This window comes from Mixophyes fleayi, chromosome 11, assembly GCF_038048845.1.
Source record: "Mixophyes fleayi isolate aMixFle1 chromosome 11, aMixFle1.hap1, whole genome shotgun sequence".
NCBI lineage: Eukaryota > Metazoa > Chordata > Amphibia > Anura > Limnodynastidae > Mixophyes > Mixophyes fleayi.
The window spans coordinates 12,077,255-12,138,202 of record NC_134412.1 but is presented as its reverse complement, the minus strand read 5'-3'; the positions used below and the strand labels follow the sequence as shown (position 1 = coordinate 12,138,202).

At 37.9% G+C, this 60,948-nt stretch overlaps 1 protein-coding gene across 1 annotated transcript; it reads left to right on the top strand.

Moving 5' to 3' along the window:
• Nucleotides 1–6,009: 6,009 nt before the first annotated feature.
• On the top strand, nt 6,010–56,991 carry LOC142107468 (uncharacterized). Its single transcript, XM_075190908.1, has 22 exons — nt 6,010–6,076; nt 6,574–6,738; nt 9,946–10,055; nt 11,990–12,349; nt 14,809–15,105; nt 17,992–18,021; nt 20,039–20,293; nt 22,643–22,678; nt 24,642–24,890; nt 25,659–25,949; nt 27,629–27,734; nt 30,637–30,724; nt 32,260–32,425; nt 38,458–38,823; nt 39,877–40,173; nt 41,140–41,169; nt 42,143–42,397; nt 45,064–45,372; nt 47,106–47,420; nt 51,969–52,071; nt 53,771–53,861; nt 55,812–56,991. The coding sequence occupies exons 3-22, from the start codon at nt 9,995–9,997 to the stop codon at nt 56,043–56,045; spliced, it is 3,939 nt and encodes a 1,312-aa protein (XP_075047009.1). The 5' UTR covers nt 6,010–6,076; nt 6,574–6,738; nt 9,946–9,994; the 3' UTR covers nt 56,046–56,991.
• The last annotated feature ends 3,957 nt before the right edge of the window (nt 56,992–60,948 follow it).

Sequence of the window (60,948 nt, the reverse complement as noted above, 5' to 3'; positions counted from 1 at the left end):
AGGGGCACAGAGTGTGTGGATGAAGGGGCACACAGTGTGTGGATGAAGGGGCACAGAGTGTGTGGATGAAGGGGCACACAGTGTGAGGATGAAGGGGCACAGAGTGTGTGGATGAAGGGGCACAGAGTGTGTGGATGAAGGGGCACACAGTGTGTGGATGAAGGGGCACAGAGTGTGTGGATGAAGGGGCACACAGTGTGAGGATGAAGGGGCACACAGTGTGAGGATGAAGGGGCACACAGTGTGAGGATGAAGGGGCACAGAGTGTGTGGATGAAGGGGCACACAGTGTGTGGATGAAGGGGCACAGAGTGTGTGGATGAAGGGGCACACAGTGTGTGGATGAAGGGGCACAGAGTGTGTGGATGAAGGGGCACACAGTGTGAGGATGAAGGGGCACAGAGTGTGTGGATGAAGGGGCACACAGTGTGTGGATGAAGGAGCGCACAGTGTGAGGATGAAGGGGCGCACAGTGTGAGGATGAAGGGGCGCACAGTGTGAGGATAAAGAGGCGCACAGTGTGAGGATGAAGGAGCGCACAGTGTGAGGATGAAGGGGCGCACAGTGTGAGGATGAAGGGGTGCACAGTGTGAGGATGAAGGGGCGCACAGTGTAAGGATGAAGGGGTGCACAGTGTGAGGATGAAGGAGCGCACAGTGTGAGGATGAAGGGGCGCACAGTGTGAGGATGAAGGGGTGCACAGTGTGAGGATGAAGGGGCGCACAGTGTAAGGATGAAGGGGCACAGAGTGTGTGGATGAAGGGGCGCACAGTGTGAGGATGAAGGGGCACAGAGTGTGTGGATGAAGGGGCGCACAGTGTGTGGATGAAGGGGCGCACAGTGTGAGGATGAAGGGGCACACAGTGTGTGGATGAAGGGGCGCACAGTGTGTGGATGAAGGGGCGCACAGTGTGAGGATGAAGGGGCACACAGTGTGAGGATGAAGGGGCGCACAGTGTGTGGATGAAGGGGCACAGTGTGAGGATGAAGGGGCGCACAGTGTGTGGATGAAGGGGCGCACAGTGTGAGGATGAAGGGGCACACAGTGTGAGGATGAAGGGGCGCACAGTGTGTGGATGAAGGGGCACAGTGTAAAGGTGAAGGGGCACAGTGTAAAGGTGAAGGGGCAGAGTGTGATTATTTTTGTACATGTTGTTGTTTTATTTTGTTTTATTTTATTCCTCTTAATATTAGCTGTAAATTATTCTTCGATAGAAATATAATTGAAAAAAATATATAAAAATATTATTTTCCCTTTGATTTATGTGTATTATTATTGCAAACAACTAAGGTATTTCTGTCCTGACCTAAATACTTATTACGTTATTTTGACCCAACTACTTATAAAATGGGACTGCTAATAATAATTATTATTAATAATAATAATTAATAATTATTTTGGAGGGGTGCCTTGAAAAAATTATGGAGACTCTAATGGTGTCGCGAACTGAAAAAGTTTGTGAACCACTGGACTATGAAATGTGTCTTAGTCGTATGGTAAATAGCTCCCTTAACCACAGTTATACCCCTGTCACCTAACAGACTAAGGGCTAGATTTACTAAGCTGCGGGTTTGAAAAAGTGGGAATGTTGCCTATGGCAACCAATCAGATTCTAGCTGTCATTTATTTAGTACTTTCTACAATAAGGCAGCTATAATCTGATTGGTTGCTATAGGCAACATCCCCACTTTTTCAAACCTGCAGCTTAGTAAATATAGCCCTAAGTCCATCCAGAGCTCTCAATAAAGCTCTAAGGAAGTGGTTTTATAGATCGTTATTGAAAAGAACCAGATGGAAGTTTTAATTAAGAATGGGCTATTCATGACATTTCCTAAAATGCTCACATTTATTTATATAAATGTTTACATAGTTGACCCAGGTAACATGCAAAGATAATATCTCCAATAGATTATATAGTACAAAGCAAGTGCTCTGAGGAACAAAAGGCAAAGCAGAATCATATATTATGTAAATCTGCCCTGAAGAACGTAACAAGTTTAACATGATGTGGTGAAAATAAGAGTAATCATTTATTACAGAAATATCATAAACACCGTTGCTTTGAATGTTCTTTAAATAAATATGAAGATTGATTTTATTAGAAATGTTTATATGTAGAAGAAAACCAAATAGATATTTTATTTTAAATGATGACAAGTTTTCAATTGAGCAATTGCAAAGTAAGCAGGAAAAATACAATATTCTTTGAAGTTTTGGTGAAAGTTAAAAAAAAGTCTACACACCCTTATTGAAATTTCAGATGTTCAGGTGTGATGTAGAGCCTGAAATCAAAATAAACCTCCTCAGACCTTTTTCCACTTTTAATGTGATCTTGCAACCAACAAAACCAAAGTGAACAACAAATAGACAATTTTTAGGAAAAAAGAAGATAATCATCATCACATCATCACCATTTATTTATATAGCGCCAGCAAATTCCATAGCGCTTTAATTTGTCATGAACAGCACTCACCTGAGCCTGCGTGATGCGTGTGTGACACAGGGTTAACCAAAAAACAACCACCTGCTCTGTCTAAAGTGATTAAATCCTTCCCTATCTATGCCACACACTAGCTTTGCGATACTAACTATGCCACCATCAAGGTTTTTTTTCTGACAAGAGCTGACACTCTTATTTAGGAAGCTTTCGGTTCTCCCTAGCATTAATCTAACACAATATACTTTAATCAGAGTTCACATAAACCACAATGTTCCCCCATTTCAATTATGTAGCGTCTTGACCAAACTGTCGCGTGAATTCGTAAGAAAACAGAGGCTTGAACTTATTAAGTGTAATTTAATATGGAAAATACATCCACAATGCTTAAGATAAAACAGATAATAAAAGGCATACAAATATAAAGCAATTATTCTTATAAAATAAAAAGGATAAAACACAGAATTGATACCTCACTTATAATCAAGTTTCTGGTGCAGGGTAGAAGCAGGGAAAATGGGACCCTCTTCAATATCAAATTGACTCCCTCAAGAGTGAACGCAAAACCTACAAATACATCAGTTGCATAAGTGTGCAAACCCCTAAATTAGCACTTTGCAGAGGCACCTTTTACTTGAACTATAGTAGTGAGTCTTTTTTAATTAACTTTGCATATCTGGACTTTGCAATTCTAGCCCAATCTTTTGTGCAAACAAGATCCAGTTTGATCAAACTGTGATGGAATTTCCTGTGCACAGTTCACTTTAGGTCAATTTTAGGGCAATTCTGATAGTTAAATACATACTATATTAAAAAGGTAGTATTACCTATAGCAATTAATCAGGTTATGTCATTTTTAGAGCAGTTTGCACGATGAAAGCTCATGTCTGGTTGGTTGCCCTGGGTACTTTTCCCTCTACACCACTTTTTATAAACACCCCCACTTACATTTACAGGGAATGCTTCTAATTAAGGTCTATACACAGCCCTATTGACCTTTGCTTGGTAACATCTAATGCTGAGTGTCAGGACAAGCTTCAGTGGTCACATCTCACTCAACAGTCTCAATCATCACAGTAAAAAGAGGAAATGTGACAAGTAGGAAGAAAATGTTTCTAAAGAGCAATAAAGTAATAATATTCAATGCGGGGTCAACAATAGTGAGAGAATCCCGAGAGCTTTAAAGGGGTAGTCAACATTAGGACAGCCCCATCCTAATAAGATCTGTCCATTGCTTCTGTGAAATAGGGTTCTTATTTCCTTAATAAGCACAGGAGTGGCAAATGCCAACTTGCATTTGGGAGACATCACCGGAAACACAGGAAGGAAACAAAACCTATGTCCCAATTTAAAGAACATATATATTTTTAAATGTTGTCATGAAATCATGTACCAATTAAAAACATGTACCCAAAGAAGATATTACAGCTGTTTGTAGTTACGTACAAATTGAAATAAATCTTCACCCAGAGTCAAACAGCTACGATACCGCCACTTATTAATTAACCATCATAATTAGTGTTTGACTATTTTTAAAACATTGTTTTTAAGACCTCTCTGGTACCATAAACCGCATAGGCATTAGATAATTACCCCATATCCAGGCATTCCCTTTAGTCGTTTAATGCTAACAATATGCAGTTCATTATGTTACAAATGTTCACATATGTTTGTAAAGAAATCTCATTGCTGCTCAGGTGTTTTCATTGTGTTCTATCAGAGTGTCTGACAAACAGAGATGCAAATGAATTGTTGAACAATTTTTTTAAAAAAAGAGATCACGTAACACATAGACCAAAGGGTACAGGTGTAACCTGTTCTTTAATCGCTTTTGTATTTTTATGAATTTAACCCTCCCCTCTAACGTTAGAAACGTGAGATTACCATTCACTGCATTTATTTTCGATTTGTTTTGTTCTGTTCTGTGATTCAATTAGACATCGAAAAGACAAGATGAGTCGAAGAGATCAAAGCTTTGGTATGAGAATATGGGGGGATGGTAAAACATAGGTTACAGTTACCCCCAAGTTCTGCAATTTATGTTAACCCAAAGGTTGTGTCAGAAGAATAGGTTATTTACATATCACAGGATGCACATTGCAAATAGTTTTACTTTTGCACTATCTGTACCACCTAATTTATTTTAAGGCTTTTGTCTTCTTTGCAGTCTCTCGAGACACCTACACAAAATAGACGTCCATTAAGGTTTGGGGGGAGGCAAAAAAATGTGAAGAGGCTCACCGTGCAAAAGTGTAAACGTCACACCGAAAGTCCAACCTCATGCCATTAGAGACCACTTTCTTTTTCATCTAGGAATACTAGAATATACTTCTCATATTAGCCCAATTTATGGGTTTTAAGTAATCATAGAGACTGTCTTTGTTAAGCTAGGTACACACTACAGAATTTTCCACCAACTTTTTATGCCGATCGATTTTACATGTGACCGATGGTCCGATCGCTCGGTCCATGGACTGCATACACACTAGCCTTGTTTAGGATGATAAAGGGAAGAGCGGACGTCCCTTTAACGACTTTTTACAGCCATGTTGTCGTGAGCAATGACTGTAATTTCGTACTCACTGTTGTGGATCGGTCGAAAGTTTATACACACTACACAACGGAAACGAGATTGGAACGAAAATATTAAACGGTACGACCAACCAAATGAGGCGACAATTGTCCATTTGGGCAGACTTTCGACCATCGTGTCACTACACACACTGACCCGACTTTTGAACGAGCGGTCGTATGTCGGCTGATTGAGCCGATTATTGGATGAAAACTGTGTAGTGTGTACCCAGCTTTACCTGCTGCATTTTTGTACATTAAAAGCTTTTTTTTTATTTTGGGCAAAGTGCAAAGAGAAATATGATTCACAAGTGGAAGTTGCAAAATGCGTTTAGTTGAAATGTATAGGAGGAAACTTAATTCCGCCAGCTCTGAACTGGGGCAAAATACAAGTCCTTTTGAAAAGTGGAAATGGCTTTGCGCCCCTCTGCAAATAAAGATAAGGACACCCCTGCAAAAAATGCCCCCTCTTCACCTATTTAGCTAATTTCAATAATCTCACTCTATAAAAAATAATGTCTTTGTACTGCTCTACTAAACATGGTGCAACGTTGTGTAGTTTGTAAGGACCCCCTTCATTGTGCTCAACTCCCCCTATTCTCCTGCGACTATAGCAAACACGCCAGGGTCTTTGACGGCCCTGTTTTGACCCCAATATGCTACATGATCTCAGGGCTGCTTGTTTGGTTCTTTTAACAACCGTCAAAACAACAGCATAAGCCCTTTCCTGAGAATTTAGAGCTACAAAAGTTCCCGCTAGTTACTACATAGGCGGTGCTGTTGTTCTTGCCTAGCCGGGAGCCCCTGCACAGAATTTGCTCCAATTATATCACTGGTAATAATGAAGACAGTCCCAATGCCCCCTCACTGTCATGATTGAAGTAAGTCAAAAATGTAGCCAAACAGAGCAGTATTGTAAGACAATAATGGAAAAGTCTTATCTAATTAAAGGGGTGGTTCCAAAGTAGTTAGAGGTTGGAGCTTGAGTCCAACTTTCTAGTTCCAGACAGAGATGTCTACAACGACTGTAACGTTGGCACGCACATTGGAAAGCCCTGGCCAGTCTAGGTAGGTTCACTACTGTACAACTAAACTAAATTTGTGGTGTTCATCCTGTACACTCCGTAAATAACCTTCCAAGAATGGGGATGTTTTTCTGACACTATACTTTGTGTAATCATAATTAGCAGAACCATAGTGAACATTTTCATATCTCACCAGCTAAGTAAAGCATAGCGATAACCTCTTCATCTTATCTTGTCCGTATTATTTCTGGTTGTATCAAAAAGCAAGCACATTGCACACATACACACACTCAAAAAAGGAAGCTAGTGGTAATCTCACTACTGTTCTCATGTCAGAAGAAAGGGTTAATTCCACAAAAAGACAGAAATGACGAAAGAACGGGTTAATGTGCAAACTAAACTGAAGACTAAATTGCACGTGGCATTCACAGTGTTAAAGGTATTCGCACATAATAGCAATAAGATGTGACCAGATTTCTTTCCTGATTATCTTGTTGTGTATTTCCGTTTAACTTCTGCTTTTTGTATCTCGTTGAACAGAGCCGTTATGTAAACTGCTCGATTGCACTGAGCAACAAGGAAGAAGGAAAGAGAGCCAGCGAGACGGAGAGAGAGAGCTATACCAGCCTTTCTAAAAGCACAAATAAGAAAAAGACAACTGGAGAACATACAGCAAAGACGGGGGACCAACGTCGTTCCATTGAAGTAAGTTAAACTGAAAGAACATTCGCAGGTAATAAAAGAAAGAGCAGATACATTTTAGACATTTTTGTAGCTAATGTTCTGAATATCAGTATTATCAATATATCACTAGTTTTTAGCAGATTATTTCAGGCATGAATCCTGAACATTGTCCTAACTGGTTCTTTGATTAACAAAGTGTGTTTTAAACAGAAAAACATATTTCATGAATATATTCTTCACGGTCACTTGTGTAATCTATATGTAAAGGGTCATAACTGTGATCTATAAAATAGACATTAAGCAGATAACATTCCACTTTTTTCTGTGCGAGGTCTTGTTACTAAATTTAACTTAGGTATTTTTAATACTGTATAAATATATGCAAAATAAATTGTTGCAGTACAGAAAGTTAATATGTGTATTAACTCCCACAAATATATCTATCTATAGAAAGAGTGAGTTCTGATCATCCCCACTTATAAGAACCTACTTTCTATGGCAAATGATTCCAGATACTAGAAACGTCCGATACGTGGTCATTAACCTCCAGTATAACTTCTACAATCTTTAGAATTTGATTTGGCATTCATTACCCCAAATACTATGTTACCAGGGGATCGTTCGATGCCTGTACCTCCAATGATGTCGTGTATATGAAAAGATGATGTAATATTGAAATCCAAGCAAAAGTTTGATTTGAAAGTTATTAGTAAGATGTTTGCCCATCTCTAATGGAAAATTTAAGTATATATTGATGTTACTTGTGGTTTTCTCTCTATTTTCTCTCTATTTACTGAATTATTAAATAGAAAAATAAATGTACTTAGAGCTAGATTTACTAACCTGCGGGTTTGAAAAGGTGGAGATCTTGCATATAGCAACCAATCAGATTCTAGCTGTCATTTATTTAGTGCACTCTACAAAATGACAGCTAGAATCTGATTGGTTGCTATAGGCAACATCTCTACTTTTTCAAACCCGCAGTTTAGTAAATATACCCCTTAGTGTACTCAGGAGTAAGATGTCATAAGTCAAAGATAAGCAAAAATCGTGATACAGACGTATGCATACTTCTCTTTGCGCATATCTTGTACGGACATGTGTAACAAAAAACATACGCGACATCTAATTGAGCCCCATAATGTTTATAAAGCACATTGACACCTGTGTAGCATGGTGTAGGTGTCTTTGTACAGACCCTGTTTTTATTTTCCAGTTAGCTCATTGCTCTCTTCCTCTTTCTCAGTCTCTGTGGTGTTAATGTAAAAGACATATGCAATTTGATAACAAGGTTAGTACTTGAGGTGACACAGGTGCACAGTGGTCACTAAGGGGCCTATTTATCATTCATCGTTATTCTTTTGTTAAAACTTTTCAATCCTTATCTCCTTGATAAGGACTGAAAATTTCCGGCAATGTATCAAGAAAGATCTCAGGGACAGCAGTGCCGATAACCTGCTGTCCCTGAGAAATGACTCACCTCTTCACTGCAGGCTCGTCCCATTCGATGAAAGCTGTGTTGAACTTCACCTCTTTTTTTTGTTAGTGCGCATGCGCCGACCGAAAACCTTGGGCATGCGCGCTAACATCCTGGAATGCAAGAAGGTGAGTCATGTGACAGGGAGGGATCACATGATCCCTCCACACATGCGCTGTCCAGCTCTGCTCTGAAGAGCAGAGCTGGACAGCTGCGAAAGATTTCAGTTATGTTAATGTACGCCAGCTTCTACATTAACATGTAGAAAAAGGGAAAGATTTCACTAGGCAGACTTTCATATATAGCGGTAATGAGCACTCCCCATAAACTGTTATGGGGAGTGCTCAGAAAAACAATAGGAAATGCAAAGCAGCAGATACCTGAGATATCTGCTGCGATGCTACAATAATACATTGCAATTTCACTGTAAATCCCGAAAAACTGTTGTTTTCGGGGATTTAGCACAGGGGGAAAGTTTGATAAATAGGCCCCCATAAGCTTTCTTCTCAGATCTCAAGCTAGCTTGTCTCTCGAATTCAGCTCACTACCACTGAAACTACAATGTACTTGAAGCAATGATACAGTCAGATCAAATGTAACTCTCCGATGATATCTGTAATGCTCCACGGAAGGTGGATTTTGCCTAAGAATCTTTTTGCTGGGCATCGGGGACGGTATTTAAATCCTCTGATCCCACCGCAGATCACATGAAATGTCCCAATTGTGTCGCTCTAAACTAAGATAATTACAATCAGGACAGACATAACTCCTGGAGGCTTCAGAGAACAGATGGGGTTTTTGCTACTTAACTGTGGGTTTGAAAAAGCAACCAATCAGATTCTAGCTGTCATTTTGTAGAATGTACTAAATAAATGAAAGCTAGAATCTGATCGGTTGCTATGGGCAACATCTCCACTTTTTCAAAACCGCAGTTTAGCAAATATACCCCCAATAGTCATTAAGCTTGTTACTACCATCTATTACAGTGAATCAGAAGATCGGGTATTATAAAATCAGTACGACAAATTGGAAAAACAGTCACACTAAAATATAGGGAAACACAAAATGTTAAAAACATTAAATTGTAGTGGAGTTGACTTATTTAAACAAATATAAGAATTGGCTTGTATAGAAACACAAATTGTATTACAACATTAAAAATACAATGCTTGCAACACAGCATACAACTATTAGTGGATGTTTATGCACATATCAAAATTAACTTAATCAGTAAGAGTTACCAAGCTATTGGAATCTTCATCTTTATTAACTTTTATGTTTTCATACCTCTCAATTCTTTTATTTGTTTTATTTGTTATTTGTCAGCTCTGCCTCAATTTAATATAAAAAAATTGTTCCCCTGTCTATTTGTAGTGTTACAGGGCTATTGTTCTTTTTTGTTGAGTTGCTTTGTCCATATAAGGAAGGTAGGAATGTCCCTATCGTACAACTGCTTCTTTAGCACTTTGTGTGGTTTTGAGCGCCTTTAGTTTATTTTTGCTTGTTTTCGTGAAGATCATAAAAATCAGTGACCTGCATGCTGTCTACTGTTACAGATAAAAACCACATGACGATGGCTAAGGGAATCATGGATAATATTGGTCCCATTTGTTTTCCCTTACTAGGATGTTGGACAAATAAAACATTTAAAAGAAAAAAAAAAATCAACAATATATAAAGCCACAAATATTTCCACCATTTCAAAATAAAAAAAATACCTAGAACTTAACAGTAACTATATTATATTGCAGCTTATATGGATCACCGGTGAATGTAGATCGCGTAAGTCTGGACATCAGAATGGGGCTAATTCACCTGGAGCATTACTTAGCCTTGATCTTCTTGATGTCCCCGATATGGAGTGAGTATGACCTAATGTAAACTATGCAATACATTCATGGTAAATGCATTAATCACCCAGTACAAAATGTGAGTCGGGAACTACAATGCATTTAACCTTCCACATGGTTGGGTACGGTTGAACGATGCTTATAAATCCGACAACGAGGGGGCCTACAAATAAAAACCGAATGTAGCAAAACCCAATTTCAGTTTAAACAGACTTACATTGAAACCGATGGTGCAGATCTCCGATGGTACCAGCAGGCTGACCGCAAGTTATTCTGAATGGAGAGGTGTCTGGCAGTACACTTTGACATCATCACGACCTGTATCAATGTTAATTTAAAGCGGCAATGTCGGGTTAAGTGTTTGAACACTTAACCTGCGTGGTCCCGACATTGCCACTTTAAATTAACATTGATACAGGTCGCGATGACATCAAAGTGTACTGCCGGACACCTCTCCATTCGGAATAACTTGCGGTCAGCCTGCTGGTACCATTGGAGATCTGCAACGTCGGTTTTAAGGTAAGTCTGTTTAAACTGAAATCAGGTTTTGCTACATTCGGGTTTTATTTGTAGGCCTCCTTGTTGTCGGATTTGTGGTAATCGTGAAAACGATTACCACCACCACATGTAGCCATTTTACTATCACTGTGTACGTTTCTGGGGGCTCCCCAGCTAGAAATTCTCTTTTTAGCAATTCATTATGTGTTTGGCTGCCCCATACATCCAGCCCTCCGTCGTCTTAGATCTCCATGGTCCAAGCACCTATGGCATCCCAAGTTTAGCAATAAACTAGTTGGAAATAACAAAGAGCTAATTCACCTGAATTCTACTGTTAAGAGTTGTAAAATTTAAAAACATTTTAATGTACAAAATTAAAAGAAATACAATAATGACACACCAAGAACGGAGAGTGCCACCTTACTCTTCTGCCATCCTAGGTTCGGGTCTATGTGTCTTTTCCACAAATCCAGGCCTGTGTCTTGTACCTTGTAATGATACTAATCTCCTTATGGCCAACTCTCGGGTGTTAGCTTTGGGCTTGATCCTCTGTAGTGAGGCTAATCTTATATCGCTGCCAGCGCAGCAGTGGTTCTACTTCACTGTCACCCTGCTTTTGGTGGGCACCCAAATCCACCGGATCCGCAGGGAATGAGGATGAAAGGAGAAGATTGGCAGTCCTCGCAATCCTTCGATGTGGCCTCATCTTCTTGGTCCATGACCCCTCAAAGTCCTGACATCAATAGAGCCCACACCAAAATATTGGTTTGCTTCACTCTTCTTATAGCATGAAGGTGTACCTTGACTCCTCTGCAATTGAACAAGGTCTTAAAGATTGATTATATTAATAGCTGTTGTTGTCCTGTCAAAGTAAATTGAGTGTTTTATATCACATAGCTCAACATTTTAATTTACCACTTTCATACAGGACTTCATTATACTGTTACAAATACAATTATTTATCACTATCTTTTCTCCAGGAAACTGTTATGCAGATATTTCTAAAGGCATGAAAGAAAAATGATAACAATTGCTTGTATATAGAAGTAATATTACATGCGCAGGCACTGAGTGTTTCCTCTTACAGTCACTGTGAAGAGCAATTCAATGGGAAGAGTAATAATAAGGACAGCGTGGGGGGCAAGATTGGGGTATTTTTTTTAAATATTATTATATTTTACTATATTTTAGGGAACATTCTGGATATGAGATCTTGGGGTAAATGTATTAACCTCCGGATTCTTGAACTCCCGCGAGTTCGGCGTCTTCAGCGCTTATATTTAAAGCGGCGCTGCCTTGTAAAGGGAAGTTTCCCTTTACAAGGCAGCGCCGCTTTAAATTTAAGTGCTGAAGACGCGGGAGTTCAAGAATCCGGCGGTTAATACATTTACTCCCTTGTCCTTAAACATACAAAAAGTATATGATTAAATATTTTTTTTCTCTGCAGACATTGGTGGTCAAGTGTCAGGATACAACTTATTTGCACCAACAGAGGTCACAGTGCAACAAGGACTTTGTGTACACATCCCGTGTACATTTACTGTAGCTGACGGTGTAAAATTAACCAAGGACGCTAAGGGATACTGGTACAGACGAGATACCAGTCACGAACTTGTGGCTGCTAATGATGGAACTGCTGTTCCTGCTACAAGAGAACGGTTCTTCCTGACTGGAGACGTGTGGAGGGGAGACTGTTCCTTGTCCATTAATAATGCTCTGCCGAGTGATGATGACTATTATCAGTTCAGACTTGAAGATACTGTCCGCTTCAACTACCGTATTCGTTTACCCATCGTGAAGGTGGCAGGTGAATAAAAGAACAATATGAAGTTGAGATTTCAGATTTGAAAATAATTGTTTTGAACTTTTCTCTCTTTTTGACCACATTGATATGGTAAAGTATTTCATGAAAGACATTTCACATAGAGTGGAGAAGAAAACTAGAGGGTGGAGGAAGTTGATGTACCGTAGGTTAATATTACTTAAGTGACAGGTTGAATGGGATGAACAAGCATATGGGCACTCACATAAACAATTACAAGTATGCACTAACATAAACATATACATACACACAAGTACACACACTCGATGTTTCTAATATAGTACTAACAAAACAAACATAATTTAAGGCTAAAAAGACACACAGTACATGGATTTTGATAAAGAAAAACAATTTATACTTACCATTCAAAATTAAATGTTATCTAAAATGTATTTGTGGCTACACAAAATAGTACATTCACAGATACATGAACATGAGCTAACATTACATGCCATGACTAGGAGACCCCCTTCCCCATTTGAGAGATATCTCCTGGTGCCTCTGTAACAGTTAAACAACATAGCAGTGGTGAAATGCGTAACTCTTTGTTTATCTTTATAAAAGATAAACTGGTTGTATGGTCAAATAGGACATAAATGGTCAAATTTGACATATGCATTGGGCCCATTAAACCGTATATAGAACTAAACTAACTTTATCTCAATTCTCAGGTGTCCTAGGTAGACAATAATAAAAAATATCTCAGTTGTTCGACCAAGGACATCCAAATATTTCCTGGGTCATATCTTTAACCTTAATGGGGTTACCTACTTTTGGACAACAATCCCTTAATATAATCTCTTCCCCTACTGTAGCTGAAAGGGAGGGAATGCTCCTTCCCAAGTAACTTAAAGACAGCACTGAATTATTAGCACTGCAAGTGCAAGGCATGTATTACAATCCACTAAATCTAGAGATTTATAGCGCTATATTGAACAGGAATGGATGGATAGATTGAGTGTTTCAGCAATTTAATTTGCTGAGCAATGCAATGCCCTGACATCAGATAATGCTACATAGGGGGCAGCACGTTGACTTTGTGGTTAGCACTCCTGCCTCACAGCGCTGGGGTCATGAGTTCAATTCCCATCCATGGCCCTATCTGTGTGAAGTTTGTATGTTCTCCCTGTGTTTGCGTGGGTTTCCTCCGGGTGCTCCGGTTTCCTCCCACACTCCAAAAACATACTGGTAGGTTAATTGGCTGCTATCAAAATTGACCTTAGTCTCTCTCTCTGTGTGTGTGTGTGTGTGTATATTAGGGAATTTAGACTGTAAGCTCCAATGGGGCAGGAACTGATGTGAGTGAGTTCTCTGTACAGTGCTGCGGAATCAGTGGCGCTATATAAATAGATGATGATGATGATGATAGAGAGGCAGGTAGTATAGACCAGGGGTTCCAAAGTGGTCATCCCATTTAACTTAAGTGTCCTAATCCTCCTACATAGCCCTAGAGTTAGCTCAAACCTGAATCTACACAAGTTTCAACTTTAGAATGTCATAACCTTAAGCCTAGCTCAGGGTAAATCCATCCACCGTAACATCGATCTGATCGTTGCATGTAAGAAATCCTCAGACAGAATCAGTATCAATGGCAATATACTGACATTTTATTTGCTGTTTTCTAATGTTCTGTAGAGAAAATCGAAAGAATTTTATTTATGGAAAATGACTGCAAATAATCTGTTATGTACAAAAAACATGTACTTGTAATCCGTACGCCTTGTCAGATCTGCCAATTAGGTTCATATCATTAATTTACACCATTAATTTATACATTGACATTAACTTTTTTTTTTTTTTTTTTAAATCAGCTTAATTTTTCTGCCCCCCCAAAACTTGTTACCAGAGGCTGCCTCTATAAGCAGAAAAAGAGGCAGGTGGGAATGCTAATTTATCCTTTCAGTTTTGCCAATCCTTCAGGACTCAGCATCTAAACAGACTGAGTAAGGGTCATTTACAAAAGAGAAAAAAGGCTAGGCCATTGTGTCCTGCACCTATGGTTGTACAAATCTATCAATCTTTTTAGAAGGTGAATGGATCTTTATGTCAAAATGCCCGAATTTAGTCAGGTGCAAAGGATGGCAGGATGTGCATGTCTGCAAACGTCTCTCACTGTCTCTAATGTTAACTTGATCTTGTGTTCATACGGTATCAAAATATTAAATTCATGTATATTTGCAGTGAATCTTGGGGGTATATTTACTAAACTGCGGGTTTGAAAAGGTTAAGAATTCTGGTTCTCATTTATTTAGTACATTCTACAAAATAACAGATAGAATCTGATTGGTTGCTATAGGCAACATCCCCACTTTTTCAAACCCGCAGTTTAGTAAATATACCCCCAGGACTCACGTTAAGCTATGTGAAGGGTAATCTTGGAATATAACAAGTGAATGGCTGCACTTAGCATAGTTTCTAAGTGTGTTTTCTCAATGTGCTTACAGGACTAACAGAAAAACCTGTGATCTCTCCGGTGAAGAGGTTGGTTGCTGGAGAAGAGGTGACACTTACCTGCACAAGTCCTGGGAGATGCGCTGGATATGCTCCACATATCACATGGGAAGGAGTACAGGGAACATTTGAGACTTTCACTGTTAATTATACAGATGGTAACAGGACATACGTCTCCAATATTACATTCACACCTTCAGAAAAAAACAACGGGTCACCATTAACCTGCACTGTGAACTTCCAAAGAAGCATGGTCACAACCAGCCATCAGATTCCTTTAAATGTTGAATGTAAGTCCAGTTGACTTTTTATATCATAAAACACACTAAGCTTTCGTGGGATAGCACAGTGGCTCAGTGGTTAGCACCTCTGACTCACAGCAGTGGGGTCATGAGTTCGGTTTCTGACCATGACCTTATCTGTGTGGAGTTTGTATGTTCTCCCCGTGTTTGCGTGGGTTTCCTCCTGGTGCTTTGGTTTCTTCCCCCACTCCAAAAAATATTGATAGGTTAATTGTCTACTGACAAAATCAACATTAGACTTTGTATGTGTTAAGGAATTTACACTGTACGCTCCAATGGCTAAGGAACTGATGTGAGTGACAAATATTCTCTGTACAGCGCTGCGGAATTGGTGGCACTATATAAATAAATGATGATGATGACGATTCACTTCCTATGCACAGTAGAGTATATACTAAGGCAAATGTGGACGAAAGAGTGATATATTTTGTATTCTTTACTCCATATTTGCCTCCATAATGCCTAGAAGACGGTTTGGAGTTGAGCCAAGGTGAGTGAGCCGTTCTCCCCTCCTCCCTGAGCCAAAATCCTGAGGAGGCGGAGGTTAGATCTGCTGTTTTTGCTAGCATTGCATGTAATAACTAAATAGTACATATGGCACTGCTCTGCTCCAAAAATGAAGCACCGCAGCTACAGGTATGTTAATCTATTGAGCCCAGCATTTTTGTAGAAAAGATTTCAGGTCAGAGCAATGCTACAGCCATATGGATGAACACAAAACAAATATACAGGGTGATTCAAAAGTCGCAGTACACCCTTTTATTTCAAAAACTCTACAGGAAATTGGGAAACCTGAATACTCCAGTAAGGTATGGGTGACGTGGTCTATCTTTTACGGTATGTACCAAACATGGGCGCCATCTTGAAATTGGCCAATCGGCCCAGTTCCTGTAGAGTTTTTGAAATAAAAGGGAGTACTGCGACTTTTGAATCACCCTGTATATTTCTTCAAGACCTGTGGCCCGCTTTTATTAACATTCAAAAATGATCATTTACAAACTGAAATATATGGGGACTATGGGCCTGATTCATTAAAGAAAGTTAAGCAAAAGTAAGCAAGTAAGGCAAAACCATGTTGCATTGGAGGGGGGAGGTAAATTTAAAATGTGATAGTAGATTTATAGTTGGGGTAGGGCCTGTCCTAGATCAGCTTTAAATTTCAATGTACAATTAAGCTATCAAGTATTTGTGTGCTACATGATAAAATAGCCAGCTTTTTCTTTATGTGCAAAATAATAAACTAACTTTCACCCCTTGCATTGTAACATGGTTTTGTCCAAGAGCAAACTTACTCAAATTTTTACTTAACTTTCCCTAATGAATCAGGCCCTATAGCTTTAAATTTAAGGTTCAGTACATACATTTCCCCTGTCCACTACGTACAGTTACATAACAAGTATAACAGCTCCATGCCCATGACATAATAGCACATATCATGACACCATACAGTTCAATCATAACACTATACCGCCCCAACATGTCACCAGAAGACCTTGATTCAACATATCGTAGCTCCATCATGCCGCCATTATACCCCCACATCATACTGCCACCATACAGCCCTGAATTTCCACTGCAGCCCATTGGTCTAGTGGTCAGCCCTACCCCGATCACAGTACTCCTGACACTTTTACTCTCATTAGCTATGTCCTTGGTTGCAACGTAAAGGATGAAGCTGTATTTCAGGGAACACATTGTCAGTTAGTTGCAGATTGTCTGGGGTTGCAGCAGAAACATTGTAACTGCCACCAGTGAGGTAGTGGCCATGCTAGAGGAGGAAAGGCCCATGCTGGTCTTCTATGTGCCACTTGAAATGATAACTAAATACTATCTGGCATTCCATCTAGCATTACGTCGATATTATATGCTATCTCACAATGCAGATACACAAAATATATCTGGATCATGCAGCCCGGTTACCAGCTGACCCTATTTTATTAAGCCTTCTTCTAAATAATATTAAAGTAATTTTATCGTTTTACAATAAGCATTGTCTAAGCAATTTGTGTGGTTCCAAAGCACAAGCAATTTATTTAGCAAATGCAAAAGTTTAGCAGTTCAATAAACAAGTATAATACAGCCGATACCAAATACATACATACATACGCCGTGCCCGCTGCGCTCCGCTGGTACCAGGTACAGTCCTTCAGTCCAGAAGACTGTGGTCAGTGATGACTGTTTTAGCTGGTCCCAGGGAGCTGTATATATACACTCAGTGATACAGAGAAAACAATACAGATGATGTGGCTTGCTTCTATAGGTCCAAGCTTCAGGAGGGTCCAGTGTAATGCAGGTCAAACGAAAATATCCAAAGGTGGGGGTCAGCTCTCCAGGCGATGCACTCCGATTTTCCCACCCAGAATCCAGTTTAAACTAGTCTATCTACACTACACAGACAATATAATTCTAATTATTTATACCCTACAATCTATAACTACCATACGCAATGTGCGTTCTGTTTGGCGATTGCACCGGATGTCTGCGAATAAATTGGGGATTAGAATGATACTAAACATGATATGTTTCCTGTAACCTGAAACATAAATATTACTAAAGTGCACATATAACCTTATAATATATATAACTATAAACCAAATAACATCTGCTCATAAACGGCTGTGGAATGGAACCATTATGAATATGAAATATATAAATAAATGAATGTGAAAGTGCGAGTGTATGCGTGTGTCTTTTATCGTGCAATCGCGCCATGACACGTAACACGTGGCGTACTGATCGCAATCGCACGGTAAACAATATTAATCAATATACTTTCTTTCATCGAATTAATTGACTTTGACAATATGTATATACGTTTGATCAAAATAATTATGAGTATGTCTCAATTTGTTGTTGTTTTTGTGTCTTTTGCAGACCCTCCCTCTATAAGCCTCAACATTGCAGGTAAAAACAATCCAAAATATTACTAAAATTGTTAGAAATAAAATCAATTAAAATTGCAGATTGATTGTTCATAATCAGTCACAACATTCACATATTTAAAGTATAAATACGGATGACTTATACAGCTGACTATCTTTCCCAACTGCTAATTAATTCAGGGACCCTTTCCATTTAAAAACACACCTCTCTTTAGGGAACATACTCACTGGCATTGGAACTGTGTTTCCTCCCTGCCAGAATGAGTCTACATTCTTCACATGGTTCAATGCACGGTGGATGGATGTAACCATGGAGACTTATTAATATGGAGGGTAAATTCTGAGTCAGTACACATTGAGTGTGAGTTTAGTTGAAATCATCATGAGCACTCTTTGTTGCCTTGACAGTGCATTCAGCACTTACTGAACTGTCAGTGTGTAAAGACTCTGTGTTTGCTGTGCAGTCACTGTTTGGTGCATGTAATTTAACTCTGGGAGAGGGGAATACATAAGCCCTTTAAGAGAAAGGTTTGTGGAAGTGAACCATGTCCCTATTGAAAGAGATCCTGAGGTCCTGAAATGTGTTGACATGGAACACATGTAGGTTCTGTGCTTCTTTTGGTCTCTAGACTTGGCGATTCTACATGGCCATCTGGCTGGCTGTGGGTCAAAAGTTACTCACTCTTTATACTATATTAGATTATGAGTGATATGTTACTACTACTATATTCGTGCCTGTATATTAGGTCACATACTAGATTTATTTTAATCTGTCTTTTAATTAGGCTGATTAGTTGTTGAGTAGTGGGTGCTACTATACATAGCAGTGCTTTATTATATATCAGTCCTTTGACAACAATTGAAGGATATGACCCAGTGTTTTGAAATTGAGGTATTGACGATTTGATATGGCAACATATAGATATCATTGCTCTTACTGATCTTCAATTAACAGTGTTTGTTAATTAAATGCTGACACATTTTACATCATGAAATTAATGCATATGTTTTGAACGTTGAAATTAGAATCATACAACTCCATTAAATTTCCTACATTTTTTTTTACAGTTTGTAACTATTGTAGAATTACTTGTGCCCTCATCCTTTCCCATCTAAACTATGCAACTCTGTTGCCATGTGAAAAAGCAGGGAGAGTGCAGAAAGTCCAGATCTCTTCTGCCTACTAATATGTGTTATACATGATATTGTACTTGCGTACTGCCATATGTAGAGCTCCTTGGAGATGTGAGTGTACAGATCTGTAAAAATGTTTGTTAGACAAAGGAGAATCAGAAGTCATGTGTTCTTCCCTGCTATTACTCATGGCGGCCAGGGCTGAACAGAGAGGTAGATAATGATGGGGAGAAAAAATTAAAGGGCAACTAGCACAAAATTGAAAAACTTATAGTGGCTTTATTAGAGTGAAATAATATTATTTTCAATTTTGCCGTCATTTTATATCGCAAAAGGAAAGAAGATATTAATCAGAGTTTGATAAAAAAAACTCCTACACTCCCAGCATAACTGGATGTACAATACTGGCTACAAATCTGGAAACACTGGATACATCTTAATAGGCAAACCGAGGGGGGTTTCCTAGTGCCTGGAAACCCCCATCCTAGCCTGGGGCACTATATAATTGAGGTGGCTGGACCCTGCTCCCACTTCACACGGCTCTGCTTGAAAAGGGAGAGCTGCGTGCACCTAACAGTAGTGCACGCAGCATTGCCCATGTATATTATGGGGATAGGAAGAGTTGGAGAGCAGCCAAGCACTGTCTAAAATTATAGCCACGCCCCCATGCATGCTGGTCACACCCACTGGCGGCGTGGTGTGGAAACCCCCCTCTACAAATCCTGCAATTGCCCCTGATCTTAATCTGCATTCCTAGGTTGCCCTGTGAATGATTGGGTCTGATTCCTTGTACTCTGCACTATATATAATGTATATGTTATTTTCTTAATGTTTTAAAATGTACAACACGGACATACTCTGCATTTGACCCTAACCTAATTACTTTACATGCATTGTTTAATTAGAGTTGGACACAAATGAAGAAACACCTTTTATTGTGAAAGAAGGAGACAACAAAAGTATGAAGTGTGTGGTTAACAGTAACCCACAGGCTGCCATCACTTTGTTCGTGAGAGGGCAATTAGAAAATGGCTTAGTAGTCGGAAACACGCTAACTTTTGAGCTGAAGAACATCAGACTTAGTATTGCTGGAAGATACTGGTGTTCGGCGCAGAATGAATACGGGACAGCTAACAGAAGCACTGAAATCATTGTTCAATGTAAGTCAACATCATCCACCTATATAAAATTGTATCCAATCTTTATTGCTTATAATACATCGTAAAGTTTGCTGTTAAAAGATTTAGGGGTTTATTTCTTAAGACCTTCTATGTTTAAAACATTTTAGGCCAATTTAATAAGAAAATGTCATGGGGCATCTGGTGATACTGGGTGACAGAGGTAGGAGGAGTCTTACTACTTGCCAAGCCAGTCCATGCTTTAGCCAGGGTGGGCATGAATACCAGAATCGGAAGCCAGGACTTTGGCTTCCAGTTCCAGATTCTATAAAAAAAAATAGTTAAAAATTAAAAAAATAAAATAAAAATATAGAAAAATTAATAAATAAAAAACTCAAAAAATGTTTTATTTCAATAATTAAGTGTTTTTTTCCTAATGGCACCACTGGCTAATGCCAACCTGAGATGGTGTTAGCAGTTGGAGGACAACGGTGGTACTTGTACTAGTACTTTTTTTTATTGCAAATTTGTTTATTTTTTTTTATTAGATACAATAATAAAAGGCAAGGAAGGAAGGGGTTACAGGGTCCAATCGGATCAATAGCAATCTGATAATAAATATATTTGTATATAAACATCATTTAAGCATTATTCACAAATAAACATAGATATCATAAACGATATAGCAAGGAGAAAATATGAGGTCATTTGGGTGAGGGTCTTATGAGGTGAGGAGTAGAAGTAGGTAATTGAAGGAAATGAGAAAGGAGGGAGGAGGGCATGGGGGTGTTAGCATAGGATAGTAGGGGGATGGGAACCATTAAGTGTATGAATGAGTTAGGAGTGTTGTTTATTCTATAGGTCTGTTGTGAAATGGGAGGTCCAGGGGTTTCCAGGTGAATTGAACTGCAGGGGACGGCTATGGATAATACTGGTGATATGTCCCATTTTATGTGTTTTCCAGATTTTCAGAATGAGTGTTTGAATAGTGGGTATGTCTGTCTTCTTCCAATTGAGGGTAATAAGGGTTCTTGCTGCTACGAGAATGTATCCATTCAACTTTTGTGTGTGTTTTGGAGAAACAGGGACTGTCAGGGAGTTGGACGTGAGTAATTTTTTCAATCAGAAGACGTACCTCTTTCCAAAAATGTACTATTTTGGAGCAAGTCCACCATATGTGGGCCAGAGTGCTTTCCCCTCGACATCCTCTCCAGCATGAGGTAGAAGTATTAGGGTAGATGGCTCCAAGTCTTGTGGGTATCAGGTACCATCTAAATAGGAGTTTGTATGAATTTTCTTCTACTTGTGTACAAATGGAGCTTTTAGCAACAGCTTGATGGATTTGGGTCCAATCCTCCGGGCCAGGAACCTCCCCCATGTCCTCCTCCCATCTAAGCTCATGTCTCTCTTTGTTAGGTTGATTATGCTTAATAATTGTGCTGGTACTTTACCGCCACTGTCCTTGGTAAATCTGAAAAGCATGGGGAAGCATCACAGGAGATCCCCAGCAATGACTACCGGTACCGATAGTCGGTGATAGTCTTCACTGGTTGGAGTCTTTAGTAAATTCAGAGGAGCCCTAAATCCTGAGAAAAATTAAAACTCTGCAGGATTTACGGCTTATCTTCCTTTGATAAATAGACCCCTTAGATTTGTGGGGGTTGTACTCACTTGACATTTTTGTGATTTTTAATAAACACACTAAAAAGTATGTGGTTACTAGAGAAGTTGTTTTGCAAATATTTCTCAACTTTTTTTCAAGTCAACTCAGTTAAATACATTTTAAAAACACATCAGAACATTCAAAAATAAAATACAGAATTCTATGTTCGGGAATATAAGGAATCTTCATTTTAAGGGGTCTTTTTCTGAAGCCCTAATCCATACGGAAACGTCTTTTTCCGCATGGTCTAGACATTTTTAAGTAAAATGTTAATTTAAGAAAAGCCTAACGCAGAAGACATCGGAGATATGGCAACCGTAGATCACACATGTGCAGTAAAGAACCTGAAGTCTTCACTATAAAAAAGTAATCTCTTGACATGACTTGTATATTAAAAGGAGCCAAAAAGTAATTTGTCATCGTTGCAATGACAAATGATAATTAACGGGCCAAAAACCCGTTAATTTTAAATAGGACCCTAAGTGTAGTAAAGGGACATGAAGCCAAAATGTGCATAGACAATGGAGATAATTTAAAATATGCACAAGATGTGCACCAGAAAACACTTTCATTTTGCACAATTACATCTACTTAACTTGCCAAGGGAACTTTAAGGGTCATGCGTACTTTCCAGCATATTTGTCATGCTTTGTTACACTGATTATTAAAGTGCCAGGACTTTCAAGAGATGTATAACAATGTATAATTATTTGTTTATGTCGTTTTAGATCCTCCACGGATACCAATGATTAATTGTGTCACGGGTAAGAGGACCAGTAATAATTTGCTTGGTTTACCTAATAACTTTGATAACATTTGTTATATCATCTGACTGTCATTTGGGTCCAATAAAGGACTGTTTTTACACTGATAAAATGCACATTTAGGGCCTAAGTCATTAAGGAAGGTAAGGCAAAGAAAACATTCTCTGGGACAAACCATGTTACAATGCAAGGGGTGCAAATTAGTTCATTATTTTGCACATAAGTTAAATAATGCACACAAATACTTGATAGCTTTATGTTTACACTGAGATTTAAAGTTGATCTAAGACATGCCCTACCCCAACTATAAATCTGTCCCCACATTTTAAATTATACCATCCCCTCCAATGCAACATGGTTTTGCCCAGGTGCAAAGTTACTCCTTTTTATGCTTTGCTCTCCTTAATGACTCAGGCCCTTAATGTTTTAGTTAACTGAGGAAACACAGAAATGCATTACAAAAATCCATTAAGCTCATTTAGGAAAGTGCAAGAGGGAGGTGCAATTTTTTGTGATGTCATTGACTTTTGCATAAATGTACCTGTTTTTATGGGAAGTGCATGGATGTTTGGGCCAAGGTGACGACATCTGCAGGAGTGCAATAGTTTACCGAAATTGATTGAGTAGTTGGTTTGCTCCTCGTTGACTGCAGAGGAGGAGAATGAACGTACCACATTCTGCATCTACAAGGAACAACAATATATCATTTTGCAGGGTGTGATTGTGTTAAAATTAGATAAATGGGGTAGAAAAGGTTTATTTAGGAGGGTCTTGTTGAAAGATACAAAAACTTTCTTACTCACCGCAAATAGATTTGATTTTTTCAGGATCTCAGAAGTGGTGCTAATCAAACCTCATTCTATACCGGAAAGTCTTTTATACTTTAAGACAATTTAAGTCAAAACCAAGCAATGTTTTAGGTGAAAAAAGTAAAGGTTTAAATTAATGAATGTAGTGATCCTAAAGTGGTAATAGGTCAATCTGTAAATGAAAATGAGCCAAGGTTATTAATAAGTCCAACTAGAAGGTGCAATTTCGTGATCTTTATGTCTTGTTTTATGCAATTGTATGTAATTTGTGTATAACATTATCACAACTCTTTGTAAAATGTTGGAGCTCTGCAAATACAGCATAGTATTAATAATTATAATAATAATAATAATAATATTAATAATAACAAGAATATTTTTCAGTAGTTTAGAACATAGTATATCAAACATAAATATTATTGGTGATAATACATGCATCTTCTGCATGGTTTAAGCAAATCTGACCTGGAAGTCAATCTTTCACCTGTGTATGGTCAGTGGCATATAGTCATTACCGGGACTGCTTTCTATCAGATACGTTGTATTTGCATGACTTTTATGGTAAGTAGCTCTGAAGATGCAGACCTTATCGCTACAAAAGGAATATAAGGGCCGCTAATTAACAATGCAACAATGCGGGCAATGTTAAATAAGCCCCCTATGCTGAAAAGTAATAGGATATGTTATCTAATGTTGTGTTTTCCATTACTAGAGTCAACATTATCTCTCCCAGCAATATACTGTCTTTTGCCTTGACTAGGTACAAAATACACTGAGACGTTTTAGAATTAGCAGATGCAACCAGAGTCAATAGATGTGTGAGATTAGATATCTCCGTAATAACGTTCTTTAATAAAATATTTACAATCATCACACATAACACATGAAACCCATGAGCGTTAATTTTTTCAGATGTGGTCTTAGCCCCATCTCCATCTTCCTGTCAAAAGTATTGTTCAGAATCTCCGCATAGTCCTCTTCTAGAACGGAAATATATGTATTCGATATATACACAACGGTGGGTAAACCAACACCATAACCAATGCCAAGAAGTAGATCATTATCACAATGGGTCATCAGAGATCTGATATCAAATGTGAGCAAAATTATTCAAAATGTAAAGATAATGATGTGGATTTTTTTTTTTCCTGCAGACTGTATTGTCGAATTGAACAATATCACATATGCCCTAGAGGGATCATCTGTCTCTTTGCTCTGCTCTGCGAAAAGTGCTCCAGAAGCTACTTTGTCCTGGATAAAGTCTAATCAAAGTATTATTCCAACTTCCCCTACCGGGCAACTCAACTTTCCTAATGTATCACTCAGTGATGATGGATTATATAATTGCCAAGCTAAAAATACTCACGGGACGTCCAACACCTTAATCACCTTCAGAGTGACATGTAAGTAAATAATACTTTTGTACGAAGGTGGAATCATGACACTAGGCACCATGTTTGCCACTGTTGACTATAAGTTAATGATTGATTTAAGATTGCAATTATGGTTTGAAGGTCAACACAATTCTTTATCAGTGGTATCATTGATAGGAAAAATGGATTTACACCAATTGTTGGGAAGTATTGTTAATGTAGAGACACATACTCGTACTCTAGTGTTATTAATCTATGGGTTTGGAGCATAACCTTGGCTAGCCATACTATTTAGAGAGGGTATCTTCTCTTTGAAAACCTATTACATAATGCCAACAAATAGACTGTTTGAATTGGGTTTAATATTGGTATTTTGTAAAAATCATCAATGTCCTAATCATTGTTTTTGTTAACAATGATGTGCTTGATTTATAGTTGACCGAAAATGATCTTTAAGGTGACAGAGTCTTGACCGATAAAAGTTAAAAACTCAGCTAAGTAAGAATTGAATCTGTTGGTTATAGATCATGGCCATATTGGCACCGATTGGAACTAATTCCTGAGGCACTTGTTTAGTCAGGTGATCAGTGATGACCGCTCTTTCAATCTTATCCAGTGGCTCCATCTATCCAATGCCTAAAGGGATTAGACGATGTTTGCTTCTGGTTCTGTTCAGACAATGGGGGAATATTGGTTTGCTCTGGGTATATAATCAATTTTGAGTTGAGGTTTCAAATGCCACATTTTCTTGTAATTGTTTGTCTTTTGTTATGACTAAATGTTCTTTTATTGTTACAGATAAACCGAAAACAGTTTCAGGAGAAAATTCCACTTGCCAGGAGACTGAAAACCTCATTGAATGCACTTGTACATTCCAGTCATTTCCACAAGCAGAAATGAAGTGGAAGATTGATCAGAAACTATATCCGTCTTCCTACAGTGATAAAGACCTTAATATTTCCACTGTGCAATTAAATAGTGTGACCAATAGCACATTGACCCTTGGCGTAAACCAGAAGAATATTCAAAATATAGAGTGCATTAGTTCTAATAAGTTCGGGCAACTGAGTCTTCTTCTACTAAATAACTGTAAGTATTGGTCATCATTTTAATAAGCCTCTTTCGAAACCATTTGTTGATTTAATATAAACAATACAAGCAAATGAAAAAACAATGAGGTCAATTAACAACTAGAAAAAAAATCAGTTTCATTGAGTTTCATCCTCGCACAATAAGACTCTCCTCTGGTCTAAAAACTTTCAAGCGTTCTCTGAAAAGCCACCTCTTCAGACAAGCTTATAATATTCCTCAACCTACCTCTCAACCTCACTACATTACCCAATTACCACCCGTTACACAATCTCACACAATACAACTACCCCCTGACCAACATTGTTGTGTGACAGGCTCATTTAGCTAATGAGTCACTTTTACCTTTGCAGTCTGGCTGGGCCGAAATGCAAAATGCAGACTCAGCCTTAGCCTCGTATGTCAAACTCCCATTGTCCCATAGACTGTAAGCTTGCGAGCAGGGCCTTCTCACCTCTTTGTCTATTTTACCGAGTTCATTAGTTTACTATGTTTGTCCCCAATTGTAAAGTGCTACGGAATATGTTGGCGCTATATAAATAAATGATGATGATGATGAGTACATATCCAATAGCCACCCATTCTAATTTTTGGTGTTGCATGTAGAAGTCTATTTCTCAAATACCTGGTGGAGAAATGACAATGATGAGGCAGAAGAAAATGTTTATCAAGAAGTTTGGAATATTGTATGTGACAATAATCGGTAGTTGGGAACTTGAAGACGCACCATGGTGTTTGTGCTGTCTCTCTGAAAGACACATGTTGCACTTTACCACTGGGAAAAACAGCTCTTACACACTCAAACCACTGAGTATTCACCTACAGTATTCCGAACATAATTCTTCATTATGGCACTGGGTGCTTGGGAAGCTTATTGGGTGGTATCAGTACTCCTGACTGAGGTCACCCCCAGTTTGAGGTTTTAGTTTTTTGGAAAAAATAGAGATTGTTGAGCTTTTGTAGATGAGTCCACCTTTTCATTTTCAACTTTTGGTTAGACCCATCCCTAAATACAATCAAAATAGGGGAAACAAATTTATGCTTAATTGATAACTGACAAACCTCACATTTTTGTTAACACACACACACACACATATATATATATATCTATAATATAAATGTCTAGTGGCGTGTGTTAGTCTGTCTGTGTGTGTGTGGAAAATATAAAACCAAGCTGCAGCGCCACCTGCTGGGCAGAGTTATACACTGACCTACTGAAAATTGGTATACTGGGCTGAAATTTGGTATACTAAGATGTTTTTAATTTGTTAATTTAATTTGTTAATTGTTAAAAGTGTTTATAAAGATTTAAAAAAAAAATATATATATTTCTTGAAGGAGAAGTGACAGTTGGGAGTGGTTGGTGGTTGCCGGGGGTGACAGTGGGGAGTGGTTGGTGGTTGCCGGGGGTGACAGTGGGGAGTGGTTGGTGGTTGCCGGGGGTGACAGTAGGGAGTGGTTGGTGGTTGAGGCCTGGGCTATGGCCCAAATGCATGACAAGAACCTTTTTAACACCTTAAGTAGCCTGATTTGACTAGAATGCATGAGTATCATGCACGGGTTAACTTGTGTATATATATATATATATATGTGTATATATATATATATATATATATATATATATATATATATATATATATAAATATGTCATTGATAAATTACATTGTTTGTATTTTTAGCTGCTCGGTCAATCCCTAATGTCATGGTAATTGCTGCATCTTGTGGTGTGATTGTCATTGTTTTGCTGCTCGTGACAGGATCCCTGTTCATATGGTACTTCAGAAAGTAAGTTTCTCCTATATTTAATTATCTTATATTTATCCAATTGGGGTTGTACAATGTGAATGTGTTCAGAAGAAAGGACTCCTTTATTTAATTCAAATAATTCTTGCGTTTGAGTCTGCCAATGCGGACATATTTCTGCATGGGACCGGTTAAGTTCAGAGCGACGATGGACTTGTCATCTCAAATGCAGCTTCCTTGTGGACAATTTGGCAGGACAATGGAAGGGAAGCACTAACTGGTGCTTCCACATAAAAGTAATGTGACTCAAGCATGTTTGCTGCTGCATTTTAGTTTTTTGTAATGTTATATCATACTTGCCAACTCTCCCTGAATGTCAGGGAGACTCCCTGAACTAAGGGTGATCTCCCTCCCTCCCTGAAGAGTCTGGCATTCTCCCTGATGCTGAGCCAGTACAAGACGTGGTTGGCTTCGCCATCTGTGGCATGATGACACAGTTCAGAAATTGTGTCCTATGTCCATGTATTGATGCCTATGGAGGTGGCCATTTTCATGGAGACCAAGATTTAATCAAAGACTGACAGGTAAGACAACATGACTTCAGTAATGGAAATAGAAATGTTAAAGACACTTCAGTCTCTAGAGATTCATTAGCTGCTTTTCTTTAATGCATAGTTGCTTACTCTCCCGGACACTCTCACATTTCTGGGAGACCTCCCAAGCTCCCAGGAGAGCAGGGCAACCTCTCGGTTCTCGACCCCACAATAGATAAGAGACAGGGATGGGGCTTAGTTATGCAAATATTGTGCCATCTTAGACCCGCACCCTGCTGTAATTGGCCAAAATTGTGACAATTGTTTAAGGGGCAGGGACAAAATTATACGATTCCTCATGCCCCGTCCCAACACGCCCACCTCCCCCGGGATCTCCCTGAAGCCAACGAGGAAAAGCTGGCAAGCATGTGTTATATATAGAATTGTCTTGTTTTATGTCTGAATTATGCATGTATTATTTTTGCATTTTCCAAATTCGCTTTTCATAAGGTACGCTAGAATCCTATTGGCTGTTTTGTGAAAGCTTTAGAAAACAGGTGAAAAAATGAACCTCAAATGGTGAAAATAATCTGCAAAATTATTATTCTGGGCAAAAACACCCACGTGTGTTGTATTTCTAAAACTGCAATGTGTCACATTAAAACATAATGGAGTGCTTGCTTACATGTGTAAAACATTAAAAAAGGCCCTGTCTATTTGAGGCCTTAAGCTTTCACAACACTGGTATTTTGAAGTTACTATTTTGACACCTAAATTTTGGAAAAGATTTTGGAAGAGATGGGTTTCTGAATAAATTCCTTAAGTGGCTTAAACATTTTTTTAAGAATTGAAATGTGATTCCTGGGTGCAAATATCAAATGAACTAAAAGAGATATTTCTATAAATGTGGATGTTACACATATGTAGCATAAGTAAAAATAATTTTTATTTGATCATAAATCATTATATCCAAATTTTAAAACAAAAAACAGTAATGGTCAGAATATTTAATGCATATACACTTGTGCAACATTATATTAATATATACACAAATAAATGCTGTGTATATATTAATTAAATAATTAATCACAATGCAAATATTCCATATATAATGGGATGTAGTCTTGTAGTAGTTGTCCCGAGAATTAAAGCAACACTCTTATTAATCAGTATTTAAGGTAGAGACTCAAAAAGTCTTGTTTTGTTCTACGGAGTCTATTTGGCAATGGTAAAGTACTTAGACAATAGTCTTATTTTTAATTATCTCAATGCTGGTAGTGGTCACACTATACAAAGTAATGTTTCCACTGGTTTTTGTTTTAAATTTTGGTTCTAATGATCTAGGACCAATTAAAAAATATTTTTATTTATGCTACATATGTGTAACATCCACATTTATAGATACATTCATTTTAGTTCATTTGATATTTGCGCCCAGGAACCACATTTCAATACTTGCAAAACTTGGAGGGTTTGGACCACCCTCCATAAACCAATTGGTTCCTATAGTGGCAGAATTTCAGTTGCTCAGGAAGCACAGTTGACCCTCACCTCCCACACTTTAAATCATTTTTATTATTTTTGTTTCAATTTACAAGGTTTAATAAACTTCCACTTCACAACAATAGTTATTAGTATTATACAGCTAAGTATTGGTGGAAACCTGTAGTGTTTAGACTTGAAATATTAAAGAAACAAATCTGGAGGCGGTTGGCCAGGGTGCTTTAATTTCCTGTTATATGAAATGATCATATGCATTTATTTGTCATTATTACCTTTAGGCATAGTTTTTATATTGTTTCATATTTTATTTATTTTACTTTTATTTCGTTATCATTTTCTTACTACCTGTATTTGTTCTTTTCTGGTTTTCTCTTGAAAAACTGAATAATATGGAAAAATGTGGGTGGCTAATGTTTCCATCACAAAAGAAGTGTATTCGATTTTTTTTCCCTTTAGAGGGAAACAGTGTTTCCATCAACAGTAGCTTTAGAATGCTGCCCTTTCCACCCAATTCAGTGCACCCAATCATATAGCAAACAGTGGAGCTACTGTGGCCTTTCAGAGTCAGGTGACGTGGAGGGGTCACTCTGGTTTATGGTAGAAGACAACAGCAAATAAGAGAGTCAGAGTTTCCAAGGGGACTTCAACAGGCCAGTGCCCTTAAACTTGCTTGAGAGATAGACTCCTCTAGCCCCAGCAACGTTTACGGGTTCATTTAATCACTCAGGTGTCTAACACGACTAAATATACTGCCGTGAATGACCATACGTCCTCTGTACAGTGTTGTTTAATATGAATGGTGCTATATAAGTAAATAATAATAATAATCTTCACGCAGCACAATGCACACGAAATCTTTCGACACTGCAATGCACATACTTATGGTGTTATTGGCTTTGTGTTCTCAGGAAAACCTTAGTGGCAAAATCTGATGACAAAAAAGAGTTCAGCAATGACTGCAATGTGATTTACAGTAATACGGAACCATATTGTAATGTAGGTGGATCTGACAATTACTATTATATTTCTGTTGATTGTTTGTTGAATGTTGTGATCTTGAGGTCATTTTGGAGAGATTTTTGGATCAGCTCTACAGCATACAGACTTTTCAGCTACAAGAATATATCTTAAAAAGGAGCCCAAATACTCCCACCCGCAAAGAGATCATAAAACTCTAATATGTTTCTGCTATATATCTGATTGATTTTATCAGTGGTTAATATTAACATATAAAAGTGTCTCTAACAGATAATAAAGATAACTTGTGGTCCTGTGGGTAGATACGTTTCTGCACACAAACCAAAATAAATGTGATAACATTGTTGCCTATTTTTCTGAACTGTATTATAGAGGTTATGTAGGACATACAAAACTACAGTGCAGAATCTTATTTGGTGAGATCATGCGCGTACGTTTGTGCCAGTGTACCTCAATTTGCACAGAAATGCCTGGGGTTTGAACAGGCAAATAGACTCACTTAAATAGAAAACAATTTTGGTGTACATCCTGTGCATACTTTAAGTCTTCACAAGTGTCAGAAATATGGAGACTGAATATAATTAATAAACTGTTTTTTTTTTAAAAAAACTTGGAAAATCCTTTGTCCTTGATCTTGTTTGGTCATATCACTATGCGGTAAAGTACTCACATGCAGCTGGCTGCTGTAGTTGGTTCAGAGCTGTGCACTGCCACGGTGTTACGAGGTCAACAGCACTTAGCAACGCCCACAATGTCGATCACTATGACATTGCTAGTTTGTGGGCAGAACCATCTGCAAGCTTAAATGGCAGCCATTTGGGGGAGATAAGTCGGTTGAAAGCGAGTGGAAGAAAAAAGAAAAAAGTGTTTATGGGCTCTATTGTTTTTTTTTAATTAAAACTGATCCATGATATACCCTGTTTAATTAGATAATAGGAAAAAAACAAATATTGAGATTAGTTTCGGTCCAGCTTTAATGTAGATTAAAAAAATAAATTTAATTTGTCAAATTTCTATTAAATACTTAGGGCCTGAATCATTAAGGAGAGTAGGGCAAAAGCTGAGTAAATGTTCTCCAGGACAAACCATGATACAATGCAAGGGGCACCTATTAGTTTATTATTTTGCACATAAGGAAAACAATGGCTGTTTTTTCATCTAGCACACGAATACTTGATACCTTTATTTTTACACTGAAATCTGAAGTTGATCTAGGACATGCCCTACCACAACTATAAATCTGTGCCCACATTTTAAATTTATCTCCCCCTCCAATGCAACATAATTTTGCCCAGGTGCAAAGTTACTACTTTTTAATGCTTCATTCTCCTTAATGACTAAGTGCCTGTTGGCTCATCTGTCCACCGTCATGCATGATTATATTATTTACATGGCAATATTTCAGCATTATGACAAAATAATTTGGTGCACATTTGTTTCTCTAAATCAGAATTCAGTAGACAATAAAAATGATTATATTATAAAAGAAAGACATACAAACATAAAAATGCTTACACTTAATTCTTCTTTATAATTCTGTATATCCCTTCTAGGGGGCCCATAAACCGCAACATCAACAAACACATCTGGAACCAGCCCAGGAGGAAGGATCTCTGTACATGAACTGTGAGGACGTCTCGTATGCCAGCATTAATTTCTCAAGGCTGAAAGCTAAACCTGCTGAAGAAGAGACTGAGATTCAGTATGCAGAGATTAAACGCAAATAATGGAATCTATTTCAAGTGCAGGATCTATTTCCAAAACAAACAGAAGACCAGGACTCTTAAAAAGTGCAATCATGTACCATTGGATTTAAGGATATGCCAAAAGGTGTTGTACTTAACACCTACGACTCTCTATCGTATACAGTGCAGGATTCAAACCCCAGAATTTGACTTTTTTTCATTTCTGAAGTTTGCTTGCTGTATACTTAGAGCCGGAGCTAAATAAATTTTTAAAATATATCCATACAGTTTAATGGTAATTTACTGTAAAATAAACTATGACTGTAAACTATTGGCTGATCATGTGAACAATCTATTGGACCATCTTCAGCTTTTATACCCAACATTTCACAGAGACTATGCTGACTACAGTGATCTATGATCTGTTCATCGCTCAATCTAAAGGACACCACTTGGTTCTCCTACAAATCGTTCATTGCCTAGGTCTTCAGGACACTGTCCTATGCTGGTTCTCATCCTACCTACCAAACCACTCCTTCAATATGCATTTCTCTGGATGCACCTCTTTTTCCCTGCCGCTATAAGTTAAAGTACCACATGACTCTGCCTAGGAGTCATCTTTTACTCAAAACTGACCTTTGTTCCCTACATCGATCTGTCTCCAAATCCTGTGACATGCATCTAAGATTGTACAGAATATGCACATATCTCAAACACTTTAATTTATGAACACACAATCTTATGCATTGATTATTGCTATTCCATTCTTACTCCACTGACTCTCCTTATGCCTGCAGTCTGTTTGACCTCCCTTTAAAATGTAAGCTCTTATGAGCAAGGTCCTCTTCCCCCCTGTCTCTATACCATTTGCTCTCCTCCAACTTCACCATATTAGCTATGCTTGGAGCTATTGGAGTCTTGGTGCTAGATTTACTAAGCTGCGGGTTTGCAAAAGTGGGGATGTTGCCTATAGCAACCAATCAGCTTCTAGCTATCATTTTGTAGAAGGTACTAAATAAATGAAAGCTAGAATCTGATTGGTTGCTATAGGCAACATCCCCACTTTTTCAAACCCGCAGCTTAGTAAATCTAGCCCTTGGTTTTAATCGTTCATTGTTCTGTACTGTCTTACCCTGTATGGTCAACTGTTTGTACTCTGTACGGCGTTGCGGAAATCTTGTGGCACCTTATAAATAAAGTATAATAATAACAATGATAACTCTATAAACTTATATAACTTATATAATAAAATCTATTCATTTAATGAAATGCAAGAGGGCATCACACCATGAGGAAAAGTTATGTATGTGTTTTTCTGTCTGAAAATGGTAACACCGTATATCAACAAATTGAAAATGGATTTAGAAAGCGTGAAAACAGAAGTAAGATGATAATGATTGTTCAGATATTTGTCAGTAACAAGCTAGTATGACAGAAATCACAACTTGTTATTGTAGATGTGAGATCTTGTTTGAAGATGATGTTTGGGATTAGGGAGTCGGGTCTGAATAATAAATTGTTATGGGGACTGAGGGGCTCATATTGAGTAGCATTTTAAGTGTCTAATACGCATTTTTCCTTCTGATTATGATTGAAGAGACAGAACAGGGGACGGAGGTCGTGTGAAAGGGCGTGTTGGAGCAAATGCGACTTATGTAGACTGAGACGCAGACGAATATGCGCCCACCAGGAGGCAGAAATTTGATCACTGGAGTAAAATTGCAAACTAATAGTGATGACGGTCAACTTAGATGAGTCCAGCTCAACACACCTGTCTAAGATGTGTCTTTTTTTGGAATGCGATTTCCGTCTGCATTTTATTTGGAAGTTGCGTTCCACTCTACAGGAGTTAATGATGGTCTCCTCTGCTTCCCTGGCCGTACCACATATGCAGAGGATGTTCAAAGTGTTTTGCTCCTTTGTTTTATTTAAATAAGTTGAAAATTTAAATATTTAATGTACATGGTATGGCAAAAGGAATATCGTATTTAAAAGAGCCTGAAATAGTCATACAAATAAGCTGCAACAAAGTATGACTCTTTAAAAGCTAAATGTGACCCACCCGATGAGGAAATGTTTTGTATCTCCTTAATTATTCCGATGCTCCAAACAGAGCACAATGCATTCATACAGTCTATGTAGCACAGGGGAGGGCTGGCAAATTTTAACCCAGGGGAGGAGACTCGACTCAGCAGCCTATTAGGAACAATTTAAGGGAAAGTGGAGGTAGCCCAGAGACCCAGCCCAAGGTAGCCTACTGCCCTCCAGCCCAGCCCCTGATGTAGCAGGCTAGTTCATAGCTGCATATTGATACCTCTTAACCAGCTTGAGTGAGCGGCCATATTAATTAAGCAATTGTTTGGATGTACAAGCGCGTTATGCTCATACTCCAGGCGCAGGGAAAATGCGTAGCCACTTGTAGGACCAAAGGCTACTTGTGAAGCCCTGGAAATTACTATGTTGCCCACCACTGATCCAGGCAGTCCTTTATTTTAGTGTTTCTTAAACCTGGTCCTCAGGACTCCTCACAGGGCATGTTTTCCTTATCTCCTTGATTTAGCACAGGTGTATTCATTACTGACTGATACATTGTAACAGATCCACAGGTGGTACTAATTATTTCCCTTGTCACCTGGAAAACCTGCACTGTTAGGAGTCCTGAGGACTGAGCTTGAGAAACACTGCTCTATGTTATTTCTAGCTGTATCAAAAAGCACAGTGAAAAAGAAGAAGTAATGTAATCCCGCTGCAAATATGCTAGTTACAGGAAAAACAGAGGTGACAAGATGCAATGTCATAACTACGTTGCTGGATAAACAAGACATTTACACTGTAAATAGAATAGCTATTGTCTCCCCCTTAGGATTCATCCTATTATCAATTTTATTACTGTCATTGTGCTCCGGTGACTGTACAATCTACAAGCTTTTATTGAGGACTTGGGGCCTGATTCATTAAGGATCTTAAATGAAGAGGTATCTTATTTCAGTCTCCTGGACAAAACCATGTTACAATGCAAGGGGTGCAAACTAGTTTTCTGTTTTGCACATAAGTTAAATACTGAATGTTTTTTCATGTAGCACAAAAATATCAACTTTAAATTTCAGTGTACAAATAAGCTATTAAGTATTTGTGTGCTACATGAAAAAACAGTCAGTATTTAACTTATGTGCAAAACAGAAAACTAGCTTGCACCCCTTGCATTGTAACATGGTTTTGTCCAGGAGACTGAAATAAGATACCTCTTCATTTAAGATCCTTAATGAATCAGGCCCCTGGGTCTCATCTGTAACGATATTGGATGAGACGATTATCACTTTAATCCACTTCTTGGCAAAGCACTGAGTCCCTGATTTAAATTAAGGAATTAACCGTCTTGAATTAACCTCATATGAACATCACCCTGTGATTTCTGGACACCTCTATCTGGAATGTGCATTTTCATTAAGTGCAAGATTTTACATATGCAGAATTCTATTGTTACATCTGACCAGGGGTTTAATGTATCATGCTGAGAGTTTTCCAGCGGGTTTGAAAAGTGGAGATGTTGCCTGTAGCAACCAATCAGATTCTAGCTGTCATTTTGTAGAATGTACTAAATAAATGATAGCTAGAATCTGATTGGTTTTTCAAAGCCGCCGGAAAACTCTCAGCTTGATACATTTAGCCCCAGATGTTTAAATTAATTTTTGGACTGTGTAAGTAGTTCTTTTCATGTCTATTATATTTAGAGGTAGTCTAATAATTGCTTGACTGACCTTCTTATATATTTTATATATATATCAGGTAGCAAAGATATTAGCCACAAATCTGGGTGAGGATCTAGAGACTTCAGGAAATATAGGAAAACAAGTATAAGTGTAGGATGGGTAGTTTAGAAACTATTAGGTTGCTGTGTATTTTAAAAATGTATATGTCATGAACAAATTTCTTTTATATACACTGTATTTTATTATGTGTATTTAGTCTTGTTCGCAAATCAGGACACATATTAACGAACGCCTGGATGGATGACCACTTAATCATTTTGACTTTATTAGTGGGCAAGATGTAACCTAAAAATTGATCTACAATAGTTTTCTAATCACCAGTTTTTACTGGTCTATCTCGATACTGATTATTACATATGTAATTGTTTACAAGGCGTTGGAAATACAAAGCTAATACACATCCCATATGCATTCTGTTTGGGATTGCTACAAGACTGCTGCAGCACATCTTATTCTTATGTTTAAAAATGGCGACCCGGCATTGGCTGGCAACACTCACAGCTGTTCAGACCTTGCACACTTGCTCATGTGTAACCCAAACCGACGAGCCCCGTACACAGCCGAGGACTTCATGGCCACCTGCAAGCGGCGCCCCCCCCAGACTATGGGGAGGTAGTGGGACGCATCAAGGAGAAGACTGATAGCAGCGTTGGTGGCCATATTTCACATGTAAGTCAAGGAACTTTATTTTCGTATAGCGGATATTTGCTATACTAACTGGACTTGGACTTTGTTCATTTTAGTGGTTACCGAGCAAACCTTATCTACTTCTGTGACTGACCAGCAAGTGACTACACAGCCTCTATAGAGATTTGTTGGAACTCCATCCGTATAATCTCGCTTGTCTCCTTTGGCTGTTGATGTTGAGTTTAGCTTTTGATCCATGCAATTCCCCCCCCCCCGGGAATTGAGGAATTCCTATCCCCAATTTCTCCCTGGGCGGCTGCAAACTTTAGGGAGCGCATTTGACCCATCACTTCTAAACATTTACTAGTACATGTTAAACAAATTTTGAGAAACCCTCGTTTATGTAATTATATTTGCATAATTTAGCATGGACGTTCGGTAAACTGGATGAAAGAACTTAATAAGACTTACTGTGCTTCCTTCTCTCAATCCAGCTTCTGCTTTTCGACTTTAAGTTTAGCATTCTGTAAAGCAGAAATACTGATCAAAGGACAAGTAGAGGTGTTCAAGGAAGAAAGGAAGAAAGAAATGCTCTGAGGGGAATACAATGCAATGAATAAAAAGAGCGCAGCCAAGAAGAATCGGAAATAACAACATACTGCATGAGATAATTCCAGGTATTGAACCCAAGACCAAAATGAAGTGATTCATGTTTATATCTGATTGTGGTATTGGTGGCTTGATGATAAAAAAAAAGCAAAGAGATGAGGTTTATTTTTCTACTAACATTAATGAATTACGATAAATTTTCCTTATATATCATGTTGAGTGAAACAAAGAAGAGGAAATTTATATTTACCAGTGCAATATTTTAATGGTTTATATACTAATAATGAATTTATTATTATTGTGGTATCTGTCTATCTATCTATCTATATTTATATATATATATATATATATATATATATATATATATATATATATATATATATATATATAGATATAAATATATATATATATATATATATATATATGTGTATATATATATATATACATAAGTATATATATAAATTTTATTTAAAGTTTACATACATAATTGATATGTATAATTGATATGTATATTTTCTTGTGTGTTATATGGACTAATACCCTCCCCGCTGTATAGGTGCAGGTTATTTCGTGTCTTTTATTAGAATATACCAATTTCCATGATGATGCATGAATTGATGACATCAGAGCTCACAGATTATCATCAATGAGATCAGAGCCCTCTGTTTTCAAAGATATTATTTACAGGTGTTTATATCACTTTTGTATTATATGTTCTATTCCAGGCACTAGATAATGCAGACCACATACCACAATATGTGGTATAAAGGAACGTGGCTTTATCTGAACAATTATGTGACTATTATTTTCATGGTACTTGGTCCATTGAGCAGTGAGTATGATTAACCTGTGGTTATTATGTCCAAAATGGGCGATTATCACTTTTATTTTCAAGGAAAATGTGGGTTTCTTTAGTGCGTTAATTATTAAGCAGCATGATATTTGCATTTGACCTTACGTAGTTATATGTAGTTTTATACGTAGTTATATTGACCTTACGTAGTCTTAGATTGGTGTTAAGAAATACACAACTGTTCAAACTTTTTTTATCTCTTTGCAGACGTTGGCTGTGAACGGATATATGAGCCCAATATAAATGCACCGGAAAGAGTAACAGCACAGAGGGGACTTTGTGTTCATATCCAATGCACTTTTACTGTCCCTAGCGATAAAAAATTATCCGCTAGGACCAGAGGTCTCTGGTACAAACTATATAATAATGCGGATAAAAAAGTTGTGGCTGATACACAGAATAAAGTGATTAAAAGTGAACGATTCTTACTGACTGGGAATGTGCAGAGAGGTGATTGTTCGCTCTCCATCAACGATATTTTGCCTGAAGATCAGGCACATTATCAATTCAGGGTTCAGGATGAAAATGTGAACATCAGTTTTGAAAGTATCCGTCCCTTTGTTATTGTTGAAGGTAAGTAAAGTATAATGCTTACCTGTAAAAAAAAAACCTTTTGGATTCAGTCAAAATTAATATAAGATATATCAGTCACACGAGTGGATTTCAATAATAATTATCTTGCGCTCACCATCTGTACACACTAAGGCCAGGTAGATTTGTCAGCCAAATCAATGTGTATGAGAGATGTAGAGATCTGAATTACTTGGAACTAGAAACAACTGCAGCCTAAAATTAACTTATTAATATTTGCTATGGTAAAGGTGAGCGGGATAGGATGTCATGAGATACTGAAAGTATTCACGGAACACAGCTGCATGCACAACGCATTTCAGTCACATTTCCAGCATCTTGGGTGTAAATGTCTGACAAATCATTTAAAAAATGAAGAGCAAATTCAAGGATAAGATACAAAACAAACACACAAAAATGACAAAGCCTGCGCTCACACAGTAAATTGATCAACTAAATCACATGACTAATGGTTCAGCTTATAAAATCGTTGGTACTTAGCATATCGATGCTGACTACCCCGACAAAACTTATCCCGACACCTTCCACTCCATGGCCGCATACTTACAGTACCCCCCTAACAGCACCGATAACAGCGTCGCGGTTCCCAGTGACGTCAACAAGTTGCGCCGGCTTCTCCATTCGTCGCGATTCCTTGCAGTTGGTGGCCACATCAGTCGTCCTGCAGCCTCGTCGGGAAGGAGCCCTTCGGTGTGAAGACATTGGGGTAAGTCTTGTCGGAATAGTCACCATCATTATTCCGTACCCCACCCTATAAAATGGCTATCTTTACTGGGTGAAGATGACAGATACACTTACACTATTGAGAAATGAGAAAAAATTTCAGAACTGTAAAACAGAATATTCACCTCATTCTGCATTTAACCACAAAATGATGCACATTTTGCTAGTGGAATTCAGGCTTAAGTGTTCCCAGTGTTACCGGAACTACACTACATAGCAGAATAAATTGGCTGCCATCGTCCCAGCACAATCAATAGACCATAAATATATATAAAAGCACATTTTTGATTGAATCTCTAAATATTCTTGCAGACCTAAAAGACAAGCCTGAGATCTTTCTACAGAGGCTGGTTTCTGGTAAGAAGGTGACATTGACCTGTAACAGTCCTGGAAGATGTGCTGGGGAAGCTCCACGCATCACATGGGGAGGAGTCATTAACGGAGAAAAAGAAGCGATCTATACAACAAAACATAAAGATGGCAACAGAAGCTACTACTCCAGTATCACATTCACTCCGACGAAACAAAACAGCAAGTTATTAGTAAACTGTGTAGTGAGTTACCAGAATAGCTTCAACACAATCGGACAACGTGTGTTAAATGTTGAATGTAAGTTTTGCTGCTATCATTCTGTTTATTACACAATTGCATTAGTCTTAGTTCCCAATGCAGTATGCAAAAATCTAAATTAATTTGCACCATTACTGTACATCTCTATGTCACCCTAGCCTATACTAGTGCATATCAGCAAATATAAAAATGTTGCTGCATTTGACACTGTTGACCACAAACATTACAATCCCTAGATCTTCAGAACACTTGTCTATCCTGATTCTGATCCTACTTATCAAATCATTCATTGTCTGTTCTCTGGATCCACCTCCTCACCACTTCCTTTATCAGTCAGAGTACCGCAAAGCTTAGTACTAGTTCCTCTTCTCTTCTCTATTTATACCACTTCCCTTGGAAAACTGATAAGCTATTTTGAATTTCAGTATCATCTCTATGTACACAAATTTACATATTCTCACTGACTCTCCCAACTTATGTTTTGGCCAGCATTAATGCATGTTTTTCTCAATCTCATCTTGCATGTCCTCTTGCCACATCAAACACAATTTTTCAAAACCAGAGCTAATAATATCCCCTCCAGCCAACGGAAGTTACCTACCTGACATTTCTATATCTTTTAACAACAGGACTGTAAATCATACACCTGAAGCTCACTGTCTAGTTGTTATCCTTGGCTAAGAACTGTCCTTTGTTCCCTACATCCAAACTGTATTCAAATCATGTTTCATATATCTAAAATACATTCCCAGAATGCGCACAAATGTCATTACAAAAACATTAATTAATGGACTGAAAATTGGATTGGCAAAGAGTACCTTCCGTTATAAATGATGATAATGAAATTCCCCTTATAAACCAAAGGTCACACATATTTTATGTAATGCTTCTTTTAGTCCATATTTCCTAGTAAAAAACAGCAAATTCTAATGCTTCAGAATCAGATACAATACTTTGTGTATGGGACGTAAAATGTTTTTAATTGTGTTTTTGTTTGATTTTCAGATCCTCCATCTGTTGATATAACCATTGATGGTAATTTTTTTTAAAATAAAAGTTTACATCTTTATAATAAAAAAATAAAGGTCTCTGTGTCCTAATTATAAGGACCATTATGTGTATTATCCCCTAGGCCCTTTAAGTTTCGACGGAGGGAGAGATAGAGGAGGGGATGAGCAGAGGAGCAAGAAGGGAGTGTGAGATGGAGGGAACTGTATGAGAAGGGGATGGAGAGGCAGAAAGAATGAGTGGAGAAAAAAAGCCAACGGTTCACACAGGTTGTTCAGTATTTCCCATTTTCATGGTGCAAATTTGATTTAGTAATGTAAAAAGTGAGATTAGTGTGCAGCACAGTGGCCTAGTGGTTAGCACTTCTGCCTCACAGCACTGGGGTCATGAGTTTGATTCCTGACCATGGCCTTATCTGTGTGGAGTTTGAATGTTCTCCCTGTGTTTGCGTGGGATTCCTCCGGGTGCTCCAGTTTCCTCCCACACTCTAAAAACATACAAGTAGGTTAATTGGCTGCTATCAAAATTGACCCTAGTCTCTCTGTCTGTTTGTGTGTGTATGTTAGGGAATTTAGACTGTAAGCCCCAATGGGGCAGGGACTCATGTGAGTGAGTTCTCTGTACAGCGCTGCGGAATTAGTGGCGCTATATAAATAAATGATGAGGAAGATTACTTTATATTCTATTGAGATTAGGGAGATGCTCTTCTTGTTTCTTACAAAATGACATGAAAGGGTTTCCATGTACAATGCATTAACACACTTGGGGTGAAGGTTTTGCAGTGTATTTTAATGAAAATGTGAACAAAAAATATAGCAAAAAAATATAATATGTAGAGTGGCTGGGAAATTGTGTTGGGATATTATAGCAGCAGTATACCATTATGAATGCATTTTGCACATTTTCAGCAACTTAAAACTTCCTCTAATTGAATTGCATATATTATGTAAGTACAATACATTCAGTATTATGCTAATCATGTCATACGTTGCTCTAATAGATGTTGTCACAAATGAAATCGAACCTGTCATTTTGAAGGAAGGAGACTCAAAAACTTTGCAGTGCACAGTGGACAGTTACCCTGAGGCTGCTGTCACCTGGCGCAGTAGAGGCCAAATACTACATGGCCCAATGAGAGGACCGATCCTAACCTATGAATTGAGGAACATTAGCCCACATGATGCTGGGACATACTGGTGTTCAGCACAGAATGAGCACAAGATTACATACAGGCGCATTGTAATCACAGTTCAGAGTAAGTACATATTGTCCATTTATTATATAATATTTTATTTATTATTATAATTAGTTATTGTTCATTTATATAGCACTGATATATTATGTAGTGTTATACAGAGAATATTTATCATTTAACATCAGCCTCTGCTCCATTGGAGCTTAGTCTAAATGCACTAACTAACTAACTAACAATCACACACACATGTTGTTTTTAGTCAGCAGCCAATTGACCCACCAGTATGATTTTGGACTGTAGGAGGAAACCTACGCAAACACAGGGAGCACATACAAACTTCACACGGAAGTTTGCAACCTGGTTGGAATCGAACTCATGCCCCCACTGCTGTGAGGCAGCAATGTTAGCCACCAGTGTATAAGAAAATAGTATATTTCATTGAATGCAATATAAGAAGCAGTAGAAGTCCAGTACAAATATAATCCAATATATTTAAACGTATATAGATAAAAAATATTAATATCTTAAAAGGTCTTATACTTCCGCCAACTTTAATTTATATTTCTTCTTACATATTTGACACAATATCATCATCATCATCATTTATTTATATAGCGCCACTAATTTTGCAGTGCTGTACAGAGAACTCACATCAGTCCCTGCCGCATTGAGGCTTACAGTCTAAATTCCTTCACACACACACACACACACACACACAGACACAGACTAGGGTAAATTTGTTAGCAGCCAATTAACCTACCAGTATGTTTTTGGAGTGTGGGAGTAAACTGGAGCACCCGGAGGAAACCTACGCAAACACGGGGAGAACAGACAAACTCCTCACAGATAAGGCCATAGTAGGGAATTGAACTCATGAAACCAGCTGTGAGGCAGAAGTGCTAACCACTAGGCCACTGTGCTGCCCATATATGCAGCTTTCTCATTCTACACCAATGTCTTCTATATCGTTATAGTGTCAGTTGTTTTGCAAGAAAACCCAGTTAGAGTTAATGATGTCACCCCATTTTGACTAAAGCAGAACAGATTGAAATAGGAGCGTGTCTTTTATTAATAAAATATAAAGATACGCTGAATATACAAGGACAAAATAAGAACAATACTACAAGAAATAACTAAAAACAAGGAATATGGAAGAACACTCATAAGAATAAAGAAAGGGTGATAACATGGAAGGTCAGTAGGGATGATGAAAACAAGCTGAGAGCAATTAATGTACTGTAACAAATTGTGCTAACGATTGTGAAGTAGCACAGTCACAGTTAAATCTGTAGTGGACTCCAGGAGCAGAAGACAAACTAGATCTCAGAAACCGACTGGAACTTGGGTTCAGAAAAGAGTCTAGATCGAATGACCTACACAGCTTAAAACCAAAAAAATGCTAATTCCGCATGTAGACTGGGAATATTGCCCAGTTAAGTTAATAGGTCCTGATCTTAGTGGAATGTATTGCTGCCATCTTCTGGTACAGAGGATAGTTGCAGACTCTGAGACCAGGCAACAGTTGTTTATTTTCATTGACTTTGGATAAAGAAAGTTTAACAGTGGAACAGGTCAAGATGTGATGTACCGGTGCTTCAGTCTTCAACACAGAATGGTTTGTCTGCACTCTATTTTTAAATTTGCAATTTGTGAATTTATAAGTATGGATAGGTGGGATGACGATAGTGATATCATTCTGCTGTGTGGTGTCTTTAGATTATTATTATTATCTTTACTTTATAAGGCGCCACAAAGGGTCCGCAGCGCCGTACATGACATACAAAAAACAGTGAGCCATGACACAACATGATACAAAAAGAACAAATAACTAACAAAAATATATACACAGACACAGGTAAGATGGTAATGCAAATCAAATTATTACTGGGACAATGAGCGAAAGTGATGGTAGAAATCAGCGAGAAGTAGGCCGAAGCTTAAGAGAATAGAACTAAGGAAGCAGGCCAAGAGGTATAGAGGGTGATGGAATAGTAGACGGAGCACACAAGGAAAGAGGGCCCTGTTCCTGAGAGCTTACATCCTAAAGGGAAGGGGGAGACACAAATAGGGTGGTACTAACTAGGGAGAGAGTTAGGAGGAGGACTGATAGACTTGAATAAAGAAATGAGTCTTAAGGGCACGCGTGAAGCCTTTGAGAGTAGATGCTAACCTGATGGAACGTGGAAGATCGTAGATTAAGACTAAGAACACTGAAGTCCAAATTCGGTTGGAAAAATCTGCAAACTTTCACAGCCAAATAAAGAACTAAGCGAACATTTCACAGAAAGTTTTGAAAATTTTGTTCACCTCTATAATTCAAGGTAGCAAAAAAAACTGCTTTGTGGATAAAATTCTATCCAATGCAGGGCTAAACTGTCTTGTGTCAAATAGCAGCAAGGTTAAACAACTGTATCTCATACATTTTAAGGATTTATGAAAAGCAGAGGTTAGCCAGAAGGATAAAACTATATATTTAATGTGTTTTGCTGAAGGGTGTGTTCAAACCAAGAATTTAAATTTGCATGAATGTGGGAAATTTTTTCAAAAGATGTTGAGTATTTTTTTTTGAGTGTGTAGTCTTCTTATTTCTTCTGGATATATTTGTGTGTTTTAATATATAAATAATAAGAGGTGTTATTTTATTTTCAAGTACTGCTAGCACTATCTATCTGGTTTATTTTGTGATTTTTTTCATAAAACATATGTAACAAAAAATGTAATTGTAGGTACCCCAAGAAGACTGGAGATAAGATGTTATACAGAGTCATCAAATGTCTTTTCTAGAAAGAATTGCATTGTGGATGTGAATAATACCGTATATGCTTCAGAGGGATCACTTCTTCGCCTGAGCTGCTCTGCGCACAGTAATCCAGTAGCTTCTTTCTCATGGAAGTCTGATCATATCACTCATCCTGCTTCTTCAATGGAGGAACTCAATTTCGCCAATATATCACTCAATGATGAAGGCTTATACACTTGCCAAGCCAGCAATATCCATGGGAATTCTCAGGCTTCAGTCAATATCAAGGTGACCTGTAAGTAAATATCACTATTGTATTGTGCACAGTCTACATTATAATGTTGGGCTGTACTGTATGACCACCCAAGTGCATTCTGGGAATACATTGTGCTTATAGAATATCAAGAGTCCTTTAAAGGTTAAAAACTAAATTTAATTTCTCTAGGAAAATGGATCTTGCCAAAAAGGTGATAACTCTGGAAACTGTTGGTTCCCAGTTCTATAATGGCATAACACATATTCCTCTATGACAGGGCTGAACAAATCCTAATCACTGGTTTGCCTAGTAAATCCTAGCATCTGGAGGAATGCCCATTCTCTTGCAATGGAAGCGGCTTCTGTTTGGCAGCCAGTTCTATTGTGAATCATAGCTGTGTCTATACTTGCAAATTGTGGTTTATTAATATTCAAAGCACATAGGGATCAGTGGATACAGCATTTTTCAGGAACAAAAGACAAACTAGATCTCAAGAGCCGACTGGAACTATGGTTCACAGATTAATCTGAATTGAGTAGGCCCACGCAGTCTAAAATAGACAAATGCTAAGAAACAGGTGATCAGTGAAGCTGGGAATTTAAAGGTTGTATATTGAGATTCCAGGTGTAGCAACCTGCCAAGCTAAGTGTGGACGGGTCTTGTTCTTGGGGGAATGCTTTGCTTTCACCTTCTGGTACAGAAGGTGGGCACAGACTCCGTCATTCAGTTAGTTATTTATTTCTATCGTCTTTGGATAGAGACAAGAAAAATTTTGAGCATATCCAGTTTAACAGTGAAACAGACCTTTTCAGAAAGGTGTGAAATCCTGGCGATACAATCTTTTAGTTCTGCCTTTGCTCTGCTATTCAACGGAATTTGCACTCTCAATTGATGGTTTTTAGATAGACCTGGGATGACGATGGTCAAGTCCTTCACTTTAACGCCAAAGTCTGCATCCAAAACATGCAACATTTCACAGCCAAATATTATTATTATTATTATTATTATTATTATCATTTATTTGTTAGGTTTCCGCAGCGCCGCACATAGTACAAACAGTAGACTTTACAGGGTATAACAGTACAGAACAATAAACAAAAGTACCAATACTTCAGAAACTCCAGGCAGGCAGATGCAATAGACACGGAGCAGAAGAACAGGTATGGAGACAGGAGGGGAGGGGGCCCTGCTCATGCGAGCTTACATCCTAAGGGAGGTTAAACAGACCAGGCACAAGAGGAGCCAGTTGAGGGAATGGGAGAGAGGGGAGAATGAGCGGAGGAGATGGGGGTTAAGTGGATGGTTGGTAGGCTTTGAGCTAAGTGACTATTTCACAGAAAAGTTTAGAATTTTTTTTTCATCTCCACCTTTGGATATGGCAGAAAAACTGTGTTCCGTAACACATTGTATACAATGCAGAACTAAGCTGTGTCATGTCAAATGGCAGCAACAACAACCCTCTCTCACAAAGTTGTATGAAAAGCAGAGGGAGACCAGAAAAGTAAAACTATATATTTTATAGCATGTTGCAGGAGGCCATGAACAAACCAATAAATTAAAGTTGTATGAATGTGGGAACAATTATATGAAAATGTTGTGTTTATTTTGTGTGTGTAGTCTTACTACTGTTGGATACATTTCTAAATGTGTTTTAATAAATAAGTAATAAGAGGTGTTATTTTATTTGCAAGTCCTGCTTTCAAAAAGCACAGTTATAAATCTGGTTTTTTTTTCCGTATTTCTATAAAACATACTTAACATTTTTATTTTAGATGCCCCGAGAAGACTGGAGATAAGGTGTTTTACAGAGTCCAAGTCATCAAATGCCTTTTCCAGTAAGAATTGCACTATGGGTGTTAATAACACTGTGTTTGCCCCAGAGGGATCATTTCTTATCCTGAGCTGCTCGGCAGACAGTAATCCAGCAGCTAGTTTCTTATGGAAGTCTCATATTTACATTCATTCTGCTTCTTCACTGGGGAAACTCAATTTTCCTAATATATCACTCAACGATGAAGGCTCATACACTTGTCAAGCCAGCAATAACCATGGGAATTCTGAGACTTCAGTCAACGTCAAGGTGACCTGTAAGTAAAGATCACTTTTGTATTGTGTACAGTATAAGTTATTATGTTATGTGGTACTGAATGATCCTCTAATTGCTTTCTGGGAATAAATTATGTTTGTAGAATAATAAGGATTGGTTAAATGTAAATACTAAACTTCCTATCTCTAGCAAAATGCAAAATGTGTTAACTTCTGAAAATCTGCTATAATGACATATCATCAAACATATTTAATGTGAACAAATCCCCGTCACGGGTTTGCCTAGTAAGTCCTGACAATTGGAAGAAGTCCCTGTTCCCTTTCGCTGGAAGATGCCTATGAATGGCAGCCCGTGCTATGGTGTTTCAGAGCTGTGTTATGCAATTTTCAATAAAAAGACTTAAAAATATTATATATAGAAAATGATTTGGATGCAGTATATAGAGGTGGAGGGATAATGATAAAAATGAAAAGGAAGGGATTGTGGAAAAAATTTAATGTATGAGGATATAATAAGTGAAATATAATCACTATAAATTTTTTAAAATAGAGGTGAAAGTAAAGTAAAAATAAAAATAACACAACAGACAAAGTTTAAAGCTCTTTTCTGAAATAATGTATTTGAGAGAAAGGTCTTCTGATCCGACTTTGAAACGAAAGTGATTCTTACGCTAAAGCTTCTTTTCAGACTATGTCCTGAGTTCTTCAATTCCAATCATGATTGATTATTCTCCTGCTCCATGTAGCAGTGTTTTCTGGTAGGACTGGAATACACGCTGGAAAGCAGATATACTGAGGCCAGTGGGAGACACTTTGAGTGGACCTGTATTGGGTCTCCAAAAACATTTCATCTTGCGACTTGGTTAAGGATGATTCGGAGGTGGAGGGGTGGTCTTGTAATGCTCCCTGTGTTCAAAACACTTTATTTAGAAGGACAAATAGTCTTTACTTAAATATGTGGAAGTTAAAAGGTTAGAACTTGGTAAAAATGTGAGTTTGCATAAAATTTACGTTGTCTGTAAGCTTATAAACTAAAGAGGAGCTAAGCAAAATTTAAATAAAAATTAATATATAAAAATATAAAAGAATTATAAAAATCAATAAAACAGATAGAGGTTTAGATTGGTGCTAAAATTGAGTAAAATCATCATCACTAACATAACAAAAATTATATCTATTACAGTTTTTCTTTATGTCATGAATACTGACAAATTTGATCCCTTTTGGGTTTTTTCCATGTGCAGTGTGGATAATGGTGGGAAACAGTTTGGATGGTTAAACCGATTTTGATGTTGTTAATGTGTTTTCCCAATCTTGTTTTCAGCTTTCTCTAAGTTCAGCACATATTCTGGATGCCACATGGGTACTTCAGCATGTATATCACTCCAGGGTCGTAACTATGGCTGTGCGACAGAGACGACTGCCCAGGGCGCATCACTGAAGGGGATCAGAGTTTATGAATAATTTAAAATTAAGGGCTAGGGCGCTGTACTTTTCTTTCTCATCCCAGGCGCTAAAATGTTAAGTTACGGCTCTGTATCACTCCTCCGCTCTTGCAGAAGATATAGTTTGTAATTTTTAGGCTTTTTATGTTTGTGTTAGACATTATTTCTGTTACGGATTTGGTAGTGTTGGTTGAATTTTTTTCTACACCCTGTGCAGCTTCCCCTTTTGCGATCCTAGCAAATTCCGCTATAATGCAAAGTTGTTTCACACATACACACCAATTTGGAAACACAGAAGAAAATTTTCTACTCTAGATTTTTAAAAGGGCCCTTCTTAGAAACATTCCACAAAGCAGTGCAGAAGGACATCAGAAATTTACCGGACACGGAAGGTCAAATTTAATACATCAACCAGAGGCCAAAGAGCCTTAGAAGAACTAAGGAACAACAAAGACCTGGTAATTACTAGTAGTCATGAATAAAACCTGTCAAATACCTCCACCTCAACAAAGTTGTTTAAAGTAGAATTATTGGACCACCTAGGAAGGTTTGAACTAGCAAATAAATAATTAGACTTTTTATACATCGAAAATCAATGCATTCCAGTTCAGTTGCCCAAATCCACAAAAACATCCAGAAGCCACCAGGTCACCTGATTCCTAAACGCAGAAATCACCTCCAATTTATCCGGATACATAGATTTTTTTTATTGCAAAACCTAGGAACATTTCATAACAGCTACCTCAAATAAAACTCAACCAATATTCTACAAAAACTAAAGATACATTTCTGCAATTCTTGCATACTAGGTACATGTGATATTAAATAACTTTGCACATGCTTATATCATGCAGATGGGTGTACTAATACCCACCACAATCTCCATACCCAGTCTACTTTAACAAATGCACAAATCAACTTTATTATGGACAGTATTGACTATTGACTACATCCTACAAAATAATTACTTCTGGCAAGCGCACGTAAATAAAAGGCATGTCATGTCAAATACAAGGCACAGCAATGGGAACAAAATTTGCTCCCAGTTGTGCCAACTTTTTTTTCATCTACATTGGAAGATGACAACACATGGGAGAACAACAAATATCATAACAACTCAGCACCTGGAACCCTGTATAGAGGATATCCTAAAGAGACATTGGCACTTTATACAAATGGATGAAGACATCAGAAATATCCTCTCACCACAACCAAAAATTGCTTATAAAAAGCCAAACTTTTAAGTAACATCATCACCAGCAGCTACATGCCTTTACTTGAAACACGAGAAAGCAGACTATCTGCAGAATTTTTTTTTTTTACTGCAGAACCTTCTCAGACTGTAGATAAAGTTAAGCCAACACTACCAACCCATAATTGAAATTAAGTCTAACACAAGTGGAAAAAGTCTCTGAAATTAGAAATCATTTCTCCTACAATAGCGAAGGAGTGATGCACATGCTGTGTCTACCAGTATGTAGGCCATACTAAGAGAAAGCAGAAAACAAGAATAGGAGAACACATTAACAATATCAGAAAGTGTTCATGGAAAGAACCCAAAAGGGATTAAATCCATCCGTATTTATCATGTAAAAAATCTCACTAATTATATTGTTTCCCTAAATAAAAACATCACCTATACCTTTTAGAGATCCCTGTAATATTTTAGTTATTATTTTATTCCATTTTAGCACCCATTTATCCTCTCCACATATGTTGTATTGTTTTTTTTCTGCATTTCATTTATTATTTTATATTTTCTTATATTTTTATATTTATTTTAATTTCAATTTTAGCTTTTAGGCTTTATTTTCATTTTTAACTTACTGTTACAGGTATTGTTACTTTTGCTCACGCTCACGTTTTTACGTTACGTTCTGACATTTTAATTTTCACATATTTAAATAAAGACACTTTGTCCATTTTAAGTAAAGTTTTGTTTAAAACATTCAGTCTTAAAATGCTGCTCTTCAACCTCAGGGTCATCCTTGACAAAGTGACAAAAAAACAGGTTGGAGATCCAATACACATCCATTCACAGTGTCCCTCTTCCGGCCTCCATAGAATAGAATCCTGTTGTATGTTACCCTTCACTTATTTGCATCTTTTTCTAGTAAAATTAACAAACCCTCATATTTAGGTAAACAAATAATTTGGAAACATCAATTAAGTGAGGAACTGTGCTTATTCTGAATAATAATTATTTATTAGCAAATTATTTCTAAGGAGCAGTTTAAATCTCTCTCAATCCCTTTTGTTTGTTTCACCATGAAAAGTGGGGAGTATGTCATTAGCTTTCTGCAACCCAACTTATTCTTTGTATACATAAACACTATGGGTATACGTGGGGATACAATAAGTAGAGTTTTGCATGTTTAGGGATATTTTTATTTACATTATTACATATTAATGTGTGGAATTTAATGTGGTAGTTGTAGCCCAGTTCGGATAAATCCTAGGGGCTAGTAAATGCACTTTGGAGAAAGGAGCATTTCTTCTCTTATATACTCACCCCTCTATCCAGATTATTCTATTCATGGTAACCAATTTCCAGTAGGTCAGCTGAAACCCTTTTACAATTGGTTATCATCATAATCACCATTTATTTATATCTATATTTCCGCAGCACTGTACAGAGAACTCACTCACATTAGTTCCTGCCCCATTGGGGCTTACAGTTTAAATTCCCTAACACACACACACAGACAGACCAGGGTCAATTTGTTAGCAGCCAATTATCCTACCAGTATTTTTTTTGGAGTGTGGGAGGAAACCGGAGCACCCGGAGGAAACCCACACAAACACGGGGAGAACATACAAACTTCTCACAGATAAGGCCATGGTCGGGAATTGAACTCATGACCCCAGTGCTGTGAGGCAGAAGTGCTAACCACTTAGTCACCGTGGTGCCTAAGCACTAATACAAAGTTATGAGTTATTGCATACGGAACTGAACTGTGAAGAGTTATGAGGATAGAACTGAGGGGTTGTATAGAAAACGTCTCTTAAGTTAGCAGAAAATGCAAATCCAGGCCTGAAACTAACACCTTTCTATTTATTGGAACATGGGAATAAAATTGATTAAAAGAAAAAAGTAAGCTTAAAAAAATGTTAGACTCAATTCAGTTTTATTTTCAATTACAGCGCAGATGTCTTCTAAAATTCCAATGGTTGCTGCAGTATGTGGAGGGATTTTCTTGGCTCTGTTGTTATTGGCAGGAGTTATATTAACAAAGCTTTTCAGAACGTAAGTCTTGCTTTTATACTGAAATGTTTAGATTGCTTTGATAGCTACCGATTTCCTACTTAACAAATTATCTTAAACATATATTTATAGTGCAATACTTCTGATATATGATGTCTGACTGTACTGATATCACAATAAGTTATGAGTTGAGACATTAGATGATATTAGCACTACATCTGAGAACAGGTAAATGTTAAATATGTGTTTGAAAGATATTTCTTTATCTATATAAATATATATGTTTATTTTAATAAAGTAATATTTATAAAAATATTATATGGCCTGCAGTTTCCTCCTTTTATACTACTACTACTAGTGGATGCAAGTATAGTCACTTTAGGACATTTTTATAGCCTATACAAATGGGGAAACTTCCCAATAATCTTGTTATCATTCCTAAAACATTTTAATGATTAACTTGGTTCAATTGACTTGTGTTCTCGTTCTGTATTCAAACTAATTTCTGTCCCTGAAAACAACATACTATGCCTGTTTCCAACTGTAAAGCAATGTGTTGATCCTTGGGAGGTACAAGCAGTACCCATCCGCAGGTCTCTGTGCCAGTGTGTGACTACTTAAAGTTGATTGAGACCTGGGCTGTACTATTACAACATATCACAGCAGGACTGTGAGTATTTTGATTTAAAGTGGGCAGAATGCCTCTATAGTGCCTAGTCGCCATTAGTGCTCTCTCTGTTTGTTATATGTTTTTCCCTTTGTTTTTATACCACTTTGTATAATAATTATATAATGTTTTTTTGCTTGGTATAATTAAGGCTGTGATTACAACTGTCATTGTTTAATAAATTAGTGTTATAGTTACATTTGGCTATTTGCCTAAGTGTGGTAGAGCCCATGAAACAGTATTCTGGGTATTGTAAGCCAGTCTGAATGGGTCAAAGAGGCTGTGTGTAGACACTATAAGCACTCTATCCCTGGGGACAAATAGAGGTGTACATTCCCTACCCCAAGGTATTGTTACAAGGAGGCTGGAACAAACTTCATAAATTACAGTTTATTATATACCAAGTTGGTAAAGATGATAGTACTCCTAGCTCTCTATAACACAATTAAACCACTGTACTTATTACATCACTGATAACTTTACAATTTGTGACTTTAGACACTAGATGGCAGTAGACCTCTAACAACATGTAAAGGTTAAGTATGAGATTAAAAAGTCCAGTTCCGTCTTTACCGATATAGTTTTAAGGATATTTATGATTTACTATTTTTACTATTGTGCATCTTACAAAAACTGCTTACCTAATCTCATATATTATATATATTCCAGTTCATAAAGTTACATTACTGACATTTTAACATTTTGCCCATTTTATCCAAATATGGAATTATTTTGTGCTATCCATTGAAACAAAAATAAAAAATATTTATGTTTGGTACCAGATACACTGGAAACTAGTGGCAGAATAACTCGAATGCACATATGCACAATATAATAAACCATTGTGTAATGCAAACTTTTTTTCCTGTATACTTTTGGTCAGAGGAAAGATGTTTTGTGTTTGAGACACGATGCAATTTACCAAGAAGTCATAAAATGTGAAGACTTGTGACATTATGGCCTAATTTTATCGTGTAGTGGTATGTTTGGCTCAATATGCAGAAGCCTCTGGTAGGAAATGTTCAACCTAATGTCTTGGTTTGCTCATGGATTCATTCAGATTTCTGTCCTCAGGAGAAAGAGAATACAGAAGGAAGAAAACACAAAAAGCCAGAGTGTAAATTATATAGAGGCCATCTACAGCAATTCAGAAGTAACTTTTAAAGTAAGTAACCCTGTCTACTATTTATTATTCTACTGCTGGTTGATATTTGAATTTTGTCAACTCGGAGATTTAACCAAGTATAGCTTTAGTACGGTAGACATTGGCATTTAATAATCGGTTCAGTCACTGTTGGGTACCAGAGCTCCAGGAGACCAATTCAGACCTCAACACTTCAGTAAACCAGAAGACAATTCTCAGAGAAAGAGGCTCCTTCTCCCACGTCTGTCGCAAGTCATAATATATAATAATACACTTGACAGTAGAGGACAAAATAAACTCCACTCCATGTAAGTGTTCTGCAGGAAATGGCGAGACATAGCTTGTCTCACTGATATTCTCCTTAGAAATTACCCCATTTCTCCTGTCATTCGAAGGAATAGCCTGTACAATTCCCAAAGAAGGACAATCAGTTACATTTTATAAAGGTGCACATTCACTTATTAAAATAACAATCTTTTACTGGTTTGCATTAAAAAAACAGCAGTCAAAAAATAAAGTTTTGTAGTGTACAGTTCGAAATTGTGTAATAAAACCTTTTGTACAGAAGAGTCTACATTTATTTTATATTGATCATTATATATAATTTTACCCTTTTTTATTGTTATAATGCTTTTTACTCAATATTTTCTTAACCTATTGATAGTCAATTTAGTAGTGGCTTACCATTTTTTGTTACTCATTGATATAATTATTTTAATACATACAGTACATTGCATAGTATAAGACAGATAGTAATATTAAAGTCCAACCTATATGTTACCTTCTAGTCCATTTACCAATTACATACCTCTCAACATTTGGGCAGGTGGCATCGGTGCAGGGGGCGTGGCACAACCCCCAGGGACATGCCTAATGCTTTTAAAGCACTAGGCTGTCCTGTCCTCTCCTCCCTTTCCTTCCAAACACTTTCATTACCGTGCACACCAGTGCACATGGCATTACCTTTCTAATTTCCCTCTGATCGAGACAAAGGTGCCCTGATCAGGATGGCGGGACAGAGCACTGAAACCGGGACTGTCCCTCCTAAATCGGGACAGTTGGGAGGTATGTAATTATTCATTTTTTTCAGCATTTTATTTTTATTTATCTTAGTTCCTCTTCTAATTATATATTAGCATCAAATTATTCTATTGGATGTGTGAACATTCACTGACCATCGCAAGTTGGACTAGAAGGCAACATAAGGATGTCCTTAATATTGCTTTCAAATCATTTCTACGGGAGCAGGAAACAGTTTAGAGATCCTCATCATCACCATTTATTTATGTAACGCCACCAATTCTGCAGCACTGTAAAGAGAATATGTATCATTCATATCAATGAGTAGATGAGTAGTGTTAAGTTAGAATTTTGTGCAAATATAATTTTGCAGAAGAAAAGTCTGCTTCGTAGTAGCGCAAACTCCATGTGATACAATCTTCAGGTTCTGCATTTGCTTCAACATTGCGCAGAATAGCATTCTGCACTTTATTTGTAAATTCTGCAATCCACAGAGTTTATAAAGTTGGGTTTCAATGGAGTCCATTGACACTGCTCTGTGGTGTAGTTAAGTCATAATTAGGGAGAAGTCCAGGAGGACCAAAAATGATAAGGTACTTCCAGGCCGTACACCTAAAGCCAAACTGTTCCATAGATATTTGCAATATTCCACACACAAATGTGGGATGAGCCAAATATTCAGCTAAACAGATTTTAAAATGTTGATCATATTTAGTGTGGTATTTGTTCACCTCTTGACCACTTGTTTTATCACAGTCTAGTTACGTACGAATAAAACTATATTTTGAGGGGCTCACAAGTTGATGGGGATGACCAATAATTATCTTTACCTGTACTTCCCTTTAAATGAATGTGATAGTTTATGCTTGGCAATTGGTTAAATTGCCTTCTAATATTGATATCAAGTTAATATGAACATCTAATTGTGTAACATGTTTATATACCATGTAGGGCGTCATCTTACCAAAGCAGACTCCACAGAAAGTTTTAAAATCACCCCGAGAAGATGGATCACTGGGAATGGATTATGAAGATGTGCAATATGTAAACATTGACTTCTCAAACCTAAATCCAAGAATAATTAAAGACGAGCTGGAGATCGAATATGCAGAGATTAAACACACAAAAAATGAAAAGAAGAGACGAATAGGTCAAATAATGAGAATATATGAGAAAACTTTATGAAATGTCAAAAGGAAAAGATACTGAATGAAGAGAGATTGCAGATAAAATAGAGAATTTAGTGGAAAACCTCAAATTTCATACTAGTTCAGTTGTTCTACTAGACAACAGCTCTGTGTAGCAGGAGAGACCCAACACTGTGGCTCTAACTGAAAGCCATAGAGCGACCGTGTGGGATCTTTGGAAAGAGTCAACCAACACCAAAAGGTATTTGGAACAGATCTCAGCAACTTGTGAGCCCCAGAATCCTGCTAAACCGAGCAAATGTTGGTGTCATAGGGTAGAGAGTTAATGCAAAAGGCACAAGTATATGTGTTAACCAACCCATATTTATTCATAAAAATGTAAAAGAATAATTCCACTCAAATCTTGAAATTCGGCTTTGGGTAGGATACCAGAGGTTATACCTCTTCACAAAAGTTTACTTACCTGGTGACTGGTGTCTTGTGTGTGCCTAGTGCCTCTCCTGCTGGGCACGTGCTCCTGGACTCCTGATCTCTTTAGCTTTCAGCATATTGTTGTTCTACAGGTTGTCCACCAACAGAGTGAGCAGAAGGCCGTAGTACAGTGCTGGTGACAGGAAATATGTTGAAGGGACCCATAAAGTTTACAGCATTACATTTAAGTAATCTTTTATAACTAAGTATTTTTTCTGACATTTCACTCAAAATTATATGTTATGCTTTAAGTGTGTAGGAGTATAAAATGTACTGGCAGCAGATCAAGTCTTTGCCTGAGATCAATAGAAAAAATGATTTAAGGTTGCTTGTACAATATTGTATTGTTATAGAAGGGGTTAGTGCTGGTGTACAGACATATGCAGACGATGGAGGACCTATATAATGTAATTAAAATGCTTAATGGTTGATGTTCTTACATAATTTTCAGTCCCTCTCTTTAACTACCTTCTTACCAATCTATTTTTAATAAAAAAGCACAACACAGAGCATGGCAAATAAAGGACTTTATTCATATACAAACATTGTATGGTGGAGGAGAAAATGAGTTTGACTAGGACCAATGCTCCTTGTCACGATCTGCTTCCTGGAGCTCCTGTTTGCCAGGAGCTACGTTGGTCTTTCTGGATATATATATATATATATATATATATAGCCTGCAGTACCACCATGCCACCAAAGGGGCCACTGTGGCGCTTGAACTGTTTCCCTTCCTGATGAGCTAAACTCGTTTTTTCAGCATTATTTAAACCTGCCACTACTTCTTAAAAGACAGCCTCGCCCAGCAGTCTGAGACAGATCATCAGGTCATTCTACCTGATAGGAAGCAATCCTTTGACTCCTGTTCCTGGTTGTACTTACCTGTGTACCTGACTTGTGAATTTGCTGTTCATTCCAGTGCCGCAGACACAGTTCATAATTCATCCAGTTCCTGAGTTATACACCTGTGTGGATCTCTGTGCTTCTGTTCTCTGCAGCTCATTGTTCAGCTTACTTCCACCTTTACCTGCTGTCTGCTCTCAAGTGTTTCAGCAGTATCAGGCTACTCATCTGACCACCTTTCCAGAAGTATCCAACACTGCAACCCGCAGGCAACTCATCTCACCACCTTTCCTGAGGCATCCAACCCTGCAACCGGCAAGCTACGCCTCTCACCACCTCTCCCAGATATATCCAACCCTACAATCTGCAGGCTACTCATCTCACCACCTTTCCAGAGGTATCCAACCCTGCAACCGGCAAGCTACGCCTCTCACCACCTCTTCCAGATATATCCAACCCTACAATCTGCTGGCTACTCATCTCACCACCTTTCCAGAGCAATCTAACCCTGAAATCCGCAGGCTACTTATCTCTCCTCCTCTATCAAAGGTAGCCACCCTGCAACCCACGGGCTAATGCATCTCACCATCACTTTACAATATTGCCTATTCCGCTGTTTAGATCTGTGGGTATATTACGGCTTTACCAGTTATTGCATCCTGAACCTGTATTACCTGTGTTTCTAATAAAACCATTTTGTTCACCTACTTTCTCTAAGTGGTCTTACCTTGGGAACCCTGACATCCCTGATGTCACAGTGAGGTCATTTACCCTCTCGATATTAATACATGGGGAACCATTTCACCTGGGCACACCTTTGTCATTAAAAACATCAATAATGAAAAGATGTCTATATCTGCTGCAGTTTTGGAGGCCAGTCAGGCTGTTTCAGACCTAATTGGCTGCAAACTGTATCATGCTTGGGTTGAAAAAAAACACCAGTTCTGATCAACATCTGACTAGGATCTATCAAATGTCGGTCAGGACAGACAGCAAATGCTTTTGGGTATAACATCAGACATATATGTGATCATCATCTTGATATTGGTGTCGTGCAAAATTTGGACAAGGAGCAATCAGAATATTTTTCTGACTGGTCTGGAGTTGTGGTGACCTGATGTTTCATACAGATGTTTGTAATAAATAATCATAAATATAATAATGTAATGCACACATAGTTCACCCACAAATAAAAGTTTGTGCCTGATTCATGTCCGAACGTAACTTAGACAGAAGTTCTGTGTTTAAAAAGAGAATACAACTTATCAGTAATTCTGCCCATTTTCAAATTTAAGGGTATCTCAAGATACTTTTCATTTTGAAACTGGGTGGAAATACGTTCTGCCTACACAGTACTTAGACACACATAACAGAATGCAGTATATGCACATGTGTAAGTACAATAAAACTTCACATAAGAATGCATAAAACTTTTATTTTAAAATAAATTAAAATGACAACTGCTAGAAGTATAATGATAACTTAAAAAAATAAAAAAATAATTATTTTCAAATATATGTATGGCTTCAATCCTGTCGGTTGTCAGGTGTCTTAGCCCCTTGGTGAGGCAGTGTCCTAAGTATTTGACCTTAGTCTGACATGGCTGTAATTTATCCTTTGCCACCTTGTGCCCTGTTTGTGAGAGATGAAGCAACAACAATTTAGTATCATGTAAACATGACATAAAAGAATCAGAGCACAGCAACAAAACGTCCACATATTGAATTAGAACAGACCCATTGCAGGGTTGAAAGGATTGCAAACAGTCATGTAAGGCTTTGGAGAAAATACTGGGGCTGTCAATGAACCCCTGGGGAAGTCTGGTCCATGTGTATTGCAATCCTCTGTAGGAGAATGCAAATAGGTATTGGCAGTCAGGGTGAAGAGGGACTGAGAAGAAAGCAGAACATAGATCAATGACAGTAAAATGACTGGCAGACGGTGGAATCTGCATGAGGATGACAGCTGGATTCGGCACTACGGGGAATTGACTCTCAACAACTTTATTAATTCCCCTTAAGTCATGGACTAATCTATAGCCCCTTCCCCCACTCTTCTTCACAGGGAAAATGGGACTATTTGCTGTGCTCGATGTACGAATTAAAATCCCTTGTTGTAACAGCCTTTCAATAACAGGATATACCCCTAATTCCACCTCCGGTTTTAATGGATACTGTGGGATTTTTGGAGCTATCCTACCACTTTTTAGATTTACCATGACAGGGGCTACGTTTGCCATCAGTCCAGTGTCCTGTCCATCTCTGGTCCATAGGGAACCCGGTATTTCCAGCAACATCCCCTTTACTTGAGATGGACTTTGTTCTATAACAGTAGAGTGTAACATTAACCTTTGAGGGGTGTCTAATATATCCTGTACCTCATGTGCGACTTTTTCTGGTATATCTAAGAACACACCATCTGAAGTAAAGTTTATGACACATCCCATTTTACATAACAAGTCTCTCCGCAGCAAGTTAGTAGGAGCCGCTGCAGCCAAGAGAAACAAATGTTTAGCATGCAGGGGCCCGATAGTAACTTCTGTGGGTTTAGTTATAGGATGATGTAACACTCTTCCCATTACCCCCATAGCTGGAATAGTCTTACTGGTCACCTGTAGATTAAAAGGAGAGGTTATCACAGATCTGGCCGTCCCTGTATCTACAAGAAAACTTTGTTTCCTACCAGCTATGTCAACTATCATTGTTGGTTTGTCACGGGCACTAGGAGTCTTTGCCCAGGATATCACCAGATGTAGTCTTACCAGAGTAGTGTATACACACAGTGGTCCTCTGATAGTAGGGTGACTAGCGGAACAGGAGAATCAGCAGATGGTGAGAGGATGCTAGAGGAAAGTCTATGACTAGCAGCAACTGGTTATGGATTAGACAATATAACCACGAGGATCTTGATGGACGTGAAGACGTGAGGAAAGTCAGTGGTCTGCGTACAGCAAGTTGTACCACTGCTATGGTGAGAAGACTTGTCCAGGTGCAGGTAGGTAGCGGGGAAGTCAGTGGTCTGCGTATAGCAAGTTGTACCACTGCTAGTAAGTGAGGAGTAGTTCAGGTGCGGATGAGTGGAGGCATGCAATGAGTCAATAACGGTATGAAGACACTGAGAGCACAGAGGAACTTGTTCCAAACAGATATACAGCGATTACAGCTAATAGTCAATAACGGTGTGTATACCGCTGCTGAGTAGAGAGGCTTGCACAGAGTGGATATGCGGGATAATAACAGATAGTCAATCACAAGTATGCATATCACTGCTGAGTAGAGAAGCTTGTTCCAAACAGATATGCAGCCTAACAACAAATAGTCTATAGTGGGTATGGATACCGCTGCTGAGTAGAGAGGCTTGTCCTAAGCGGATATGCAAGGTAACAGTTGATAGTCAATAACAAGTAAGCATACTGCTGATGAGTAGGAAAGCTTGTCCACGAGAATATGCAGGTACAGCAGGGACTGTAGTGGGTATGGGAACCACAGGTGAGCAGAGCAGGTAATCAGAAGCCAGCTGAGGTCACGAGCAGGATACAGGAGTCTGTAGCGGGTATGAGAACCGCTGATGAGCAGAGCAGGTAATCCAGAAGCCAGCTGAGGACACGAGTAGGATACAGGAATCAG

What these genes read in the sequence shown, in the direction of transcription:
- LOC142107468 (XM_075190908.1), top strand. Translation starts at nt 9,995, where the DNA reads ATGGGGCTAATTCACCTGGAGCATTACTTAGCCTTGATCTTCTTGATG. An exon ending in GATTCCTTTAAATGTTGAAT is followed by an intron (nt 15,106 to 17,991) that starts GTAAGTCCAGTT and finishes TGTCTTTTGCAG; the next exon opens with ACCCTCCCTCTATAAGCCTC. An exon ending in ACGTGTGTTAAATGTTGAAT is followed by an intron (nt 40,174 to 41,139) that starts GTAAGTTTTGCT and finishes TTTGATTTTCAG; the next exon opens with ATCCTCCATCTGTTGATATA.